The 71112-nt window shown below is 45.4% G+C and overlaps 3 protein-coding genes, 1 long non-coding RNA gene and 3 pseudogenes across 7 annotated transcripts; 2 read left to right on the top strand and 5 right to left on the bottom strand.

The window, feature by feature from the left end:
* Positions 1-8475: 8475 nt before the first annotated feature.
* Positions 8476-9998, bottom strand: LOC125549058 (CBL-interacting protein kinase 4 pseudogene; annotated as a pseudogene).
* Positions 9999-19026: 9028 nt separating this feature from the next.
* Positions 19027-28034, bottom strand: LOC125549057 (potassium transporter 5-like). Of its 3 annotated transcripts, none has more exons than XM_087517061.1 (9): positions 27802-28034; positions 23556-23781; positions 22919-23167; positions 21802-21852; positions 21436-21696; positions 21251-21303; positions 20931-21045; positions 20586-20840; positions 19027-20006 (listed from the first exon to the last, which is right to left on the bottom strand). In XM_087517061.1, the coding sequence occupies exons 1-9, from the start codon at positions 27976-27978 to the stop codon at positions 19027-19029; spliced, it is 2367 nt and encodes a 788-aa protein (XP_087373187.1). In that variant the 5' UTR covers positions 27979-28034. The 3 variants fall into 3 exon arrangements, with proteins under 3 accessions (XP_087373187.1, XP_087373188.1, XP_087373186.1); XM_087517062.1 differs by having other exon boundaries at positions 23556-23778; XM_087517060.1 differs by having other exon boundaries at positions 20586-21045; positions 23556-23778.
* A 5638-nt stretch (positions 28035-33672) lies between these two features.
* LOC125545851 (uncharacterized) lies at positions 33673-36351 on the top strand. Its single transcript, XR_007300309.2, has 3 exons — positions 33673-33798; positions 33901-33974; positions 36082-36351. It is a non-coding gene; the product is annotated as an uncharacterized LOC125545851 (long non-coding RNA).
* On the bottom strand, positions 34431-39481 carry LOC125545850 (potassium transporter 5). Of its 2 annotated transcripts, XM_048709894.2 has the most exons (9): positions 39225-39469; positions 38543-38765; positions 38069-38317; positions 37654-37704; positions 37288-37548; positions 37069-37121; positions 36703-36817; positions 36358-36612; positions 34431-35787 (listed from the first exon to the last, which is right to left on the bottom strand). In XM_048709894.2, the coding sequence occupies exons 1-9, from the start codon at positions 39396-39398 to the stop codon at positions 34808-34810; spliced, it is 2361 nt and encodes a 786-aa protein (XP_048565851.2). In that variant the 5' UTR covers positions 39399-39469; the 3' UTR covers positions 34431-34807. The 2 variants fall into 2 exon arrangements, with proteins under 2 accessions (XP_048565851.2, XP_048565850.2); XM_048709893.2 differs by having other exon boundaries at positions 36358-36817; positions 39225-39481.
* A 1465-nt stretch (positions 39482-40946) lies between these two features.
* On the top strand, positions 40947-45342 carry LOC147981230 (uncharacterized; annotated as a pseudogene).
* Positions 45343-59230: 13888 nt separating this feature from the next.
* Positions 59231-60279, bottom strand: LOC147981229 (uncharacterized; annotated as a pseudogene).
* Positions 60280-64708: 4429 nt separating this feature from the next.
* LOC125545848 (uncharacterized) lies at positions 64709-66334 on the bottom strand. The gene is made up of 2 exons (XM_048709892.2): positions 65870-66334; positions 64709-65741 (listed from the first exon to the last, which is right to left on the bottom strand). The coding sequence occupies exons 1-2, from the start codon at positions 66071-66073 to the stop codon at positions 65358-65360; spliced, it is 588 nt and encodes a 195-aa protein (XP_048565849.1). The 5' UTR covers positions 66074-66334; the 3' UTR covers positions 64709-65357.
* Positions 66335-71112: the final 4778 nt, after the last annotated feature.

The raw sequence follows: 71112 nt of genomic DNA, 5'->3' as shown, positions 1-71112 counted from the left end.
GGTGGCACTACCATTCGTCGAGGGGGGGAACACCCCGGAGACCCAAGACGGGTGGCTACGCATGTAACATCACTTTCGCACACGCATCAAGACCCGGTACGGTGTTTCGGTCGCACTGCTACACCCAAAAGGCCACCACAGAGCCCTGTTGACCAGGAGATCTAGCCCTTTGACTTTCCCCGAACGGGCTTTGACCAGTGGACTCTTCCAGGTGGTTGCGATATGTCAGCCCATAGGAACAACCCCGAACATGGTTTGGACCCAACCAACCACCAGATTCCCTCCGGTTCTACCCGACGCGCACGATTCCCCTCTTCAAGTGACGGTGGCACTGCCATCCGTGGAGGGGGCAACACCTTGGAGCCCAAGGCGGGCGTCTACACATGCAACATCACTTTCACACACGCATCAGGACTCAGTACGGTGTTTCGGTGGCATTGCTACACCCAGAAGGCCACCACGAAGCCTAGTTGACCCGATGATCTAGCCCTTTGACTTTCCCCGGACGTGCTTTGACCAGTGTAATCTTCCACTTGGTTGCGATTGGTCAGCCCATAGGAACAACCCCGAACACGGTCTGGACCCAACCCACCAATAGATACCCTCCGGTTCTACCCGGCGCGCACGATTCCCCTCTCCAAGTGACGGCGGCACTGCCGTCCGTGGAGGGGGCAACACCCCGGAGACCCAAGACGGGCGTCTACGCATGCAACATCACTTTCACACACGCATCAGAACCCGGTACGGTGTTTTGGTGGCATTGCTACACCCGAAAGGCCACCACGAAGCCCTGTTGACCCGATGATCTAGCCCTTTGACTTTCCCCGGACGGGCTTTGACCAGTGGACTCTTCCACCTGGTTGCGATTGGTCAGCCCATAGGAACATCCCCAAATAGGGCTGGACCGAACCCACCAATAGATTCCCTTTGGTTCTACCCATCGCGCACGATTCCCCTCTCCAAGTGACGGTGGCATTGCTACAAGGCGGTGCGAGATTATGATAAAAAAAAGTCATTTAAAAGTTGTCCAAATCTATGGAAGTGTCAATTATTTGTGATTTTTACTAATTATAAGGACCTGTATGCAAAACTACATGAGGTTACATTTTAACATACTCAAAAGTAAAAACAAACCGGATATTCATAATCTAGGGAAAATTCTGCCCGAAATTCATATATAATTTGTGTATGTTTAAGTCTATATAAACTAAATTTAAATTAATCAAATCTAATTTTTTTAAAATATAAAATGAGAAATAAAAAAACATATAACATATATATGCAGACGGCTTGGCCGTCGGCATATATAGCCCGCAGGTATGCCAACGGTCAGGCCGTCGGCATAGAGAGCGCACGTGTTTTCTTACAACTAAAAAAAAGTGTACTAACTATGCCGACGGCCTCCGTCAGGGCGTCGGCATAGTGGTGACGGCGTCAACTCTCCATCCGGTCCTGGGTCGGCGGGCCCACACGTGTGCCGACGGCGTCTATATGCCGACGGTCCCCGTCGGTATAGTGGGAGAGATGCCGATGGCTGAACTACGTCGGCGGCCCCGGTCGGCATAGACGAAGATTTGCCGACGGCTTCTGTACGCCTACGGTGTTTTCCAGACCGTTGGCGTATCTCCATCTATGTCGACGGGGGCCGCCGGCATAGATAACACCGTCGGCAGCGTCATTTATTCTGGTAGTGGCACGCCCTACGTCTATGAGCACATTCGAGATACTCAACCGTCAAAGTCATCATATGTGTATTGTAGTCGACAAATGTGAGCATCTATGTCAAATCTGGAATTTGAACCCTGGTGAGGCTGGTTTCTCCACCTAACCATCTGAGCTACAGTTCACAATGGTATAGTTAATTAGCCGGTTTTGTAAATGGATCGACACCACGATTAAGTTGGTGATTTCTGATATGGATGTACTTTTATAGCTATCAACATGTTCCCGCACAAAATTAATTGCTTTGTACTTCCTCTGTTTCTAAATAGAAGACTTTTTAGAGATTTCAATACGAACTACATACAAATGTATATATACATTTTTAAAGTGTAGATTCACTTATTTTTCCCCATATATAGTCCGCACTGAATCTCTATTAAAAAACGGAGGGAGTAGATATTTACTCTCTCTCTCTCTCTTCAATGAAAGAGAGGCCTCACCCTCCAGTTTCTATTAAAGAAACCAAGTGGTTCAAAACATTACTCCTGAGACCTACCAGAAGGAAACTTGTAGATATTTACTGCTTATATATGTAAGTGATAAATGTGCTCATTTTAGGATCTACCAGCAACAACACGTATGGTACAAGTGACCACTTCTCAGTGTCGCTGAGTTGTATGCCGTTCACTGATATTTAGTCTATGTCTCCATCCAAAAAACAATTTATTTCTCCCTAGACCACAAGCTTGATATTTTTGCTCTTTGTAGCTCGGTTTCTGAGATGAATCTCGGTGCCTTTGCACTTTTGACAAGTCGCCTTTGCACTTTTTTGGAGCATATGGATGGAGGAAAAGTTGCTCTTCTCTACTTCCAATGGAACGTTTTTTTGACACGTACAGATACATACGCAGATGCATTTACTTTTATAAACAAATGCACGCACATTCTATATATCCTTATAAACGTCTTCGAAAAACTGAGCCGGCATATCATTTTGAGATTGATGAAAGCACCACCAACGCAAAGTCAATTAGGAGGGTTCAATGACCAAGTACATAGACTAGTTAACTGAAGAGACGATGATACCAAAGCACTTTAATTTATCAGTTTTTGTACTACTAACATACTCATACAAAAACGACTGGTCGGAAGGGTTGATGGTGGGTGGGCACGCCGAGATGATATTAACAGCCAAAAAGTTCAGAACCATCTCGAAAGCTTTGGTTAATATTGTATCTATCTATCTATCTCACGATTGCTTGCGTACGTGATTCCAGCGTGCCCCAAGAAAAGAAATGGCATCGATCCAAATCAGGACCCCCTCTATTCCGAGCTACCTCCATACCCCGTTTGTCAATACTCTTTGTTTTCTTCCCCTGGAGCCTGCTTGTTTTCTTCCCCTGGAGCAGTATAGTTTTGAGCAAAGATCTGGCAGATCTGCATCTCCTCGCAGCGACAGCTTTGGCGATCTGCATGATGCGGAGATTTCAGTGGGTGCAACTTTGTTCGGGGCAGTGGTCAATTATCAATCGTACGACCTCGACCTGCTCTGGCATAGTCACAACCACGGACTCGCAGGGTTCACTTTCCGATGTCGGCACTTGGTTTCTAGCTACCTTTAATTTCCTGCTTACACTGCTGGCAAACACCTCTCACCATGCTCAGAATAGCATATCCTTCGGGGAAGTTGTGCACTAGAAATGAAGCTCTCCCAGTCCCAGCCATGGCCCATGGGTAGGGACACTCTAGCTACTTTCTCAGCTTTTGTTTCTTCTCCACCCACTTAACTCATTCAACAACTTTTTTCCATGAAACTAGTAGGATGGAGGTGGAGATCTTGGGCTAAAAAGTGGCACGTAATTTGCTCTCCTGATGCAACAGTATTACAGAGCAGACAAGTGCCATGATTACAGAACAGTATTACAGAACACATGAACAGCCATTTCCGTGCCAAACATGTGACGACTGTCGGTCACTACAGGTTTTGTTTGTCAAACAAAAAAAATGCGGGGAGGGTTTTGTCATTTGGTAAATTGGTAGCACTAATTATGGGGTTGCAGCATGATTGGTAACACTGTCCATTCACTCATTTGTCCATACTCAACAACAACTCAGATACCATAAATAGGTGTGAATGTGTTTTCAAAAGCGGCTAAACCGCCCGCGAGAGTGTTGTCAACAGTGTCAAGAGACTAATCGGCTGTATAATCAGAGTAATTAGAAAAACTGGAGTGCATTTTGCATTTTCAGTGCTCTATAAAAGCACATAATTAGGGGCCAATTAATGATTTTGCATTTTCAGTGCTCTATAAAAGCACATAATTAGGGGCCAATTAATGATTTTGCATTTTCAAGTGGGTCTTATAATCTTCTACATGGATTTATGAGGGAAAGGAGCATGTTGCATTTTCAGTGCTCTATAAATAGGTTTAACTGAAAAGAGTCCATCATCAGCTTCCATATAAGTTTATCTTTTCTGTTTCTTTCGAAGACACAACATTACACATTTCTTTCATCATGTCCCATTGTTATTTTTTGGCGAGGATCATGTCCCATTGTATCCACTAAGACTATGAAATCTCAAGAAACTCCAACCTTACCTTAGAGCACACACGCAACAGTGATGTTCTCATTGAAAGTTAAGGCATAAAGTCTTGAAAACTCTGTCGGCAGAAGATCTTTTACCAATCCAATCATCTTCTCCAAAACCTATAGTACATCTACCATTAACCTAGAGCACACATGGCCAAGCCAAATGCCCCACTGGTTACCTTAAGAAAAAAATTCCCGTTGGCGTCATTTTTGCGCAAGCTTGTCCCCAATGTTATTGAACCGACATATTATTCAGAAATTTTTCAGAGTTATTGATCTTTGGATAGTTGAGAGACGGTAACAGTAGATAGATTACAGCTTCCAGAGAAGGCTCTCCCGAAAGTTAGATCCAAACTCAGAGGAGGCTCCCTTCTCCGAGCCACCAAGCCATGAAAACCAGAGGGGAAACATATCTCGCAACCAATGCAAAGGGCCAAGGAAGAATAAGACAAAGAATAAGAAGGAGGAGCTCCCCCCCCCCCTCTCTAGAGGCATCGGAAGTCCATTGTCACATCCTGGTGTAATAACAAATGATAGAATACTCATGTCAACAAGGTGCACCTCCTTTCTGGAAGCTCATCTCAAAATAACCTTCATGTTAAATGTCTTGGCCTAGGGTAATTTGAGGATGGGTGACCAACCAAACATTTTGCTCCGGTGTGCACATGAGTGAGGACAAAGAGCGTAGGAAAGACTAGTGTTCGTCTGTGGGGCCAGCCTAGATCTCATGTGGCAGCCAAACATAACGACCGGGAACCGATGGTTGTGAACGGGTTGTTACAATCGTCTCCATCAACTTCACTGTCATCTTCCTCCTTGGAACATAGGCTTCCCACCCATAAAACCTTAGTAATCCATTGACAAACTCGATGCCATGTGTTATAAATTATTTCTCTATGATTTATTGCATGACTATGTCAAAGTTTGAGTAGTAACTTGTTCTATGGCATTAGTGATCTAGTAAGAAGTTCGGTTGCACATTATAAATGTTAAGTTCTATGCAAGCTTGTGTGGCTTTTGTATGAGTCCACTCGTACATTAGGGGAACACATAAGGTTAACCAATGTGTTATGATGAACATACGATTGGAAGCTGGAGTGACAGAATGGCAAACCCGTATAGGAGGCATAGCATATGGAAGTTAAGGGATCCTAGATCTTAAATCTATGGTCGGGTTTACCTTAATAAGTATTAGTACTTGTGAATTCTTGCTAAGGATTCAATCATAAGTGAATGCTAAGGAATTGCAACATGTAAGCTTAGGCTCCACCCTACAAATAAACACGAGTTTCACTTATGTAGGAAAAGATATGCAAAGTCACCAAATGCCTTGTCTGTCCATGTTGTGAGAAGTCTCTTGAGATGGCGTTGGAGAAAAAAATAACATAGGTAGACATTGAGATGCATTTTGTGGCCTTTAGACTTGTTACCTCTATAGACAGTCGTGTGATCACAAAATTACCAATTGCCTAGCACACTTGCTCCCAATAGAGACCACACACTTTCTTCAAAACCGCCACAAAAAACACAAGCGATGTCTTTTACTTTTTGCAAACTAATTAACAATAACACCTAACTTTTGTTAACTTGCTTTTACAATACAAAAAACTCCTTTCAACCTGATTTTACTAAAGTAGACATTAAAATACATAGATAGTTGTGTAAGTGCCATATATAACTTAAGAGAATAGGAAGTAGGATGTCTACCTTTAGCTCCAACAGGGATCGACACTAAACGACACTAAATACTTTCACATCCTTAATTGTAAAGTGCTAGAATAAGTCCATGCACTTGGGAGTTATCAATGACTCCCGGTCCAATTTCCCACATAATGAAAATCTCCAAAACACTTGTACATGCTCTTTCATTTTCATTTATTAATTAACCCAAAAAATGCCAAAAAATGTATTACATGTTATTTATTAATAACGTGTTTCACCTATCAAAGATAGTGAGATTAACAACCTCACAAAAATTGTTGGGGCACAAGTGGGTTCCTATTTGTATTATAATGTTGATTGATAGAGGCTAGGGGGTGTTATATATATGGATTGATACTTTGGTTCTCCACCAAGGGAAAGCTATCGCTTGCTACAAACTCTTACTCTCGGGGCCCAACAACTGGCTACCAATTGAGCTTTGGAGTTGGCATGCAAGCACCACTCAATCTTATCATAGGTCTTCTCAAAATCAACCTAAAAATAATACAACCTTAGTAAGCATTAAAATTGACATTAAGTAGACAAGTAGGTCTAACTTATGGATCACATCATCTTCTGGTGTGTTGGCACTTTCGTGGGTATCCCATAGTTTTGCCTAGAGGAGTTTAAACAACCATTATAGAAATCATCAGATAATCTCTTCAAAGAGAGCATAACACAACACCACGTATTGGTTGCAACAAGGGCCTAGCTGCATTTTAGATCTTGTAATGGCTGGTTGTAACTCTATTAACCTGGAATAAAACTGCATATTCACCCACAAAAAAAACAAGAGTGCATAACTACATGACAAAGCCTATGATAGAATTCCACAAGGAATAGATAAGGGCCAGGTGCCTTATTATGCTCAACAGATAAAACTACTTCCTTAATCACCTCCATGGAAAAGGGGCTAATTAAGAAATAGTTTTCCTCGTTAATTATCTTCCTCTCGAAATGAAGACATCCATTAATATTAACCCTCTCAATACTACTAAATGGAGTTTTATATATTTCTGTAACATGAGACTTGAGTTCTTTTTCACTAGAAATGGCCTCATCGCCATGATTTAAACTATAAACCTATATACTTTGCCTTCTTCTTCCACTAGCTTTGGCCACAAAACACTTGGTATTATTATCTCCCTGCAACATATCTCTCTGCCTAGATCTTTGTCACCACTTAATCTCATCTTCTTTCCTAATTTGAGAAAGCCTAAACTTTAGTCATTTCTTAGGACCCCTATCTTGTTCATATAAGCCAAAAATCTCATTGTATTTATCAATATGCTCGGTCTGTTTAGCCAGCCCATCTATCTCAACTATATATCTAGTCTCTATGTTCTTGTTCGAAACTCTAAGAGTTCTTCTAGTAGTTCCCAATCTAAACTTACATTCATCCAAATTGTCCATCTCACCTACATCCATACATATCACTTGCTCCCCTAATGATGTTCTTGTCTCTCACCAGCCAACAAAGCTCAAATTTAAAAGGTGGATTTGAGACTGGTAATTGGATTGAGTGCACCAACAAAGAAGTATGTAAGATAAATATCTCTTCAGAGTAGTGACTAAAGCATAAAGTAATCCTCAATCACTGCTCATAAGACATCTATCAAGCTTTTGAAAAAGGGTGTCCTCTTGATCATTTGAAAAGTGAACCTCATGTTTGACAGGTCAATCTTCTGCAACTCTAAATTTTCTATGATAGCACTAAAAAGATCAGACCGCGTACGGACACCTCATAGTGTGTTTCTCTCCTCATATTAAAATCACCACCGATTAAAGTTGGATAAACACAACCATTACACAGGGGTAGAGCTGGACATACATACTTGCTCCATTCCAAAATATTTGAAGTTCTAAGTTTATCCGGAAAATACATCCTACCACCTAGGGGTAGTTACCCCACATGTCTCATATACTACCATGTGGTACTATATATACTACTTATCATTTCGAATATGTTCATATACTATATATAAGATAATTCAAAGTGAGTTAAATGAAGAAATTACAAGTTGGCCAGTGATTTTTATTACATTTATGAAATACGTACATATGTGTACGTAAAAAGAAGCATACGAAAAATACGATACATACTACCTAAAGAGTGGTATATATAGTATCCAAACATTCTTATATACTATATACTACGCGTATATACTCTTTGATTTGATAGATACTACATACAACGTACAAAACTCAAGTGGTGGTAACTACCACCGGTGGTAGCAAAAAAATTGTCCAAAATATATGTTCTGATGAATCTAATGAGGGTAATTCAATGTTATTGATTTTGATATACTTTTCTACGAACTTGGTCAAACTTAAAGAAGTTAGACTTAGGACAAACCTTGAACTTTAAATATTTTGGAAGGGAGGGAGTAGAACTTCGTTTCAGTTTCTTAATTTCGTAGGTCCTACTATCTTTACTTAATGAATTCACATGGTTGCCCAAAAAGGTGTATATGTACGTTGTAATATCCAAAACAGAAATCAAGAAAATAAATAAACAAGCTAGATATTCACATATATATTTGATATACTAGAGTACTTTTTTATACGTCCGTTAACTAGTTAAGCTTTCAAATAACTTCTTCTAAATTAAACTAAACTTGTTGCAAATCCTCACTGCTATCCCAAGCCCTAACTACACCATCCCCTAGCTCTACCCTCAACTGATCCCAGCTAAACACTCGAACCTCTCCGTCGTCCATCTCCAGCCGCATCTCGACGAGCATCAGCGGCGGCTCCAGCTCCGAAATCTCCACCGATATCGTCAGCCCCCCTAGAGGACAGCGCTGGCACTCCCTTCCTTTCTTCCCCACCACGACCACGTACCCGAGCTTCCTGCCCGCCTGGCCGAGCTGCTCCAGCGTCTGCTCCGGCGACGCCGTCGTCACGAACCGCTTCTCCTTGCTCCTCCTGCTCTCGCCGAACATCCCGGACAGATCGAGCCACTGCGACGTGGATATGATGTCGAACGCGTTCACTGACGGCGCCCGGAACGCCAGCGCGCGCTCCGGCTGGCTGTCGAGGAGGCCGTCAAAGTGCGAGTCGAGGCTGAGGGAGCGCTTGACGAACCATGGGTGCGTCCCCGCTAGAGCCTCTACGGCGACGCGGGTTTCCGGGTTCGGGTCGAGCAGGCGGTGCAGCAGTCGGCTCGTTGGCGGGGACACCCACGGCGGGACCACGTATTGCCGGCGGCACGCCTTCCGGCACATATCGGGGATATTAGCGTCGTCGAAGGGCAGGCGGCCGGCGACGAGGACGAAGAGCGTGACTCCGCAGGACCACGCGTCGGCCTTGGCGCCGTCGTATGCCTTGTTGCGGAGCACCTCCGGCGCGGCGTAGGCCGCCGTGCCGCAGGCGGTGTGGAGGCGGCCGTCCTCCCGGAACGAGTCTGGGAGCGCCGAGAGGCCGAAGTCGGAGACCTTGAGGTTGCCGGCGCCGTCGAGGAGGAGGTTCTGCGGCTTGAGGTCGCGGTGCGTCACGCCGCGCGCGTGACAGTGGGCGAGCGCCACCGTGAGCTGCACGAACACGCGCCGCGCGGCCTTCTCCGAAAACCGGTGGCTTGGCAGAGCGGCGAGCCTGGACTGAAGGTCGCCGCGGGGGGCGAGCTCCATGACGAGGTAGATGCTGGCGCGAGTTGCGAGCACCTCGTGGAGGCGGAGCACTCCCGGGTGGCGAAGCCGGCGCATGGCCTCCACCTCCTGGAGCACGCGAGGCGCCATGCCCTCCGTGCCCATCACCTCCGCCTTGTTGATGACCTTCACCGCCACCGGCTCGCCGCCGGTCACCGTGTGCGCGAGGTAGACCTTGGCGAACGTGCCGCGGCCGAGCAGACGCCCGAGCTCGTACTTGCCGAGCAGCGGCGTGCCGCTGCTCTTCTTCCTCCTGCCGTTCATGGCGTACGCCCACACGCGTACGTGCAGCTTAGCTCGAAATTTAAGAACACCTCAAGGTTTGCTATGGAGTAACAAATGTATGTCTGTGGATGTAGTAGCATTAGGTGACGGTGTTGGGTTTTATATGGCTGAGTGAGTTGGCTGGATGTGTAGTTGTTTAGATAACTACTAGGGTTTATGGCTTTGTTATCCATGGTTAATTCTAGAGTAAAATACACCACAAGTCCCAAAACTATTTGAAGAGTGTCAAGTTAGTTCTAATACTATGAAAATGCATATTCGGGTCCTAAAAGTTTTATAGTGTGTCATCTCGTAGTCATATCCGTGTTGCATCAGCATTGACTGCACCGGCTTCTTTTTTGCACAATACCCCCCCTCCCCCCCCCCCACCCCCACACACACACACACACAAAAAGGTTATCTCTCTTTTCTTTTTCTTTTTAAGAATCAAAGGTTTTCTCTTCTAATTTTGTGGCCCTCCCCTTGCACACATCTTCTCGCTTGCCTTCCTCTCCACCTTTGACGGCCACTGTCCACCTCGGTGCCCAAGTGTTGTAACCATCCTGACGTCTACCGTCGCTGCCCAGGTAGGACCGTTTTGCTAGGGAGAAAGTGGGGTCCAAACTTTTGCGTCGAGGTGGAAGAAGGAGGAATGAGGATGGAGCATGTCTGCTGATTGTTGTCATCGCCGTCCTCCCGCGTACGTCGTCGTCGCCGCGGCTTTCGGGGAAGACAGTCGCCGCCGCGTGGGAAAGGGGTCTGGGGCCGTCATGTGGGAGAGCACAATCGGCTGCGATTGGATCATGCGAGATAATCAGGGGAATGCGATGGCTAGACGACATCCGGGTGGATTTTGAGCAAAAGTGGAGGGTTACAAAGTGAGATGAGAGGTCTTGTGAAAAAAAAAACTCGCCGCATGGCCGTGGTCAACCCGCACCCCATGCAAGTCAAAGCTGATGCAACACGGATAGAACTACGGGCGACACAATTAGCAAACATTTAAGACTCATACATGCATTTTGTTGTATTAGGACTCACTTGCCGCCCCTAAAATAGTTTTAGGATTTTTGTTGTATTTTACTCTTAATTCTACATGTGTTGATACATTGTCCCTCCTTCCATGAGAGTCTTTTTGAAAAAAAAACGGAGATAAAAATTGTTGATAATTACGAAGTCGAAACCAAACCTTTTTCAATATTCTGCGTATTATATAAAAATGAGTCTTTTATCAAATTCAATGCTGCCAATTTTGTGCCTCATGACACTCATAATATTGTACTAATTTAAGACCAAAACTTAAACTTAGACAGGAAAATAGGCCTAATATTTATTTGTAAAATGAGTTTTATATTAATAAAAGAAAGCCTCCTCGTTCATTTCCACTAAAGAAATTGTCAACGGTATGGAATTCCCTTTCAGTTATAGTTTCCTTTTGTTCCCCTCGCAAGAATGACTAGGGCAAACACTTCCCCACCTGGCTCCATCGACTAGCTAGTGGATTCGCCTCACATCTACCTATTGCTCTGGCGGCCAGTGGCAGGGAGGGGAACACCAATGCCTCTACTACGGCTAGTAGTTTATGTTAGGGTTTCTTACTCCTCATAGGAGCGGTGCTGGGAGGGATGGTCGTGCTTCATCCTTGAGTTGATCTTCCAAGCTCTGATCCTCCACTAGTAGAAAAAGGGGCTTTTGTCCCGGTTGGTAAGGCCCCTTTAGTCCCGGTTTTCGAACCGGGACTAAAGGGTCGGTACTAATGCCTCTCCCCTTTAGTCCCGGTTCTTACACGAACCGGGACTAAAGGGCGCGGCCACGTGGAGCTCCACCTTTAGTCCCGGTTGGTAACACCAACCGGGACTAAAGGAAATTTTATAATTTTTTTTGAAATTTTTTTTTAAAAAAATTGTGCCTCATGACACTCATAATATTGTACTAATTTAAGACCAAAACTTAAACTTAGACAGGAAAATAGGGCAAACACTTCCCCACCTGGCTCCATCGACTAGCTAGTGGATTCGCCTCACATCTACCTATTGCTCTGGCGGCCAGTGGCAGGGAGGGGAACACCAATGCCTCTGCTATGGCTAGTAGTTTATGTTAGGGTTTCTTACTCCTCATAGGAGCGGTGCTGGGAGGGATGGTCGTGCTTCATCCTTGAGTTGATCTTCCAGGCTCTGATCCTCCACTAGTAGAAAAAGGGGCTTTTGTCCCGGTTGGTAAGGCCCCTTTAGTCCCGGTTTTCGAACCGGGACTAAAGGGTCGGTACTAATGCCTCTCCCCTTTAGTCCCGGTTCTTACACGAACCGGGACTAAAGGGCGCGGCCACGTGGAGCTCCACTTTTAGTCCCGGTTGGTAACACCAACCGGGACTAAAGGAAATTTTATGATTTTTTTTGAAATTTTTTTTAAAAAAAATTGTGCCTCATGACACTCATAATATTGTACTAATTTAAGACCAAAACTTAAACTTAGACAGGAAAATAGGGCAAACACTTCCCCACCTGGCTCCATCGACTAGCTAGTGGATTCGCCTCACATCTACCTATTGCTCTGGCGGCCAGTGGCAGGGAGGGGAACACCAATGCCTCTACTATGGCTAGTAGTTTATGTTAGGGTTTCTTACTCCTCATAGGAGCGGTGCTGGGAGGGATGGTCGTGCTTCATCCTTGAGTTGATCTTCCAGGCTCTGATCCTCCACTAGTAGAAAAAGGGGCTTTTGTCCCGGTTGGTAAGGCCCCTTTAGTCCCGGTTTTCGAACCGGGACTAAAGGGTCGGTACTAATGCCTCTCCCCTTTAGTCCCGGTTCTTACACGAGCCGGGACTAAAGGGCGCGGCCACGTGGAGCTCCACTTTTAGTCCCGGTTGGTAACACCAACCGGGACTAAAGGAAATTTTATGATTTTTTTTTGAAATTTTTTTTAAAAAAATGATTTTCAAATTTTTGAATTATTTTAACCTCTAGTGTGTAATCACCACCCCTCATCACTGCTCAATTTATCCTCTAATCACCCCTCATCATTCCAAATCATCTAACTTCCCGAACGGTCACCCATCTTCCCACTCCCCCAGCCTGAGCACGCTTAACTTCCGGGTCTATTCTCTCTCGTTTCCAAGTCTGCACTTGTTGTTTTCCTGACAATAGTAAAATGTCAATCCTATTAACCTTCATGAATTTTGCTTGAGCATGAAGTGATACATTTCACTGTTTGAGTTTGAAACTATTGTTTTAAAAAACAATAATTATTTAGTAACACTAATATTTCTTGAATAATTAGTTTGACCATTGTTTGACCACAGTTTGACCAGATTTGACCAAAATTCAAAATAACTAAAATAATTATTTAGTAACACTAATATTCTAGAATAATTAGTTTGACCATTGTTTGATGACAGTTTGACCACTGTTTGACCAGATTTGACTAGTAATTTTTTCGATTTTTTCCACTCTAGATCTTAAAAGCCCCATAACTTTTTTTCTGTTAGGTTTTTGAGGATTTTGAAAATGTTTAACGGGGTTCCCCGTGTTAAATTCGGATGTAACTTTTCGATTAGATGATTTTTCATATAAAAAACTTTTTAATCCGAGTTCGTATGCAAAAGTTATGCCCATTTTACAAATTCCAGAGAGATTTTGCAAATAAAGTCGAAATTCATATTTGTAAATTTTTCCAACAAGTAGACCACATATCACATGGGAAACTTATTTATTTTTTTATTTTTTTGACATTTCCATCATTTTCTTTTGTTTTTTCTAAAACTGAAAAGGCGGTCCACGGGGGGGGGGAGAGTTTGGAAATGGGACCTTTAGTACTGGTTCGTGCCATGAACCGGTACTAATGCCTCAAAACCCATTAGTACCGGTTGGTGGCACCAACCGGTACTAAAGGTCACCAACCGTACTAAAGGTCTAACCTTTAGTCCCGGTTGGTGCCACCAACCGGGACTAATGGGCATCGCACCCTTTAGTCCTGGTTCGTGGCACGAACCGGGACTAAAGGGCCCAGGTGAATCGGGACTAATGCCTTAGCCGCACGAACCAGGATAAATGCTCACGTTAGTCCCGGTTCTTGACTGAACCGAGACTAATGTGAAAACTGCCCCGTGACCAAAGCCCTGTTTTCTACTAGTGCTCCTCGAGTTAATCCTCCGGGCTCCAATCCTCGTTGAGTTCATCCCTCGGGGCGGAGTCGACGGAGACTTCACATAGATTCATGTTGTCTCCTTGGGGCGGCGAGGTTAGGGATTCTCACCACGTGTGTGCTATGGCGAGATCTACTGTCAAACTCATCAAATCAATTCAAGGGTTGAATTATGACGTTTGCAGCTCCAGGGAACTGGCACTTTGGGGTACATGCACGAAGGCTCCCCGTTGTCATCAACAAGGTCAGGCCAGCTCCGGTAAGGGAGTGGCAACAACAGCATGTCGGTGACTTGTTCTAGCGAAGGTAGTAATCGTTCAATGGTCCAGAGACCTTGATGATTTTTTTATTATGTTTTGATTGTTTTGTACATCTGATGAACTTTTATAATTGACGTGGATCATTTTCACCAATAAATCGTCAACAATGTACAAAGTTCAAACAACTTACACAAAATCAAACCATAGAAAAAGGGCTACAACTACCCTCTTAACTAGAGTACCAATGTCACACCGGAACAAAATCTATTATCACTACTAGTTATACGCACTGAGCAAGCAAGATCATCAAGACATAAATAGCCCAGTGGTCCTTCGCCCAAGATCCAGAGACCCCAATCTAGGCAGTGAGGTTATAGAATAAGTTATAGATTACAAAAGCTTCCCAAAATGGTCACGGCAAAAAATCCCTAGCCGCCCTTCCTAGTCGACAAGACAGCCTGGACCGCCGGATCGACCCATCTAGCTTAATCATAGTGGTTCGCATGGCAAGGCACGGGCGAAGCGGTACATGCCAAGTTTTGGCACATACGTCATTTCATTAGGCTAAATATGACATATACATTCTTCTTATATTATTTTTTAGGTGATGACGTTGCTAAAAGGCGCCTGAGGTTCGGTCGATTCCCAGGCAGGTACCTAGCAGACCAATATTTTCGTGAGGAAGCTCTCGAGGTCGGAGAATCTTGCGGGAAAGCCCCCGCACATCCGGAGAATAATTAAGGAACCTTGGGCGCACATGCTTTTTTGTAGAAAAAACCCTGAAGATCACCTATGTAGAAGAAAAAGTCCTTGGGAGCCCTAAAATCTTATTAGCACTCCAAAATTCTGATAATTGAAGAAAGGCCAATATATTCTTTAAAAATCCCTACAAAATGGTGGAATTTTTCTTAAAATTCAAGGAAGCTCCACAAAAACTTCGTGTTAAAAATACATCCTACCACCCGGGGGTAGTTACACTCATGTCTCATATACTATCATGTGGTAGTATATATACTACTTTTTCAGTTTAAGTATGTTTATATACTATATTTAAGATATTTTAAAGTAAGCTATACAAAAAAATTGCATGTGAGTCCATAATTTTTTGTATATTTTGAAAACACCTTCATATTTGTACGTATAAAATAATATACTGAAAAATAGTACATACTACCCAAAAGATAGGATATATATACTACTCAAATATTCTTATATGCTACATACTACATGTACATACTACATACTCTCGGTTTTGACATATACTATATACAACATATAAAACTCACATTAGGGTAACTACCAAATGACCCAAAAATGAGAGAAAAATATCTACTACCTCATAAAAATGTGGGGACATCCCAAATCCCATTCAAATAAAAATCATGAAACCAAAAGAGACGACAAGTAAGAGTAGAACCTAACTGCGTTGGCCCATGATACCAAAGCATGTGCGCCATCCCGACAATCTTGGCTCTGCCAGGAGTGGGGACGCTATTAGAGATGAGATCCCCAATTCGACGCAGAGAGCATCAAATAGCGGGTTTGATGCACATAAGTGTTTGGGCGAGCTGGCCCACTACACGTTGATAAGATCTCTAGTGATTTTCTTTCGCTTCAGTTTCCTCTTTGGTTTTTCTAGATCGTTTTCTTACCAAACAATCTTCTTGATCTGTTCCACGGATTAAATTTTCATTATTTCCAAGATAAAACTGTGCGTGATTTTTTCTAAAATATTAGTGCATTTTTAAAAAGTTCAGACAATATAAAAATGCATTTTCATAAGAAAAAAACAAGAATTTTAAAAATCATGTTTTAAATGTGTTCATCTATTCCAATAAAAAATCATGAAATTAGAAGTATTCACAAATTGTGAAATAACAATAGGAAATGCTCTCGAGCTTTAAAAATGTTCATCCATTCAAAAAATATTTTCATTAATTTAATATATGTTCTAAAAACTTAAAAAATCATGAACTAAAATTATTCATTCATTTAACAAAAATTTCTCAACATTTTAGAAATGTTCACATTACCCAAAAATGTTTATGTTTAAAAAAATCAAAGATCTGTTTCAAAAAGTTTTAACTGCTTAAAAAAATGCTCACAAATTTAAAAAAAGCAGATGAAAACTAAATATTTAGAAAATAAAAATAAATGGAAATCGAAGAAATAAAATAAACTGGTGAGAAAACCAATAAAAATCGATGAGCAGTAACGTTATCATATGATCTGGAAATTTTGCCCCTTGGTCGCTCTTACTGGGCCTGGGTCATGACGCAACGCTCTGTGCGTACCCTTTGATGCAGGGGTCAGGCTATACCTCGCGTGTAGCGAGGTGAACGTCGCGCTCGCTTATACACAGCTAAGTAGCTTATTGGCCGGGCCTATTCCAGCGACAGCAGCATCCCGTTTAGTTATTTTCGCAAAACAAATGACTTAAATTTTCAAAACCGTTCATCCCGTATTTAAAATATTCATTCAGTGTAAAAAAAGTTCATGCCACTTCTAAAAAATGTTACAACCATCCAAAAAAGTTTTGCATTTAAAAATGTTCATGCGTTTCAAAAAAATGATCATGCCATTTCTATAAAAATATTTATACAATGTAAATAAATTTTTTGTGTAATTTTAAAAAAATGTATCATTCAAACAAATGTCCTCTGTGTTTTTTAAAACATTTATTATGTTAATACAATGTAAAAAATCAAGTAATTTATAAAAATGTTTCATACCTTCAAGAAAGGTTCAACGTGCATTTGAAAAATGTTTCACATGTATTCAAAAAATGTTTAAAAACATGCATACAAAAAATTGCCATCGTAAATTTGAAAATAAGTACATGTATACAAAAATTGTACCACGTGTATTGAAAAAACAAAAGGCATGTATTAGAAAATAAAAATGAGAAGGAAAAATGCTTTTATTTGGCAAAAATGCGGGCTTTTTTGCGAGAAAACTTCCAATCTATTCATTAGCTCTTAAGGTAGTACAAAGAACACCAGAAGTAAAAAATTACATCCATGTCCGTAGACCACCTAGCGACGACTACAAACACTAGAGCGAATCAAAGGCGCATTGCCGTCATCCCTCCTTCTTCATCGGATCCGGGCAAACCTTATTGTAGTAGACAATAAGGAAGTCGTCGCACTAAGGCCACATAGGACCAGCGCACCAGAAGAACAACCATCGCCGATGTAGAGAAGCGTAGATCGAAAGGATCTAACCTGCAGACACACAGGCGTAGACGGTCAAAGACCGAATCCAAGCGGGTCCACTGGAAACAAATGCCGACCGAATCCCTAAGATCCGCCGGAGACACACCTCCACACACCCATTGACGATGCTAGAAGCGCCCCCAGGATGGGAGCTAGGCAGGGAGAACCTTATTCTAACTTCAGAAAGTTGTCGCAGCCTCGTCTTCATGAACATGGCACAAATCCTAACAAAATCGAGGAAAACACCTAAAAACGGAGCTATCCTACCGGAAGGGGCGGGATCCACCGCGCCTCCATGGTCCAGGACCATAGAAGATGAGGCGGACTCGGCAGCGACGCTAGTGAGTCGCACAAACGAAGGGTTACGCACGTCCTCATACCTCTGTGCTCTAGCTGACCAGCAAACATGCAAGCTTTATTATGTCGTCACAATATTTTCAGGGAAGAAGAGAAAATCATGAGGCTGCCCTAGCTAAACATGTCTTAGAGCCTAGTATAAGGTATCCATTTTTCTTGATCCGGAAGCGGCGTTAGCTGAAACTAAGACAAGTTCCAAATCAGTTTCTATGGTCCAAGTATGAATAAAATTACAGGTGTTTCTAAGAAAAAGCGCCACAGGATGCTCTGTACAAAAAAAACGCCACAGGAGCACCGAGGCGATCGGCTGTCGTCGATCTCATCCGTCGTCGTTGATTAGTTTCCCTGTTTTTTTTGTCTGTTCGAACTTCCAACAAAAAAAAAGCATCCTGGCAATTAATTGTCCAGTAGCAGGAACGGCGTAGCGGACTGGTGGCAAGTTGAAGCAACGATCGATCACCAGAGGCGTGTGGATTGGCCCAGGTGGAAGCAGAACGCACAGGTACGCATAAGATCTCGTGGTATGATGTGGATTCGCTTCTCGCGCGGATGCCTCTCAGCTGTTCGATGGAATGCCTCTGCTGCGACTTCTTCTCAACTTCGTGGGCTTCTCTAAGGTGAATCCCACACTTGGGCCCTTCCATTTCCTACAATAACACGGTTGGTAGGAGTCTGGTACAATATCTCAAAATGCAAATTACTTCTTCCCCTTTTTGTTATGTTTGACAAATCTTCGCCTTGCCTCAGAAATAGAAGCGTTTGAACTGCTAAGTTCTGGGCCACAAAAATTCCATAACATGTTGTATACACAATTTGAGATGAATGTGCAAATGTCATAATTTATTCTCTCTTTGCCTTTTTACCGGTAGGTTACAACCTTTGTATACAACTGCGCATACTAAGTTTTTGAGTTTTCCAGAATAAGGCAGAGAGTTGGCCAAACTAGGAGTTTGGCAGCAATTGCATACTTACTGCTAACAAACACTTACGCGGTATAATTTCCCTAAAAAAATATCCATCGCATGTACTGTTGTTTCACCACTTGTACGCGTAAAACTCTCCATCCTCTCCTGTTCAGTCAGGGAGGCTGTTTATGAGGTCACCACACCACCTTCCTCTGCATATCCTTTCTGCACTTGATACTGAGAAAACTGAAGCTATTTTCAGTTTGATGAATCCACTGAGCACCTCTCTAGATCTCATATGTCATTCCCACTCGTAGCAGTCTGTTATGAGGGACGCATGTGATCTTCTCTGGTTGCCTGAAGTTCTTCCTCATGAAATTGTAGGCGTAGTCAACTATTATTTTCTTCACTAATCCGGCATTTTGCTCTGCAACCACGTTAGTTTCTCCCAGCAGATGGACAACACCATCATCCATCCCTCTCTGAATAAACTCTGTCTCATCCATGCACACGTTTAGTGGACTAGCAATGATTCCATCTGAAAACCTTTTCGGTAACCTTGCATCTTGAACTTCAACATAAGGCTCCATTGCATCTCCTGATTCTTCGATTGCAGCATCTTCTCCTGCAAGGGAATGAGTGCTTTTGTTGTAGAAAGATTCTTGATGGATGAATTGCTTCAAGTGCCCAATGAGCAAGTTCTCAAACTCTCTTGGATCTTCTACTTTATCGTTGTAGCCATAGCGCACCACACATCGGAATACTCTGTATTCTCTTGGCTCCACATATCGGAAGAGGAACCGTTCGTGTGTCTCTATATTGCTGATTGGTAAGTACTTTATTGAGATGATCACAAGAACTGAATGGATGGACGGTACTTTTTCTACCAAATGAGGGAGTATGGGTGGGATTCCTTGGACAAGCTCTGAGTACAGAACGCCTATTCCTGGAAGCCTAGGAAGATTTCGCTTTGTTGCCAACTCTACCACGTAGTTGTTTGACACTTTGTTCTTGAGCTCATATTTGTACCGGTGAACATGAACATAATGCCATGTGCCCATTATAAGCATCAAAATTGCTGCGAAACCTAGTGGCAAGTAGCCACCTTCTTTAAATTTGTAGAACGCTGAGGATAAGTACATGAGCTCCGCACCACCAAATATTATCGGAAAGAGTGCAATCCATAGCAGACTTGTCTTCCATATCATGGCCATGACCAGTGTGACTAGAAGTGTTGTTATGAACATCACGAAGACGACAGCAATACCTGCATATATGATGAATATATGAATATCATACAACTGATACTTCATTACTGAAAATAACAAACTAAATTTTTTATTGTTGCTTCTTTGATTTTATAAGGATAAGTTAAAAGGTCACGATGCCATTGAAATTTAGAAGGACGGAGTAATCTGGTATATTTTTTTCAAACTGTTATGCTATGCAGACATTGTCATATCTTACCTAGAAACTAGATTGCTGCTGAATTCATAATGTCCATAAGATGATTTCACTCTTTCTGGTTTTGCAGCTTAAGAAGTAACACTAATAGCATATTAGTGAGTAACATACTGCTTGCAAAAATTTAGTCAGACAGTGAAGGGCAACCATCATGTTAAGAGCAACTTCAGTAAATCTGTGTTTTTTATTTGAAGTTGCGCAACATAGGACTACTTACAAAAATTGATAAATTAAGGGGTCGGGTAAAACCAAGAGAAATTTCATGAAGCACGTGCTTAAGGGAATAACAGAAGCATTATGTATCTCGATCATATAGCTGAAATGATCCTTAGGTAATGAATTATTTATTCCTTTCTTTGTATAGAGTCAAGGCATTCCTTACCATATGCATTGCCAATCTTGTCTGTAGTTTGGAAAATAGCTGTCACAGCTACACATAAGATCATTAATGCATAGTTGATCTCAGGGATGTAGACCTGCCCATGAAACTTATTTGAAGTGTGGGTGACACGAACGCGTGGAAAGCATCCAAGAATTTGGGACTGGGCAATGATTGCGAAGGCACCAGATATCATAGCTTGGCTTGCAATTATAGCAGCAGCCACGGCCACCACAAATGTTGGCCAATATAATGGTCCTGATAACAAAATTATGACTTCACTGTTAAATGCTAATCTTTCAGTGCCTAACTCGTGCCATTTCTTAGCTGGTCCTTTTATATACTCACCTGGGATCGATTTGTAGAATGTATCTGCAACGTGTTCAGGGTAGGTGCGAAGATACGCAGCTTGCCCCATGTAAGCCAGCAGCACTGATGGGAGTAGAACTACGGAGAAGCCAATCTGTAGTGTGATATCTTTTTATATTAAAAAGTGAGTAAATTGAGAAGCATGAAAAGGTGATAATAATTTTATTAATCAAGGAAAGTAGTTTTTCACAGTACTGTTTGATATAGCTCAAAAAAGATTTATTTTCCCTTCTCTATGTTCACGCATTCAAAATTAAAAATAATGAAAAAGTAAGTATGCCATTGAGTTGCCTGATTACCTGAATTGCTCTCACATTGAAGTGACCAAGATCAGCAAACATTGCTTCGGTTCCTACACAATATCCATTTCAAAACTACAGACAAGATCGGCAATAGACTTCTATTCTTGTTTTCATGATCAATATGTGGCTATATTCCCACGATATTGGGGTGCATTGCAAAGTTACTCATGGGATAAAAATACCTGTGATGCATAAAACAACACCTCCAAGTGAAATCCAGCCCTCCTTCCCGTTTCTTTGGAAATAGTCTATGATGTATTTTGGGTTGAATGCTTTTAGAATTCCAGTGTCATGTTTGATCACATTATAAATTCCAATACCAGCAATTAAGATGAACCATGTCAAGATTACTGGTCCAAATGTGTAACCAACTTTGTCTGTGCCTAACCGTTGAACAAGAAAGAGCGCAATCAGAGTGCCAATCGCAATGCCAGCAATCTGTCCTGTTGATGAGATCAAACGAGTCAAATAAAATGCCAACATAACATAGTGATATTGATGTGACTTTCTCTGCTAAACAGCGAGATGTGCCTTAATGGCTGGTATACCTTGAGTTAAGGAGTTTGCTGATTGCTTGATTCCACCGACTGCACTAAGCACTGCAACAAAGTAAAATACAAAAAAATAGCTAGGCAGAAAGCAATCATGCTTTTAAACATATTATAGTGCAAATGGGACATTTTTATTATTCAGTGGCACAATAAGATGCTTTCATGCTATATATTCTGAATAGTAAATTCTCTCTTTAACCAAATGATAATTATTTAGCATGCGCATAGTTCATAAAATAGTTGTGGATATTATTTCTTGAAAAGTCCATGATATGAGCCTCCACGGACATGATCATGCCTAACTCACCGCCAAGTTCTCAGAAGGACAAAGATGCTACAAATGGACCAATGACACGTGTGAAGGCTATCCAACACAAGGTGCTCCCTTTCCTTGATGAATGCACTCCTAGAGTTGATAATTGGTTACTGCATAATGTGTGTACTCTATGTGTGCCTAGGGCCGTTCGAATGACTTGGACTGTGAAGGCGTGGGTTCAAACAAGGAGCAAGGAGAAATAAGTTGGCCCAGAGAAACCAAACATTCCGGACCCCCAACCGAGCAGAGCCCCAAAGTCCGGATAGTTCGCATACCTAGATGTGACCCCAAAAACTGACTATCCAGTCATGCCTAGATGCACCAAAATGGGCTAAGGCCCATGTATACCGTTTTGACCCAAAACTAGTAGGTATGACCTAGTGGCTATAAATACCCCATTCCCCTCTCCATCTCGGACAAACAAATGTGATTAGACATTGGAGCCTTGTGCCTCTATTCCAAGATCTCCCCATGTGGAGATGATCAAGACAAGACCTCCCAGTGTAGAGATGAGATCCAACTTGCTAACCCCTTATCCTGGATTTGATTGGATTGATGGACTGGCCAAGTGGATTCGGTTCCAATTTATCAGTTTTTTGTTTGAGTTTTATTTCCCAAAGACTTTTACATTTGGTGGTTGTTGTCGGGTGGGTTTTCTTAAGTTTGTTTGGCTAGTTGCTCCCAATTCGTGAAGATCGAGAACCCTCTCATATCGGTTCATGTGTTAACTATCCTTCGCATGCATGTTATTTTATACGTACTCAAGCGAGATGACCTCGAGGGAGAAAGTAAGCTCACCTGAAATACATGGAGTTAGCACACCATCACCAATAACCATTGAAGTTGCTAGAATAGTCACTAGAAAAAGTATGATCTTCAGTTTTGGGCTGTTTTCCATCTTTTCCTTTATCCAATGAGCCCGCTTGACACTATTCAAAGGGGACTCTAACTTGTAGTGGGTGACCGTTGCATCTTCAACCTGTTGATTAGGTATCAAGCTAATCCTAGCATACCGAGATATCAAGGAATAAAGTGCAAATGTTCCACCTGCAAGGTTGTGAATTCATGAGACATGTTTTACTCTCACATGAAAAATATTTTGCGTGTATATAGTATCTAAGTACTTGTCACATATTTTGGATTTTCTTTCATGGAATTAAGTGCTTAACGCTCATGACCCTATCACTTTTAATGATTCTTAGGTACTCTGGAACATGTTGTCTAAAAACAATATGCAGTGGGATTGTGGGAATATTTATGTTTATTTTGATTATTTTATGTTTTCTCCTATGGTTCTTCATGGTAATTGACTTCTGAATATTCTTTTAATAGGAACATTTGTTATAACAAAGTCACAATCTTTCGTAGTTCTTAACAAAATTGTGTGTAATCATACAAGTTGTGTTGAGAAGATAAATGGGAGATATTTACTCACCATCACCATTGTCATTAGCTCTCAAGACAATGAAACAATATTTCATCAACGGAAGGAGAGCCAGAGTGTAAATAATCAGGGACGTGACACCAAGGAGGTCGTTTGTATCTTTGATCCCACCAGTAAAGGTGCTAGAAAACACATAGAGCGGTGAAGTTCCCATGTCCCCATAGACAACACCTAGGCTCTGGAAGGCCAAGTGCAGTGTCGTCGCCCAGCCAACCTGCTTTGCAATAAAAAAAGTTGAAGAAAATCAGAACTTGCAAAATATTAGACGCATTCATCTTAAGGAAAGCAACTATCATTGTCGAGGTGCTTTTGTTTTATCAGATCATCGCCATGGTGGTTGATTCACAGATAGTAGTTGCATTGCTATTGTCGTCGTGTTAAAAAAGTGTATGCATTTCAAAATAAGTTCATAGACTTGAAAAAACTTGTTAATGCACATATGGATATATATATATATATATACATATTTTCAAAAGGAAGTAGGCAAATAAAAACATAAAGAAAATAGTAAAACATAGAAATGGAAAAAAGAAAACATAAAAAGGCATGAGAAAGTGAAAAAGAAAAATAACAAGAAAACTAAAAAGACAAAAATGAACACATATAAGATATTCCCTCCACTCCATAATTCTTTTTTTAGACGACCCACTCCATAATTCTTGCCATGGTTAACGGATGGAATAGAAAAGAACAGAAAAATGTGTACATGGGCCAGCCCATCCCCACACACTTCAGCTAAATGACCGCTATTCTCGCTTGGGGAGTGATAAGTATCGGTTCTGGCATTCACGAATTTGAAAAGGACTATTCATGAATTTGAAAAAAGAAATCAAATTTGAATTTGTTCATACATAAAAAGTTTTTCATAAATTTGTAAAATGTTCATACAGTTTTAAAATAAAAAAAACTGGGAAAACCTCAGAACAAAACCGAGAAGCAAGTAGAAAATAGAGAAAATGAAAAAAAAACGATGAAACCTTCCTAGAAACTGCCAGAAAGGTTCCCAAAACTGACCCCCAACCCTCAATCGCTTTCGAAGAAGGTTTCGTAAAACCACTAATGGCCTGGCCCGCTATAAGCGAACCGTGGACGAGCGCTACGCTTAACGGTTGATATAAGACTAATATAGCATTGGCGATTCTCACTTAAGGTTGAGAATGGGATTTTCCCCTTCCAGCAGGTCGCAAGGAGCAGGAGAAGAAACGGAAAGAGCAGCCGAAGGAAACGGCGACACCAATCTACATATCGCCTCGTTTTTGTTGGGGGTTTTAGAGGAACCGGATGGAGCGGTGGGGCAAGGGGGGCTGGTATTTTTCCTTTTGGGAGATACCAAGTCCATGGGCTATGTGGTGTTGGATTTGCTGGGATCAAGGATGGGAGTACGACTCGGGAGTAGGCAAGCCGCGTCCAGCCCTCCCATGTCCCATCCCCTCGCTTGAGAAAAACTCCACCAAAACTCTCTGCAGGCGACAACTGGTGCACATATATTGCATCACTTGTCATCACCGAAGCAACTTGTGAGTAACTTTGCAAGAGGTGCCCCTTTACTAGTGATTTTGTTTTCTTTTTTCCATCGATTTAGTAGCCAAAGGGATTTCGGCTCATGTGGAAGCCCCTTCCAGCCCAATAAATTACGAAGAGGCATCGAAGGCGACTTGGGATTTTCCATAAGATACATTGGACTTTTTGAAAAAATCGAGAAGACCCAAGAGTTTTTGCAAATAATTGAGGTTCATGAATTGAGAAATGTTCATAAATTTTAAAAATATTCATGAAGCAAAAGAATGTCACAAAGTTTATTTGTAAAATGTTCATAGTATGTTCATGGATTTTTAAAATGCTTGCAATTTTTAGAAGTGTTCATAAGTGAAAAAAATATTTATATGTATTAAAAAGAGAAAATATCAAAAAAAATATAAAATGAAAGAACAAAATGGAAAAATATGTAAGGCGAACGGATAACCGAAAATGAAACAAAACATAATAGAGAAAAATCAATCAAATATCCGTCCAAAACTCCCCAAAAGAAAACCGATGCATGGGCCGGCCCATGTAGGGTTTGCCGTTGCGTGTTATAGTGTCTATTGTTTGTCGCGGGCAAAGGTATGATTTCCTCATGCATCAGTACCGATCACCAGGGAGATCAGAGGCATATGTTCAAAAAAAAAGGGAGATCAGAGGCATCGCCAGCGCCTGCTAGTATGGGGTCGCCAGGAAGTACGTGAAGAGAACAAGGCAACATGTCATTTGTATTCGAAATTGTATCAGGAAGAGACACTCCGGACGATAAACCTGATGAAGATGAAGCAAGGAAGACAATATGTTTGCTAAGAGCATCTCTAGCAGATCCCGTAAAAAGTTGCGACCCGTAAAATAACCGTTAAAATATGGGTCAGCACGGAAAATCCTGCCCGAATAGACACCGCAAACGCGTCGGACAAAGGTTTTTGCAGGGCGCCGGCATAATTCCCGTCCCAACGTACGAACCCCCCCCCCCCCCCCCCCCGCGCGGCCGTCAGCGGCCTGTATATAGCGGGAGCGGTTGGTGGGGAGGACATTTCAGCCCGCGCTTTTCTCCACCCACCACCGCCTCTCTCCCCCTCGCCGGGCCGCCGGCCACGATTCCGGTGAAAGTAGCCTGGGGGATCACGCCCGAGGTTACCCTCGACCACTCCCTCATGTGTCGGCGGGCAGGAAAGTTGCAGATCGGTGGTCGTTTGACGCGAGTGGCCGGATTTGGCTTTTCCGGCCACCGGTAGCTGCGCCAAACGATGGATTGGTTGGGGAGCACCCCACGCAGCCCCGGCAAAGCCCATCGCCGCATGCAGGTACGAGTTAGTCCTGTAGCTGCCGCAAACGGTTCACCGGCAGGGATTCGGCCGACCGTCCGCCGGGCTTGGCGCTCGCACAGCGGCTCTGCGGCTCGCTGATGCCACTCATATAGTGAGACGACTGCACGCGGATAGTGCTGCGGCTAACTTCAGGCACGTCGAAGCACCCCGGATGGGTGTTCTTCAAATGCGAAAACTACGGGGTATGTGTTGTTTTCATTCGGCTTTGTCACCGTATTCTTCGGTTCAATGCGATAGCTCATTTTGAACATCGTCATGTGTGTAGAAAGATGGATGCTCATTTTGGTTTTGGGAAGGAGAATACATTGATTTATTGATAGAAGGAACTTAATAGATGTCCGTGCACTCCTTAGTAGAATTGAAGCTGATGCGGCTGCATGTGCAATTAGAGAAGAAAGTAGAGGAGAAGCTACTTCTTTAGAACCAAAAAAGAAGAATGAAGAATGCAAAATCAAGGATCCGTAGATCAACGACAAATGCATGAAGAAGATATTGGTCTAACTAGTGAGAGCAGTTATGAAAGTTGGATATCTTCTAAAATGCATAATTGTGGTTCTTGTTTTCTTTGGTCTTACTATTCTAGCAAAGATTTGGTGAAGTATTATATATCCAATGCCATTGAAAAAGCAAAGAAATGTATTTTCTTGTGCGAAATTGAATTACAAATTTCGGATTTACGGGCCGGCGGGAGCGGCGCCCGAGCAGACCGCGCAAAGCCGACCGTAAAAGAGCATATTCCACGAATATCCTTTTTACATGTCCGTTTTGCGGGGTCTGACTCTACGACCACCCGCGTCGGCTCGCAAAGCCGTTTTTCCGTGAACTGCAAATGTGTTTTGCGGATCGGTCTTATACGGGGTCTGCTAGAGATGTTCTAAGCATCTAGGAACCAGAGAAACTGGAAAACACATATATGAAGGAACTGGCATAGTTGATCTGAAACAACCGTATGCGAAGCCTTTTGATGTGCCAAACAATTATAAAGCCAAAATGGGTGTACAAAATCAAGTAAGATGCCAAAGGACATTCGATGAAGCATATAGCATGACTAGTAGCTAAACGACATATGAAGTAAGAGAAATACTTTGTACAATGTAAGATGCTTAGGGAGATGTTTATAAAAATAGGTCGGTTTTTTCTACTTGTTTGTTTCTGCAATAGACACATTTAATTGTACAAGGCCTAATAAAGCACTTTTAGCGGTCTTCCTTGATAAACTTTGCTATAGTCCATACTGTTATCCCTGTGTGTGAGGAGTTCTTGGTTGCGGTTTATCGCGGAAAGAGACAGGATCTGCAAATACTGATGCCGTTCCCTAAGCTTGCTTGTCGGAAAGCGAAGGCTTGTTGCCGGCCCATTCAAAGAAGCGGGAGGGAAGAACAGACCTTGGCGGCGTGGCTTGGGCCACCGGGAATCCTTTCAGCCTCCATATGCAGGGAGTCGAATCCCTGTAGCCTCCCCGGCGACGGCGACGGTGACGGCGCCTTCGCCATCCCAGAGGCAGGGTTTTCAGCACCCCTTTCGGCAGCTCCATTGCTGCTCGTTTTCAGAGGCTCGGCCATCCTCGAGGCACGAATGGCGATCTCTTGCACACTGGCCGGCCTTTTGTGTTGCTTTAGCGACGATGATGAGTTGCTTTTAGAGGCACGCATGAGGAGAGTCCCAACGCAGCGCTGCAAGCAGCAGAGCCAGGTACACTCCAAAGCCACGGGAAGAAGAGGACAAGGTGGCATGCTGCTGCTACAAGGAGACTCACCTGTCAGAGCTAAGGTTTCTAGGAACATTCGCGGCCGTCCCTACCTCGGATCACCCAAGAAATCGTGGCGAATGTGCGAGCGCGATGCGGTTCTACGGCGACGGCGACGGCGACGGCGACGGCGACGGGGACCGGTCGTATGCGCGCACGTAGCAGCCGTGCGCGTGTGCTTTGCAACCGTGGTCGCGTATATCGATAATAGTAGCCGGTGGGCAATGATGCGCGTGTGCTTCGTCGTGCGCGTGGTGTGCGTGTGCTTCGTCCGTATACGTGTGCTTGTGCCTTGCAAGCGCGCACGGCGCACCACGCGCACGCCCACCGGTCAATGACCATATCTTTACGCCTACACGTGTGGGCATTTGCATCTCGCTCACACGCGTGGATCCGCGTCCGTTTATAGGTGCACGAATCTTGACATATTTGTGGTGCCACGTAGGACTGGACTGGTGTGTGGGCATTCACCCGTTTGCCCACACGTTTGTTTCACCATACGGAGGGACTGGTGTGTGTGCGTTTAGCAGTTCGCCCACACACCAGTTTTCACTCAAGCACAAGGGCTGGTGTGCGGGCATTTGCCATCTCGCCCACACGCCCGTCTTCTCTCCCACACCCAAGCTGCCAGTTGCCATGCGTTTTGCAGTGTACATGACAACTGCCCTAGTGTGCTTGTAAGCAGATGGCAACTCTCTTTTTTTTTTACCCGAACATGTCAGTTGCCACGTGTTTTGCAGGGTACACGGCAACTGCCCCAGTGTGCTTGTAAGCAGATGGCAACTCTCTCTTTTACCCGAACATGTTGTTTTGTCATGTCTCTTTGTACCGCTACACGGCAACTGCCTAGTGTTAGTAGGTGGCAACTCCTAAGGTTTTTAAATCATGGCAACTGTAGTAAACCAGATCATACATGGCAACTGCTTAGTGTTAGTAGGTGATAACCTCTAAAGTTTTCAAATCATGGCCACTATAGTAAACCAGACCATACATGGCAACAGCTGCAGTTGTCCAAAATGGCATTTGTCACTTGACCTGAGATGGCAACTGCAGTTAAGCAACCATGGCAACTGTAGTTGTCCGACATGGCAACTATAGTTCAGCGACATGGCAACTGCAGTTAAACGGACATTGAAGAGGGTCCAGACCATGGCAACTGCGGGGATGCGTGGTGACTGTCACGCGGGGCGTGCGGGACCTTGACGTAGGTGGCTGAGAGAGGTCGTGTGGGTGTTATGCATTTTGCCCACACGTAGGCATGTGAGAGGGACCGCAAAAAAAACGAGGCATGTGGGCGCTAGTTGTTTTGCCCACACGTAGGTGTGTGGGCTGGTCCTCTTAGACACCACACAAAATATGTGGGCAGACCCCTTAATGCCCATACGTGTGGCAGTTATCGTCGTCCTATCTTTATCTTTAGCTACTAATAAAGCGGCAGAGTGGTTGGCTGATCGCTCCTGTAGCGCCGAGATCAGGGTTCGAATCCCAGCTTTCACAATATTTATCTTTCCTTTCTCACGCATGTCCCTATCCATGTATGCGTTCATGGGCCGGCCCATGTGCAGGGCTTTACTCCCCTGTTTTTTTTGTTTTTTATTTTTATCTTTTCTTTTCTCATTTTGTTTTTTTTCTTATTTGTTATTTAAATTATTTCGGGATTTTAATAATCTAAAAGTTGCAAGTTTTAAAAAAATGTTTGAGAAATCATAAAAATATATGTGAATTCAAAACAAAATTTTGCAGATTCAAATGTTTAGAAAACCATAAAAAATTTGCAGATTCAAAAAAATGATGGTGTTTTTGCAAAACTGTTCACAAAATTATAAAAAATCATGATTTTTTGAAAAAATGGTCGGGAAATAAAATCATGTTCATGATTTTGAAAAAATGATCATGTATCCAAAACATATTCGGGAATCTGAAAAAAATGTCCATTCACAAAAATAAAAATAAAAATTTGTTCCCCAATTTTTTTTAAAAAGTTCGTCGATTGAACAAATGTTTGTTGAGTCAAAAAATGTTAATGAATTCGAAACTGGTTCATACATTTAAAAAAAATGTAAACAAAACTAATGTTCATGATTTCTTATTTCTTATTTAAATTAATTCGTGATTTTAATATTCTAAAAGTTGCAACTTTTTAAAAAAATGTTTGAGAAATCATAAAAATATATGTGAATTCAAAAATGTTAGGAAATCATAAAGTTTTGCAGATTCAAAAAATGTTGGTGTTTTTGCAAAACTGTTCATAAAATTATAAAAAATAACAATTTTTGGAAAAAAAATGGTCGGGAAATAAAATCATGTTCATGATTTTGAAAAAAATGATCGTGTAATCAAAACATATTCGGGAATCTGAAAGAAATATCCATTCACAAAAATAAAAATAAAAATTTGTTCCCCAATTTTTTTTAAAAAGTTCGTCGATTGAACAAATGTTTGTTGAGTCAAAAAATGTTAATGAATTCGAAACTGGTTCATACATTTAAAAAAAATGTAAACAAAACTAATGTTCATGATTTCTTATTTCTTATTTAAATTAATTCGTGATTTTAATATTCTAAAAGTTGCAACTTTTTAAAAAAATGTTTGAGAAATCATAAAAATATATGTGAATTCAAAAATGTTAGAAAATCATAAAGTTTTGCAGATTCAAAAAATGTTGGTGTTTTTGCAAAACTGTTCATAAAATTATAAAAAATCACAATTTTTGGAAAAAAAATGGTCGGGAAATAAAATCATGTTCATGATTTTGAAAAAAATGATCGTGTAATCAAAACATATTCGGGAATCTGAAAAAAAATATCCATTCACAAAAATAAAAATAAAAATGTGTTCCCCAATTTTTTTTAAAAAGTTCGTCGATTGGAAAAATGTTTGTTGAGTCAAAAAATGTTAATGAATTCGAAACCGGTTCATAAATTTAAAAAATTGTAAACAAAACTAATGTTCATGATATTTTTTGAGAAAAACAAAAATTTCAAAACAAAATTGTTGATTCGAAAAGTGTTCACTGATTTAAAAGTATTTTATGTCTAGGATTTGATTAGTTTTTCGAAAGTCTTTATATATCTTGGCGTTGGGAGTAGTTCGTGGTCAATGAGATTTTTTTTAAAGTTTTAGACGTTCCCTTGCGCAACATAATGATAAGTGTGGCATGCACTGGAAATTTCATAGCCTTGTGATTTACCGCAGAATGCATTGTGATCACGTGGACATCGCGACCATCATCGGCTACGATGAGAAAAATAAAATAAATGGCAACATGGTGAGCCACTATGTTAAAATAGAGTATGCTCATACATCAGAATATTGAGTCATGTTTATTTGGTGAGCCATAATTTTTTGTCTCCCGTTGCAACACACGGGCATATTTGCTAGTATCGATAATAGTAGCAAAATATCATTGTCACAATATCTCTAACAATTAAGAAAAATTACAAATAGCAAAGGAAATTACAATATAACTTTACGATCCCCTTTCTGAAAGAGATTGATGACATCCTCATCTTTTACTTGCCTGAAGAATTATCTCTCAACGAATGTAACCAAGCAATTGTTCAAATATTCATCACCCATTTTGTTTCTTAGTGAATTCTTCACGTATTTCATCAAGGAAAATACCCTCTCAACACTAGCAGTGGCAACCGGAAGAATGAGAACCAACTTAAGAAGTTTGTAAACAATATAATATTGTTCATTCTTTCTTGTCTCAACCATCAAAACTGAAAGGTCACATAGATTCTTCAACTTGCTAAACCTTTTATCCTTACGCACATGAGAAATGAACATGCTTAATTGCCATGGAAATCTTGACAATATGCAGCAAATGAATCAAGTAGCAATCATGTATGATCATATGCAGCAAATGGATTAGAATTCAATTTAAATTTACAAGCACTCACTGAACTATCTACAGATTTGTTAGAAACAGAGGGAAAGAAACAGAGGAACTGAGGAACCGAGGCTGGACCTGCTGCCTGCTGCTGCTGGACGGCGTTGAACTGAGCACCGAGGCTGGTAGCCGCCGCGCTGGGGAACAGGGGAAGCCGGAGGCGGACTGGCGGCCTGGCGCCTGACGGAGCCGCAGAGGAGAGGACCGGACGGAGGGAAGGGGAGCTGGGGAGGGAGATGGCCGGAGTGGAGGGGAGGAACTGAGGGAGAGGCGAGAGGAGAAGGCCGGCCGCTGGACCAGAATCGCTCGCCGCCGCCGCCGGAGCCTCAGCTAGCGCTAGGTTAGGGAAAGGGGATTCGAGAAAGAACGTGCTCGCTGCTCGATCGGTCTGCTACTCGCGCGCGAGACCATACGTCCGTTCGCTCCTGTCTGGCGCCCCGCGTCGCTGGCTCGCTGCGTCGTTGTGTTTGGGCTGGGCCAAGTAAGTCTACGTATATTAATATATGTAGAAATTTTTTTTGCACAAAATTCTTTGGTATTCCAGGGAATACCCAGGAATACCTCCAGCTCCGCCATTGACTCTAAGCGGAGCTCGTCTGGCTCCGCCGCGGCCAGGTCCAGCGACCGGCTGCGTCCCTTCAAGTGTTGCTCCGGTCACCGGCGAGGTAGAGTAGGACATGGGACACACACCGGCTCACGGGACTCAAGGCGCCGCCGTCTCCCATGCCCTACTCTTCCTCGTTGGAGTCTGAAGCCTTGATGGTGCCGGTCGATGATGGATCCGTCGTGGGAGGAGCCGCCGACGTCCACCAATTTGTTTCTTTCACGGTTACCATTCTTTTGCATTGGTTTCTTTGGTTTTCTATTTTCTTTATTTTCATTTCTTGCTTTTATTGGGTTGCTTTGTTTTTTCCATTTTCAGTGGTTTCTTTTCTTGCTCAACACATGTAAGCTTTTCTCAATACACATTCAAGATTTTTCGAGTACATCAGAAATAAATTTTATATACATGTTTAGCATTTTGAAATACATGATTAATATTTTTCTAAAAACTTGTATTTTTTATGTTTATTTTTTCTATACACATTGTACATTTTTAATACACATTTAATATATTTTAAATACAACATTAACATTTTTAATACATGATCAACATTTTTTTCTATACACATTTAGCATTTGCAAATGCTTGATTAACATTTTTCAAATATAAAATTAACTTTTTTAATATATCATTAATATTTTTTCTATACAAATTTTATATTGTTCAAATGCTTTATTAACATTTTTGAAATATTAAAAATTTTAAATACATGATCATCTTTGTTCACACGTATTTTATATTTTTCGTATACATGAGAAACACTTTCTATATGCACATTTAACATTCTCAAATGCTTGGTTAACATTCTTTAAAATATTGTATGTACAGTAATTTTTGTAATAGATTTATTTAGAATATTTGGAAGTATAGTCAAAAGTAGAAGAAACGAGAAGGAAACAACAAAATGATGAGGCTGTGGCCTCTCGCGTCTTAGGCTGGCTCATCTCGCGAGGCTTCCCTACGTCTCGCTATAAGCGAGATATAGGATGGCGCACAGGATGGAGCAGCCTCAAAAAATTAAAGGCGCCACAGGAGCACCGAGGCGATCGGCTGGTGGCTCGTCGCCGCCGTCTCTCTCTCGGTGGCCGGATCCTCCCTCGCGGCGGCGCTGGCGCGTGCTTGGCTCCTGACCAGCGGTCTCTTCTCCTCACCCGCCATCCTCGACTCGTTTCCATTTTTCTTCTGTTCCAACTTCCAACGCTGACCCAAGCATCCTTTCCTTGCGAATTATCGCACAGTACTGGTGGCAAAGGGAGGCAGCGATCGGTCTCTATATGCGTGTGGATTCGCCCGGGTGGAATGGAGTGCATAGGTAAGGATACGATACGACCTCGCAGTATTTGCTTCTCGTGACAAATGCCTGTGACATGTTTGATGGAATGCCTGCCGGGACCTCTTATTCTCAACTTCGTGGGCTGTTTGGGATCGACTCATGTCGAACTAGTTCTGTGAACAAATCCGATGCTTTCTTGTACTCGTATCTCACGGTTTCCCCTGCTGATTTCGGACCTCAAATCGAGCAGGGCGATAAATTTTTGATTTGTTTGCTGAGAACACAATGTCTGAAGATAACTGATGCACATTTGTTTAATCCGCACTTTGGGCCTTCCATTTCTTACAGTCACACGGTTGGTGGCACAATTAGTTCTTCCTCTTTTTGTCATGTTTGGCAAATCTTTTGACTTGCCTCGGAAACAAAAACGTCTGAAGTGCAAGTGCTGGCCGCATACAATCCGTAACATGCTGTATACACAATTTGAGATGAATGTACAAAAGCAATACTTTATTCTTCGTTTAACTTTTGCCGGTAGGTTACAATCTTTGTGTACAACTGCACATACTAAGATTTTGAGTTTTCCAAAAAGAAGGCAAAGAGTTGGCCAAACTAGGGGTTTGACAGCTATGCATACTTACTGCTAACAAACACTTATACAGTATAATTTCCCTAACAAAAATATTATATGGTAAATACATATTGCATGTACTGTAGTTTCACCACTTGTACGCGGAAACTCTGTCCATCCTCTGCTGTTCTGTCAGGGAGACTGTTTACGCGGTCACCATCTTCCTCTGCATATCCTTTCTGCACTCGGTACTAAGAAAACTGAAGCTATTGTCAATTTGATCAATCCACTGAGCATCTCTCTAGATCTCATATGTCATTCCCACCCGCAGCAGCCTGTTATGTGGAACACATGTGATCTTCTCTGGTTGCCTGAAGTTCTTCCTCATGAAATTGTAGGCGTAGTCAACTATTATTTTCTTCACCAAACCGGCATCTTGCTCTGCCACCACGTTAGTTTCTCCCAGCAGATGGACAACACCATCATCCATCCCTCTCTGAATAAACTCTATCTCATCCATTAACCCGTTCACTGGGCTAGCAGTGATTCCATCTAAAAACCTTTTCGGCAACCTTGCGTCTTGAACTTCAACAGAAGGCTCCATTGCATCTCCTGATTCTTCGAATGCATTATCTTCTCCTTCAAGGGAATGACTACTTTCGCTGTAGAGTGATTCTTGATGGATGAATTGCTTCAAGTTCCCAATAAGCAAGTTCTCGAACTCTCTTGGATCTTCTACTTTATTGTTGTAACCATAGCGCACCACACATCGGAATACCCTGTATTCTCTTGGCTCCACGTATCGGAAGAGGAACCTCTCATTTGTTTCTATATTGCTGATTGGTAAGAACTTTATTGAGATAATCACAAGAACTGAATGGATGGAAGGTACTTTTTCTACCAAATGGGGCAGTATGGGTGGGATTCCTTGCACAAGCTCAGAGTACAGAACGCCTATTCCTGGCAGCCTAGCAAGATTTCGCCTTGTTGCCAACTCGGCCACATAGTTGTTTGACACTTTGTTCTTGAGCTCGTATTTGTACCGATGAACATGAACATAGTGCCATGTGCCCATTATAAGCATCAAAATTGCTGCAAAACCTAGTGGCAAGTAGCCACCTTCTACAAATTTGTAGAATGCTGAGGATAAGTACAGGAGCTCTGCGCTGCCAAATATTATTGGAAAGAGTGCAATCCACAGCAGACTTGTCTTCCATATCATGGCCATTACCAGTGTGACTAGAAGTGTTGTTATGAACATCACAAAGACGACAGCAATACCTGCACATATGATGATTATATTATTATCATAAAACTGATACTCCATTATTACTGAAAGTAACAAAGTGAATTTCGAATGTGGATAATACTTGTTAGTTGTTACTTCTTTGATTTTATAAGAATAAGTTGATGGGTCATGATGCCATTGGAATTTGGAAGAATGGACCAATCTGGTATATTTTCATCAATTGATCAGGCTATGCAGACATTATCACATCTTACATACAAACTTTTATATTCTTGCTAAATTCCACAATTAGCATATGATGATTTCACTCTTTCTGGATTTGGCAGGTTAAGCAGCAATGGCAATATAGCATATTTGCGAGTAACGTACTACTTGCCGACAATCTGGGCAAATAGACGAGCGAAAACATCATGTTATGAGCAACTTCGGTGCATCTATGTTTATATTGAAATTTCAGGTGAAGACTACTTAAGAGAAATAACATGCAACAGTTGTGTAAGGGAATAATAGAAGCATGAGATGTCTCAATCTTATAGCAGAAATGATCTTCAGGTAATGAATTATTTACTCCTTTCTTTATATAGAGTTGAAGATTTTCTTACCATATGCATTGCCGATCTTGTCTGTAGTTTGGAAAATAGCTGTCACAGCTACACATAAGATCATTAATGCATAGTTGATCTCAGGGATGTAGACCTGCCCATGATACTTTTTTGAGGTGTGAGTGACACGAACCCGTGGAAAGCAACCAAGAACTTGGGACTGAGCAATGATTGCAAAGGCACCAGAAATCATAGCTTGGCTTGCAATTATAGCAGCAGCCACGGCCACCACAAATGTTGGCCAATATAATGGACCTGTGACAAAATAAATGAGTTTGTTGTTAAATATTAATCTTTCAGTGCCTAACTCATTCCATTTCTTAGCTGATCCTCTTATGATCTCACCTGGGATTGATTTGTAGAATGTATCTGCAACATCTTCAGGGTGGATGCGAAGATATGCAGCCTGACCCATGTAAGCAAGCAATACTGATGGGAGCAGAACTGCAGAAAAGCCAATCTGCAGTGCAATAAAAATTTATATTAATTGTATAAGTGGAATAAATGGAAAATCATGAATAAGATTAATTGCAAATTTATTGATCGTGGAAAGTAATTTTTTTCATAATACAGTTCTATATAACTCGAAAGGATTTATTTTCCATAAGCATGACTGCACAGAGTTTATTCCCTCTCCAACCACCCTTTCTGTGCACGCACTCAAATCAAAATAATGAAAAGGCTAATTATTCAGATGAGTTGCTTGATTACCTGAACTGCTCTCACATTGAAGTGACCAAGGTCAGCAAACATTGCTTCGGTTCCTATTTCACAAAAGACACAATATCCATTTTCAGGACTTCTGAATAAACAAGGAGCATTTATTCCTTTTTCAAGATCAATGCAGCACCTTGTGGGCCTATTCTATTAGTTCACATCTTAGGGTGAACAATTGCAGAGTTCTGTATTGAACTCATGACATGAAAATACCTGTAATGCATAAGATAACACCTCCAAGCGAAATCCAGCCGTCCTTCCCATTTCTTTGGAAATATTCCACTATGTATTGTGGGTTGAATGCTTTCAGAATTCCAGTATCATGTTTGATCAAATTATAAATCCCAATGCCGGCAATTAAGATGAACCATATAAAGATTACTGGGCCAAATGTGTAACCAACTTTGTCTGTGCCAAAGCGCTGGACAAGAAAGAGGACGATCAGAATGCCGATTGCGATGCCAGCAATTTGTCCTGTTGATGAGATCAAAAGAATCAAATAAAACTGGCAACCTAAGATAGTGACATGGATGTAACTTTCACTGCTAAACAGGGAGATGCATCCTATGATGGGTATACCTTGAGTTAACGACTTTGCTGATTGCTTGATTCCGGTAACTGCACTAAGCACTGCAACATAGTAAAATACCAAAAACTTTGTTAGCTAAGCTGAAAGCAATCATGCTTATGAATATATTACACTGCAAATTGGGTGTTTTATCATCTAGCAGAACAATAAGCTGCTTCAATACTATAATCTGGATGGTAATTTCTCTGTTTCATATTTTATCTGAATAATAATTATTTAGCATGGGCATGTATTTAATTAGTTCATAAAGTAGATATGGCACATTATTTGTTCAAGTGTCCACATGTTTTAACTATCCGTTGCATTGCGGGTTATTTTATACTGACCCCCTTTTCCTCCCTCATGAAATCCTAATTTCCCGCAATGAAATTCGGGAGATGAGCTTAAGAAAGAAAGGATGCTCACCTGAAATACATGGAGTGAGCACACCGTCACCAATAACCATTGATGTTGCTAGAATTGTCACTAGGAAAAGTATGACCTTAAATTTCGGGCTGTTTTCCATCTTTTCCTTAATCCAATGAGCCCGCTTGACACGATTTGTGGGGGACTCTAACTTGTAGTGAGAGACTGTTGCATCTTCAGCCTGCTGGTTTGGTATCAAGCTAATCCTAGCATACCGAGATATCAAGGAATAAAGTGCAAATGTTCCACCTGCAAAGGTTGTGAATTCATAAGATATGACAAACTCTCACTTGATCAAAATATTGTTTGCATTTACATGGTCTCACATATTTTGGATTTTCTTTTTTATGGAACTAAGTGCTTAATGCTCAGACCCTAGTACTTCTAATGGTTGTCAGTACTCTGTAAACATACAAGTCTTCTCTATAAACATACAAGTTTTGTCCAGAAGATAAGTGGAGGGTATTTACTTACCATCGCCGTTGTCATTAGCTCTCAAGACAATGAAGCAGTATTTCATCAATGGAAGGAGAAGCACAGTATAGATAATCAGGGACATGACACCAAGGAGGTCATCTGTGTCCTTGATCCCACCAGTAAAGGTGCTGGAGAACACATAGAGGGGTGAAGTTCCCATGTCCCCATAAACCACACCTAGGCTCTGGAAGGCCAAGTGCAGTGTCGTCGCCCAGCCAACCTGCTTTGCGGTAAGAAAGAGAGCAAAATCACAGTCAGATTGCAAATATTACATTCACCTCAAGGAAAGCAGCTAATTAATATGCTTAGTTGTTTGATTATGCAAGCTTATAAGATGCTAAAGCAGCTAATTAATATGTTGGATTGTTTGGTTATGCAAGCTCATGATGCTGAAGCAGCTGGTATGTTTAGTTACTTCACATAAGTGACAAGTCTACCATGATGGATTGACATCATAATGCACTAGTTACTTGTAGCAGCCGTCCTTGACAAAACTATGCTGTCTGTAATGTTACAAGTGCAGACTGTTATCTTTCTTTGAAAATTCCTGGTTTTGCAGTCATGAGAAAGTACCCCATCATAACAGGAATCGGAAATTTTTGATGCAGTTCCCTTGCTTGTATTGTAAAAAAATGAAGATTTCTGTCGAACCGAGGAAGAGAGCAAGGGAAGAACAGACCTTGGCCGCATAGCTGTGGCCGCCAGGAATCTTCCCGGCCTCCATATGCAGGGAGTCGAACCTCTGCAGCCTCCTCGGCGGCGACGGTGGCGGCACCTTCACCGACGCAAACGCAGAGCCCGCAGCACCCCCTTCAGCAGCTCCATTGCCGTTGGTTATCAGAGGCTCGGCCATCCTGGAGGTACGATGATGATCTCTCACTCTTGCCGGCCTTCTGCGTTGGTCTTATTTAACAATGACTTGCTTTTATAGGCACGCACTGGGTAGGCCCAGGATGACAAGAGGTTCGTTACTTTTCTCTGTAAACCGCGTGTGATCTGAACCTGTGGTGATGGGGTATGTATGAATGTGGTATCCTCGTGCAACCAACAGGCTTCTCACTGAATGCTGGTGAAGTCAAATATTGTTATCGTTCGCTTTAGTCAGTCTCACCGGAGCCGTCTTTCTACGCCGCAGCTGGGAATCTTGTGATCTTGAACGGCTAAGCTAACCAGGGAAGGTGGCTACGGGGGATGGCACGGTGACTTTTCTGCACGAGCAGCTCTTGTCACCTGGGACTTGTGAGCGTAAGTGCCAACTTGTGTTTCAGTTCCAGTTTATCTCTGCTTGCTTCTTGACAACTGAAAGAAGATCGTTTTCTAGCATCATCTCAATGTTGAATATGGTTAGAAAGTTAGAATACGGGCACTGTTGAATATGCACATCATGAAGTAATCACCATGTCTCAGATGAAAATAAAACGGTATAAACACAGATTTAAGTATTTAACTGTTCATTGAACTCTGTACTGAATTATCTGCTGTAACCTTTTTTATTTTCAGCAACAAAAAAAGAAAGAAGCATCTGTTCCAACAACATGCTTGCACTGCATTAGCAAATGTTTACTCTTCTTCTAAGCCTCATTTGGCGACCCATTTAGGAGAGAGGGGCTGCGACGTCTCAGCAGAAGCCAGCCACGCCTGCAAGTCGTCTCGCCATCGGACCCGTCAAGGGTTTTGAACAGTGTGTAACAGACGGCCCAAATCGGCAGCCAAAAGGATTGACCCGCGGTGCCGTGCGCCCGACTCGAGCAGCCATTCTAGGCGAGCGGAAGATGACAGCAGGCCCGGTAGTTTCAACTCCCTTTCGCGCGATGCGGATGCGATCCTCCATGGCGGAAGGCGGGCTTGACCGGACACACTGACTGACCATGTATGCACGCATGCTTTCTCGCGCACGCAGGATCTTCCCGGAGAACGGTCGTCCTGATGGTGGCATCCCAAGCGATAGGCACTTGCCTCGCCAAAGCGGCCTTGCTCTTTTGACCGCTTGCACATGCACATGCGCGTCATCTCATCACATCACAAAGGTACGATGTCTTGGACTCTCTTTGCAATTGCACGTCCATTGTTGCTTGGCTTTGGCTGCTTCTTCTCCTGCCAAAACTTTCCAGGCTTAGTCAATCAGTCTCCGGTGCGTGTGGCATGGGCAGTGGATTTAGGAGCGAGCAAGTAAACGCCGCAACATCGCTGCTGTGCTGCTAGTGTTCCGCTGCCAGCGTAGCTTATGGTGGTTCTACTAGTAAGAGCGTCTCCAGCCGCATCCTCAACCAGACCCCCTCAGGTGATATTTCGGCCGTCGGCGCCGAAAAATCGGCCCAGTCACGTCTCCAAAGACCCTTTTTTCACCGGCTCGGGCCGAAATTGGCGCCGACGGATCCAGACCGAACCCGACGCGCTAGGGGCGCTTGGGGCACCGACCGAATCGTTTTTGGCGCGAAAGTCTGCGGGCCCTCCTTGGCAGAGACTCGGCTCTTCTCGACGCTTCGTCGTCCTCATCGCCTCGGTTCCCATGGCGAATCAATGCCAAAGCTGTCGCACGCTGCCGCGCCGGTCAGCCTCCTCCATTGATGCCTCACGGGCGGCGCAGTGAAGACCGGATGACGCGCGTCCCTCGCCCGCCACGCGTAACACGGCGGCCAGCGTACGCGCGGCGCCTCCGCCTATATAAGCCGCCCCCCAGCGCGCCGGTGACGCACAGACTCTCCACCGTCGACGCCCCGTTCCTCCCCGTCCCTCCCTTTTCTCTCACCGTTCCAGTTCAATCATGGCCGAGCGCTTCCCAGGCGACGGCGCGGCAGCGAACGGCTTCGGCAGCCGCCACCTCCACGAGGACGAAGCTCGGCTCCTCTATGAAGCCGAGTACCCGGTCCCGCCGGACATGCGGGTGCCCGGGGCGTGGAGGATCAGCGTCGGCGGGGTCCCGGTGCCACCACCGCCCACCGGAGCGGCGCGGCGTGCGGAGATCGTGCGTATCCGCGCCTCTCTGCCGCAGGCGGCGAGGGAAAGCGCACGGTACATCCCCGACAGCCCACTGTGGGAGCCCTACTTCCGCCGCCGCCACGCCAAGCAGCTCGAGGCCACCAATGGCGTCGTGCCCTTCGGGAGGCTCAACTTCGAAGGTCGTCGCCTATGGTGGGGCGTGCCCGGCCGCACGCTGGAGGCCGTCCTCGAGTACATCGAGGGTCGCAACACGCCCAGGCTGGAGTACCCCCCCTCCCCCGCCCTTCTCCCGCCGGCGTGAGAGCTCATGGACGCCGAGGCGCATGGACCCGGGGGCGTCCTCCTCCTCGTCCGACCGCTCGACCGGCTCTCCCAGCCTCCGCCCCGTCCAGCCGGAGCCCCAGGGCACGCCGGTCAGCCACCGCACCCGCAGCTCCGGCGTCCGCATCGCCGACTCCTCCCGCACCTCTGGCCGCCTCGTCCTCGTCAGGCCAAAGGCGGAGCCCGGCCTCCCCGCAGAGTTCGAGGCCATTGTTCGGCGCGGCTTCTCTGACGAGGAGGCCCTAAAATGGGCGCGGGACGACTACCTCCGCGACGAGATGGTCCGGCAGCGCCGAGCCCTGGAGGAGATAGCCGCCCGCAAGCGTGGGCGTGAGGACGAGCACGGCGTGGTGATCCTCGACAGCAACGAGGACGAGGACGCCCCCGGACCGTCCAACCCGCCGCGCCAACCTGGGGAGGGGTGTAGCAGGGACGGCGGCTGCGGAGGAGGCGACGACGACGATGACGGCGGCGACTACAGGAAGTTCTACAGGCTCCTCCGCATGTAGAGCTTCAAGGGCAAGGAGCGGCGAGGGCGACGGCGGGCCGCGGCGAGTAGCGTTTTTTTTGTAATTTTTTTTAAATATGTATGAACTCGCCAAAGTTTGGATGAATTTGCGCCTAGTTTGTGGTTTTCAAATAAATCATGGGCGTCGCGACTGGGGACATCACGCCCCCAGCACGCGTTTTCGCCGGTGCGCCCCCAGGGGGCGATTTTTAGCGCCTCCTGAGGGGCCAACGGCTGAAGATGCTCTAAGTATAGCTCATTTTGGGATGCTGATTAATCAAGTGCGTGCGGGAATCTTTCGCCTCGGTATTTCGAACTGGCAAAAATCTCCATTTTTGAATTTTGCTTTTGTAAGAAATAATTTTGGGGTTTCTTGAATGGAAATTGAGGAGGAGGCCTGCTTTTTTTTTAGAAAAAGAATCACTTGCTCCTTTAAAACAAAATCAATAAATATCACAAGAGGGGAAACAGTAGGCCTGTTGACTTCACTTGCTGCTGGTAAAGAAAAACAATTTTGCTTGAAAAATCATGGGCATCTAATTTTGCTTGAAAAACATGACGTGATGGTCCATGAATGAATGCTCGCTTGCTTTGCTTGACGGTTGTCCTTGCTGGTGTTTTGTCATCTATGTATTGAATGATGCTCGTGCGTATGAATTGCGATCGTCCTATATAGCTTCAGCCATCTTCCTTGAATCTTGACCCATCGCCCAAACCCTACTTGCCACTCCCATGGTTTTCGTATATATAGGAAAATTGGGCTACTTTTCTGATGACGTCACTTTTAAGCCCATACGGTCACATTTTTTTAGAATTCTCGTCCAACTTTATTAATGCATAATGTTCATAGGTACAAGGGTATCATCATGCGGATTACCCAACCAAACATGGCATCCTATGTTTAGATTACATGCAAACTTGGCGAGATTGTGTGCTTCAAAATTAAAATTCCTATGCTCGGCAATAAATTTACAAGATTGAAACCTAGCCTTGCGCTCCAATATTTCATGTAGAATTGCACCGTGACTTCCTTTGGAACGTTGCTCAATGTTCTTCACCACTACCTGACAATCTGAGGCAACACAAAGCTTCTCCGCTCCTAGATCCTCCGCAAGTGAGACATAGCCTCTTGACAGCCCAAAGCTTTTGTGCTCCTCTTTCGATGGACACATTAAGGCAACACTTTCCGTAGATTTAACTACAGTAAGAGACCTCCTCTACAGAGTGAGCCACCATGGACCAGAATAATAAGGACGCAACGGTTTTCCTGGTTTACGGGTCATGGTTGACCGGTCCATAGTTGACCGGATGACCATTGACTTTTCAAGAAACATCATTTTTTAAAATTAGGAAATTAAGGAAAGTTCCCAAAAATTCAAAAAAAATCACTGAATTCGAAAAAAGTGCGTTTTTGTAAATTAAATCACGAATGTAAAAACTTTTGTGGCTTTTGAAAAAATGTCATTGATTTGGAAAAATATCCTTACTTTTAAAAAATCATTTAAATTAAAAAAAACTGATTTCGAAAAAGTTCACCAATTTTGAAAAAATGGAAAATTTGTAAAAGTTGGTAAAAATAGGAAAAACTTCGTGGATTTGACAAAAAATGTGGATTAAAAATTCATCAAATTTTAAAAAAAAACACGAATTTGAAAAAGTTCACAGATTTTCAATAAAAAAATCTTGGATGTGATAAACTTCGCAGATTTTGATAAAAGAAAGTTCAGAAATTTGGATAAAGTTCATGGATCCAATAAAATTTCATCAATTAAAAGAAAAATTCACATGTTTTGAGAAAGGGCACAAATTTGAAAAAAAAATGAATTCAGGAAAAGTTTGTACATTTTATCACATCACAGAGGCCTGATGGTGGCGTCCCAAGGGATCGGACACTTGCCTGACCAAAGTGGCCTAGCTCTTTTGTCCACATGCACATGCGCGTGATCTCATCACATCACAGAGGTACGATGTCTTGGACTCTCTTTGCAATGCACGTCGACTTGTCACTCGGCTTTGGCTGCTTCTCCTCCTGCCAAAACTTTCCAGGCTTAGTCTCTAGTGCGTGTCACACGGGCGGTAGATTAGGGGGAGCAAGTAAACGCCGCAACATCGCTGCTGCTGCTATGTTCCACTGCCGCTCTGCCAGCGTAGCTATGAAGGCTTTAGTGGTTCATTGGGATGGTAATTAAGTGTACGCATGAATCTTTCGCCTCGATATTTCAGTGACAAATTTATCTATTTTCAATTTGCTTTTGTAAGGATTGTTTGGCGGTTTCTTGAATGGAAATCGACGAGGGGGGCGCTGGCTGTTTCGATACAAAATTCAACAAGAAGTACAAAAATCTTTCTCTTGTTGAATTTTACTTGCCGATGGGCATTTATTTTGCTGGAAAAAAAATCTCAATGACGCGACGATCAATGAATGAATGCTCAAAATGCTTTGCTTCACGGGTTCTTCTTCTTGGTGTTTCGTCACGTATGCATTCAATGACGGCGTGTGTATGGTGCCATAGCGGCTATACAGGTTGCGATCATCCTATCCCGCTACAGCCATCTTCCTTGAATCTTGACCCATCGCCCCACCCCCACTTGCCACTCCCTTGTGAATTGCGATCAATAAAGGGATTTTTATTTTCTAGGATTAATCAAGGAAAGGCTGAAATCACTACTTATGACTTGGGAGTACCCCTTGCAAACATCATTCCCATCTTCGCTAGTGGTGACAAGTGGCGTATTGTATGTCGTTTTACCCTTTTTCATATATTTGGTTTTTCAAAAATGTTTTATCTCTTGAACCATGTGTCCAAATCACAAACTGTTTACATCATTGGATTTCTGGGTGGAATTGCTTGGATCTATTCGCCGTTCGTCTTTTTCGTGCGTCTTCAGGTTGGATCCTTCTTATATACATTCTTCATCGGCGGCGGTTGCTGATTAGTGCATTGAGTCTATGGAGACTTAGCACAACGAGTTCCCGACTGTCTACTACAACAAGGTTTGTCCGGCTGCGGCGAGGGAGGGGCGATGACAGCGACGCGCCTTCGGCTCGCTTCAGTGCTTCTAGTCGTCATTAGGTGGTCTACGGATCTGAATGTAATTTTTATTATTTTTAGTGTTCGTTGTACTACCACGATTGAAAATAAATAGATCGAAAGTTTACAAAAAAAGATCTCATGTTAATAGATTTCTATGAACTTTTTTCACAAATAAAGAAAAGGAACCGAAGGCATAGTTGTGCTTTTTCAGTTTGTTTTGGAAAGCACAACAAGCATAAGCTCCAATTTCCCATTGTCAAGAAGCGTTCAGCGGGAGCACAGCTTGTGCTTCTCACTTTTCAAAAAGCACAACTGTGTTTTACATTAGTTTCAGGGAGCACAATTGTGGTTCTCGCGGGAGCACAGCATCTGCTATTCTCTTTTCCAAAATCATAGTTGTGTTTTTCGTCAAAATTGTACGGAAAAGTACGGTTGTACTTCTTATGAGAGCACATGCTGTAATTTTCACGAAAGCACAACTATATTTTTCCCTTTCGAAAAGTATAATTGTGCTCCTTGCAGAAGCACATGCTATGCTTCTCACGGAGATACACTTCTTCTCAAAAAAAATGCCACCTAGAAAAAATCTAGCCAAAGCCTGAAAAAAAATCCCAAAATGCATGCATGAAAAATACATAATCCCAAGGTTGCGTTCAGAGCGCAACATGCGGCGACGACTGAGCACACCACTTTACACGCTCTCCCAAGAAAGGAATTTTCATTTGAACAATGCTATGCACACGACACTATACACACGATTTTTGCAGGACATTCAAATCAGGTCGTCCATGCATGGTAACATGGTAACAGACGGCAGTACACAGCTAGATGTGCCTTCCTGCACAAGTCGTACACAGCTTTTTTTTTTTGAGGTGTAGTCGTACACAGCTATTCGTCATGCTGCAACTGGGGTCCTCTTAAACGACGCTTCAGGCGCCCTTTCGTGGAAGTGGCGCTCCCGCAGGCCGGCCCAACGCCCTCGGTCACTCGACTTGTCACTTAGCTGGCCACTTCCTTTGCTCGTTCGGTTTGCTGTTGACCGTCAGTCTTTGACTTTTGGAAAAGCAAAAAAAATCATGAATTCAAAAAATTTAATGGTTTTGACAAAATGTTCATCAATTCAGAAAAAGTTTCCGAATTTCAGAAAAAGATTCAAAAATTCAAAAAAGTTCACAGGTTTAAAAACAGTTCACTAATTCAAAACAACTTCATGGCGGTTTTGAAAGAAAAAACGTTCACAGATTTGAAATGATTACATCAATTTTGCAAAAAAGAAAAGTCATGAATTTGAAAAATGTTCATCGATTTTGAAAAAAATACAAATTTGGAAAAAGTTAATTGATTTTGAAAAACAAATCACTGAATTCAAAAAATATAACAAGAAAATGTTCAAGGATCCGAAATAACTTCATCGATTTTGGAATAAAATAGGAATTTGGAAAAAATCATTTACTTTGAGAAATAAGTTCACAAATTTGAAAAAAAAATGGCCAATGTTCAAAAATTAACTATATTTTTGCAAAAAGAAAAAGAAAAAGTACAGGGATGTGAAAAAAAATAGTTCACAAACTTACAAAATATTCACAATTTCTTAAAAAATCAAATTTTAAAAAGCTCATGCATTTGATAAAATCGGAGAAAAATAAAAAAATGAAAATAAGAGAGAAGAAAACCAAAATAAAAATAGAACAAACACTTGTTCAAGAAAAACCAGAAACAAAAAAATGGAAGCTTCCCAAAACCCGACTATGCGTTTCTGGAAGCTTCTGAAAACTGAGAGGAATCTTCTTCTCATGTAAGTGAACGCTCGATGGGTCGTATCAATTATTCTTGAAGGAATGGAGTGGGGGGGATGCTATATAGGATTGCCTGTAAACGACGGTTAAGGCGCCAAATAGGCGACAACAGAAAAATGAGCTTCCTTTATGATCAAGTAAGCCCAAATAGGCATATTAGGCAATGCTTTCGGTGAACAGCAAGTCTAAAAAAACTTTTGGTGAAAAGCATGTAGCACACTGCCAAGCCTAGTGAATGAGTACTGATGTGGGCCACTATCTTTGGCAAATCCTAATTGGCGCGTATGGAGCGCTACCGCTAATTTTCGTAGCTGGGTCGGCCATCTAAGTGTTTTACATTCCTGTGTTGGGAAGCTTCCACAAGCTCCTGGCCTGGTTTTGGAAATCTGCAGTTCTACCTTTTCTTCTTTTTTTGTCTATTTTTCACTATATTTTATTTGTTTTCCTTCTGGGTTGCCCATTCCTTGTTTTAGTTTTCATGAATGGTTTTCCAAATCAGTGAACTTTTAAAAATATCATGACTTTTGTTAGATCCATTAAATCTTTCAAATCTAGGAACATTTTTTCAAATTTGCAAACTTTTTTCAAATCCATGATATTTCTTTTCAAAATCTATGAACTGTTTTAGAATCTGTGATTTTTTCAAATCCGCTATTTGTATACAAATTGTTTAAAATATGTTCAAATCTATGATTTTTTAAATCCACAAACTTTCCTGCATCAGTGAAATGTTTTAATGTAAATGATTGTTTTCAAATTTGTGAACTTTTTCCAAATACATGAACATGTTTTCAAATACATGGAATTTTTTTAATCCGTAAAAGTGGTTCAAATCCATCATTGTTTTTTCAAATCTATGAACTTATCTAGAAATTGTCAATTTTTGTTCGTGAATTTTCTATTTTTTTAGTGGATGAATTTGTTATAACTATATAAACACCTGTGGAAATACCGAACGAAAGAAAAAAATAACGAACCTCCTTTTTTGGGGGCAAAAATAGCGAAACTCGTGAGGAGACCGAGCAGGCACAAGAGAGGGAAAGGTGGTACTATTGGGCTGCGGCCTGCGAGTGAATCTAGCGGGTGATCCTCACTCGCTAAATTCATTCGGCCCATTGAGACAGATGGGCCATTAAGACAGCAAGGGTTTTAATAGCCCTCAATACCCTTATGCTGCTGATAGGCCTACTGGGCCAGAACGTTCTTGCAGCAGATAATCTTTAACGAACTTCATCTTTTCTTAATCTCCATCTAGCTTTCTAAAAAGAAGCTCATTCCATTGGCCCCATTAGTGTTTTCTTTGGATGATCACATTCTGTTCTTATTATTAGGACAATACGAGTGGTGTCTTTTCCCCATAATCTATTGGAGCACCGCTCAAGTGCTGCCAAGTTATGGTTATAACCTCCCATTCCCAGCTCTATCATTGCGTCCACTACCTCCTAATGAACCGAATTTTTCATGCTCCCAAAGAGGATTATCTCCATATTAGGTAAACCTATAGAAGACCATGCTTTTATTCTCATTCTTCACAAATAAAAATCTCGGCTTTCCCGAATTGACCGAACCCGGACGATCTGACCTTGTAATTAAATTACGGCCGGCCTCGCTCCACGAAACCATCTGAGGATATGCTCGTTGCTCATGGGTGTCCCTTTCGACCAGGATGTCACCACAAAAAAGGGAATTATATTTGTGTCCCCTGCTAGCAGTTAAATATACACGTCGCGGCCCCACGGAAATGAAAATATGCTGCAATTGGTGGTGGAATTCCGAAGGACAAATTGTTTGTGCCTTGTCTTTTACACAAGTGGACGGGCTCTGATTGTTCTTTCCCTCACGCCGAAGGCAACCAGCTCACTAATTCCATGCTCCCTTTCGGTACATTTTGTTCTTCGTTTTCGCGCACGTGGCGATTCCGAGGATGGTGCGTCTAGCTAGAGGTTAGAGGGGATAATCGCAAATTAATTAATTAAAAGTCGATGGGGAGTCGGCAACCAGAGCATCGTCGTCGTCTGAGCTGTGTTTGACTCCATTTGACTATACCTCTCTACATGTAGTTCATGAGATCCTCCATCTCATATACAGGCAGGCATACGCGTAGAGGACTTCGTAGCCATACGGAGATGTGTTCGACACTTTGACTATCTGTATACGTGCCCTCATGCCTCCTGCGCTCCTGTTGACAATTAAGCAGGCAGTGCGTGCGCGGCATGTAATTGTACCAAGTCAGCTTAATTACTAAATGTGTTATAAAATAAAAAAGGATAAATTAGCGAAGGCGGTCCATCACGCTCATCTTTATGTGCAAGCTTGTAGTAAAAGTCAAGACTTGAGCAACAAGGGTTATCCAATGGTCTAATTCTAAGTATCCCTGTTGTCCAACTGATTTCACATATGATATGGGCAGCAGTTCGGTGATTAGGCAACGATGAGGGGGACATAATACGGTCACGTGGATGCCAAGGGGGCACCAACCTGTCGAAGTCGAAACACGATAGGTGGGTACGTATTCCGTAAACAAATATAAGGCCAACTCCACCGCGTGACCTCATCTTGTCCGGCCCCGTCCATTTGGAGTAAAATGGACAAACGTTGCAGCTCAGCGCGCGATGGCCCGGACCCATCTGATCCGTTTTGTGTCCGGGCCGACCCATTTCGAGCGCAAATTTGCATCGGGTTTGGGTCGCGGCGGACAGCGGACGGGCGATTTGAATGTCCACGTCGGGGCCGCGTGACAGGCGACCACCTACCTCCCACCCGCCAACATAACTGCGCACGGGCGGGTGCACTACTAGGAAAAGGGCTAGTAATGGCGCACCAGTTTTGCCCACTAATGGCGCACTGCTGGTGCGCCATTAGTATCACGCCACTATTATTTCTTACTAATGGCGCACCCTAGTGTGATTATAACAGTGCGCCATTAGTGTGCCATTAGTGTTGGGTGATGCGTCATTAGTGTGATTATAACAGTGCGCCATTAGTGTCTTGTGTGGTGCGCCACTAGTATGAATATTAGGGATGTTTTTATTTCTGATATTTTCACAGGTTAAAAAATATTAGAGATAACATACAACACAGATCTGCTTAGCTTACATACAGGGGGCCATATGTAACGATGTTACCTGCGTCCACCAGATCATATCCAACACACAAGTTTCATCATATATACATACATAGCCAACACATAGTTCCATCGTTACATATTACAAAAGTTTCACAATGTTCATTCAACACCGTTATCCATCAATTCACAAAAGTTTCACATTGATGCAAAATAAAAACACAAATGGAAAAGAAGCACTCCATCCATGCAAGCTTCCGTGAATTAAATCAAATCTGCAAAATGATAAACAAGAAGTTAGAAGAAGAAGAATAAGAATAAGAAGAATAAGAAGAAGACTATAAGCTTATTATGTAAACTTGATCATTTTGTGCTAACATAAGTAATTTTGAAGCTAACCTATAGGAAACTAAGCATATAAGCTCTAAGTTAGCATATTAGAGCCAACTTAAGTAAAATGAAGCTAACCTATGTCATTTTGGATAAGAAGAAGACTATAAGTTTATTATATAAACTTGATCATTTTGTGCTAACATAAGTAATTTTGAAGCTAACCTATAGGAAACTAAGCATATAAGCTCTAAGTTAGCATATTAGAGCCAACTTAGGTAAAATGAAGCTAACCTATGTCATTTTGGGTAAGAAAAATAATAAGAAGAAGACTATAAGCTTATTATATAAACTTGATCATTTTGTGCTAATATAAGTAATTTTGGAGCTAACCTATAGGAAACTAAGCATATAAGCTCTAAGTTAGCATATTAGAGCCAACTTAGGTAAAATAAAGCTAACATATGTCATTTTGGATAAGAAGAAGAATAAGAAGAAGACTATAAGCTTATTATGTAAACTTGATCATTTTGTGCTAACATAAGTAATTTTGGAGCCCTCCTACTCCGCGGCTTCTGCAGCCTCTCTTTGCTGTATTGCCTGCTGTTTGCTCTTGTAAGCCACCATTGAGCTCGCATACTTCTCGACTAGATCCTGCCAGATCCAGAGGAAGCAACCCTGTGTTTGGAGTGGGATTATATGCCGTAATAGGTGGGAAAATTGGAGGGCTTTTTAGCGAGCAAGATAAATGCGCACCTGAACCCCCCTGTAGCATTGGCATCTGACCGTCTGCCTCGATGGGTTTCCGCATATGAGGAAGCGACGAGCACGGTTGTTCGGCGTGTTTGCGGTGAAGACAGTAGCCGACAGACTACACGCGCACAACAATGTGGATGGGGCTTCGCTCCACTGCTCCGGCGAGCTCTGTGTGGCGAATGATGCCGGGCTTGTCAAGGCGGTGGTGGAGCTGAAGCTTTGGTTGCTACTCTTCAGCTGGCTGTTTGTAGCCATTGTGTTCTTGGTGTGCTAGGTTTTTCCTTTCCTATTTTGAGGAATGGTGTGCTAGGTATGGCTTACGTCTTGGGGTCACATGCTTATTTATAGCATCAGCCTCTCAAATGTTGGGTGCTTGTTTGATTGATGGGCCTGGCCTATTAAGATGATGGGTTTGAGTATCATGGATGGGAGATGGTTTGGGCCTTGCGTCTAGCTGGGCTTGTGGGCTCAATTTGTTACTCCTGGTTCCTAGGCTGTACCCGTTCTGACATATCTATGACACACTATACTTTGTGTCAATAGCCACCAGGTAAGTGCATGTGTGTCAGGGCCATGTGTCGGCCGTTGCATGCATGCGTAGCTACCACCATGGGTACCAAATTATTTTCGAAATAGGTAACTAAGTATATATATATATATCATTTTGGAGATCTGACATACCTGACATAGTTCAGTTCTCATTGTTCTTCTCCTTCTCCTTCCTCAGCCTGATGCGCCAAGAGCAGCGAGGTGGTGGAGGCAGTGGAGGCAGCTGTGGGATGTAGTCTTCTACCACAATTGGCGTGGTCATGTCGCCCAGCTGTGAGATCGCCGGCGCCACCACCGGTGCGTGGTAATTGTCAAGCACCACTACCATCGCGAGGCCATCCTCAGCCACCACCATCTCTTGCCCATGGTCAGCCACCACCATCTCTTGCCCATGGTCAGCCACCACCATCTCTTGCCCTTGGTCAACCACCACCAGCGCTAGGTCATCCTCAGCCTGATGCCCATCGTCATCCTGCAGCTCCTCATCCCCACTCTGCTCCTCTTCTCCCCCACTCCAGTCCGGATCATCCTTCTTGTTGTCTTCGCTGCTGCCAGAATTGCTGCTGCTTCCGCTAAGGCCAGAATCGCTGTTGCTTTTGCTACAGCCATAATCGCTGCTGCTTTGGCTGTAGCCAGTGTCGCTGCTGCTGCTCCCATTGCCTGTCCAAATGCAACAATGACCGTTAACAATCGATGTGAGACAAAGCCAAATATGGAGGAATAAGAAGAGGCAGAACGCACTGGCATCTTCGTCTTCAGCGTAGCGCATGCGACACATAGTCTTGTTGAAAATCTTCACGATGAGCATTGTGGCGTCATCGTCGTGCCTCAAGAGAAGAAAGTACCCGGTCCGCAGGTCGTAGGCACTGTATAACTTCTCCCAGCCACGGCACAGGTACATGTGGCCCTCCTCGATCACCAACTCCACGTCCCACAGCCTGCGAACCCCGCTGCCGGCCTGTCGGAGCTTCACATTATCTGGCGGATCTTCACCCAGCATCTTCATAAAAGCGTCAGGCAGCCTCTGCAATTTGGGACAAGGAGTGATGTAGCAAACAACAGAGTTATCATAATGAGATGGGTGAAGGGGAGATATCTCGTTTTATATACCTGCCTCGTGGCTGATACTGAAGAAGAAAGTATGATAGTGAAGAACTCAAAAGCATCCAACTCGTACTCCGGTGAGGCAGAGCGGCGGTGACTGCTTCCCCTCATCTCTGATAAGCAGCAGAAGAGACCAATTAGTACCCTTACAACATTATAGCAGCATAAATTTTGAGCAGAAGATAATCAACATTAGTTGTAAGTACCCCATATGTCCTATTTTTAGCAAAGTCATGCTAAAATTCACGGAAAATTTCAGCATGACCTTTGCTGAAAATAGGACATATGGAGTACCCGAATTTGCCGGAACGGAAGTTAATCGACATTCCGGCAAACTCAAGGGCCTCTTGGGGTACCTGCAATATCATTATCCCCGCGTAATGAAGTCGCCAATGGGTCATTTCAGAAGATCACAAGTAGCATCATCACAAGTACAACATCATCTATAGCTTTATATTAACAAAGCATCAGCACATATACAAAAGACCACTTATGCCAACAGTATGGTTTATATCAGATTCGGAGTTAGAAACAGGAAAAACCGGTGCTTCAAAGCCTACTGGACATAATTTACATCTATCAGTACGGGATGTCCTGACTAATTTCAAGTGCTCACAGGTGAACTTGTACCATGGATGAGCCTAGTGCTTCATTAGTCAACTGAACAGAGATAACAGTGCATAACACCATACATAAAGTGATGAGCATACATACTACTGTCCAAGCAAATTAACTGAATAGTATTGTGTCAAGTTCAGTTTAAAAATTCAGTTACCGCTTGAGTGATTTGACACCAAAAATTACAATGACTGTATATATTCACTGTACAGGCTGTCAAGTTCTATTTCAGCTCAAGTTTCATTACAACACAAACATTGTAATTCATCTGCTCACGGAAAATTAATAATCAAAATCAAATTGCAATAGGGGTCCCAGGTTTGACCCCATGATACGTGCTATCCTCAGATTATTCCTCTTCTGAACAAACCATCATGCATCATTTTCTAACCAAGGCATAGCTCAGGAAAACCACTTGCTTTGACCAGAACTAGCTGATTACCCCAAATCTCATGGTAAAATTAGCAAGGCAAAGCATTTCTCTTACATGACCATAGTAAGAATGACACACTACATATAATCTGGTGAGATAGCAGCAGCAATCTCAAAAAAAGCAGAGACATCATACATACCACCAGAGCATCGCCCACAGACATCCAGGTACATAACCCACTATTATTGCCTGTAAAAAGGCCTAATATCCACTAGTATTGCCTATTGATCATATACTACCTACTCATATTTTATTCGGTCATTTTACCAGTTGTTTAACCACAGATTCGGGTCTATCTAGGAGGTTAGTCAATGTAAAAATTGAAAAGCTAGCTAGCAGTACAGTAAGCAGAAGCAGCTCAGGCAGGCGCAGGGGCACGCGCGGGACGGCAAGCAGGGCCGGCACGGCTAGGTGCGTGCGCGGGTGTGCAAGGCAGCGAGCGGCCGCCGGAGGCAGCAGCGGAATAGGGAATGGTGGAGACAGGGAGAAAGGAGGAAGGAGGAGAGGTACCTGGTCGCCGGAGGGGTCGGGGTCGGCGAAGGGGTCGGGGTCGGGGTCCGAGCTCGTCCGGGTCCTCGCTCGCCACGGTCGAAAGAGAGCAGGGGCCGGTGGCGGAGGACGGCAGGGGCAGGCGGGGTGGGTGCGTCGGGGCCGCGCTCGTCGGCTGCTGCAGGGGCCGGAGGAGGCCCTCGCTCGTCGGAGGGAGGAGGAGAGGAGAGGAGCGGGCGGCGCGCGCTCGGCCGATCCCGTTCGGGGGGCGCGGGGGCGGCGGGGGTGGAGTCCTGCGGGGGTCGGGGCGGCAGCGTCGGGGCAGCGCAAAACCACAGCGGCGGCGGCGGCGACGGCGTGCAGGCGCGGCGGACGGATGGGGCGGAGCAAGGGGGCGGCGGCGTACGTTTGGGGTCGAGTGGGGATCTGGCGAGGGAGGGAGGCCACATAGTGCGAGGGGAATAGGTGGAGTGGGGGAGGGTTTGCAATGGCACACCTCCCCCTAGTGCACCATAAGTACGACGATTCTAATGGCGCACCTCCCCCTGGTGCGCCATTAGAATTTTGTTTTAATTACTAGCCCGACTAGTCAGGTTATATTCCACCTAACCCTATCTTCATCAGAACACGCCCACTAGCCCGACTGGTCAGCACGCAGCACACACACTAGGAGGTCTTGGGTTTGATTCCCAGGCTCCCCAATTTTTGTTTTTATGCATTTAAAATGTTGTTTGATATTTATTTGTGTTTAAATATGTTCAAACTTGTTTAAATCATAACAGTAATATTTTTTATTAAAAAAGTAATATTTTTTAAAAAAATATCATCAAATTTGTTATTTGAAAATATTTATGAATATGAAAAAATATCATCAAATTTATTATTTTAAAATATCATCAAATTTGTTATTTGAAAATATAATCAAATTTGTTTTTTTTTTGCAATTTCACTTGCATTCATTTGTGACGGTGGAGCGGGCCGGGGAGGGTGCGGGGGAGAGGGTGCGGTGGGTCGTCGGCGACGGTGGAGTGGGGGGGGGGTGCGGGCCGGGGGTCGGCGGCGGCGACCGGTGGAGCGGGGGAGGGTGTGGTGGGTCGTCGGCGGCGGTGGAGTGGGGGAGGGTGCGGGGGGTCGGCGGCGGCGGCCGGTGGAGCGAGGGAGATGGTGCGGGGGGTGCTCGGCGGCGAGGGGGACCGGATCTGGCGAGGTGCGGGGGAGAGGGCGCGGGGGGTGCTCATCGGCGGCGGTGGAGTGGGGGAGGGTGCGGGCCGGGGGTCGGCGGCGGTGGCCGGTGGAGCGGGGGAGGGTGCGGTGGGTCGTCGGCGGCGGTGGAGTGGGGGAGGGTGCGGGGGGTCGTCGGCGGCGGCCGGTGGAGCGGGGGAGATGGTGCGGGGGGTGCTCGTCGGCGGCGGTGGAGCAGGGGCGGGTGCGGGGGGTGCTCGTCGGCGGTGGTGGAGCGGGGGCAGGTGCGGGGGGTGCTTGTCGGCGGCAGTGGAGCGGGGGAAGGTGCACCACACATACATGCGCCATTAGTAGTTTTGCAAAAAAGTATTAAAAATAATTTTTATACTAATGACGCACCGTGGCACAGTGCGCCATTACTAGTTTGAACTAGTAATGGCGCACTATGCGACGGTGCGGCATTAGTAATTTTGCAAAAAAGTAAAAAACAAAAAGAATACAGTAGTGGCGCACTCAACGGTTGGTGCGCCATTAGTAGTTCTAACTACTAATAGCGCACTTTGCCCGGATGCGCCATTAGTATGTTTGAAAAAATGAAAAAAAAACATTTTGTTATTAGTGGTGCACCTTGTGCCTGGTGCGCTATTAGTGTCTTACACACTAATGGCGTATCTTCACGTGGTGCGCCATTAGTAAATAGTAGTGGCGCACCACTTCTCTGGTGCGCCATTAATGTCAATTTCATCTTTAGCCCTTTTCCTAGTAGTGGTGGCCCCACCTGTCATCCGCACTGCGAAAGGTCGCCGTCCTTCTTAAATGGGAAGCCGTGGACCGGTCGTCGTCCACAGTTCCCACTCCAGCCCCTCTCTGCCCCCTTGAAACCCTACACCCTCGAAACCCTAGCCGCTCCCCATCGTCGACCTCACCGGCCGGCCGCAGCCATGGGCCTTTGGAAGCACGACCGCGAGGTCGGCTCCTCCTCGGGACGCCGCCGCGGCTCCGTCAAGAAGGAGGAGCCCGTGTCACCGCCGCGCTCCTCCATTCGAGCCCCCGCGCCTGCCCCTTCACTATCGCGCCTAGGGCCGCCGACGAGCGCGACCGGCGGTACCTGGCCGTCGATGTGTGCTGGCGGTACTGGAAGATGAGGACGCCGGTCCCGTGGAGCGAGTGCACCTCCCCAACAACTGGTACCTCTCCGCGGACCGGGTCCACATCCCGCCGGTGCCAGCGAGCGCCCGTGCCAGGCGGATGAGATCGAGCGGCGCCGTCGCCTCCTCCCCGACGACCTATTCCACGACGAGAGGTACGCCCCCGACTCCGTCCTATGGGGCACTTGGCTCCAGGACGAGCACGACGTGCGACGCGCATCGTACTTCGCCGGCACGGTGTCGGTGCCGCGGCGGCCACGTCAGGAGGTGCGCCGGCGTACGCGGGTGCGCGGCCTGACGCCCACGCCGTCGCCTTCCCCATCGCCACCTCCACCTCCTCGCATGACAGCGGAGGAGGAGGCCCGGATCATGGCGCGTGTCATGGACGACTCTATGTACATGCACGATGAGCGCCAATGGCCGGGCCTCGAGGAGATGATGGCCCTCTCTGCGGCCGGCGACGTCGCCATCCCCGAGCCGAAGGAGGAGGTGACGGAGGAGCCGCCGGTGGCTGCCTTCCACTCGGCCTGGTGGGCCAGGGGTGGACCTGGTCGTGCACGGCGGAGCAGATGGCGGCCGCCGCGGGGGGCAACTGGTGCCCCACGCTGCCGCGGTCACTGGAGCGCGACGCCTCGCCTTGGGAGGAGGTGGTGCAGGCACCGGCCACCTTCCAGCCCGCCGCCCCCGTGCATCGCGGACCGCCGGCCCATCTCTGGACGCCGCCGGACTACATCGACCTCTGCAGCGACGACGACGACATCGGTGACCATTGATGACGGTGACAGCGACGGCCAGGGCATGGACGGGCAGCGCGCGGGCGGCTTTTTTTTATTTTGTTTTCATTTTAATTATGCAACTGGGCCGTTTAAGTGCGGCGTGAAACTGGGTCGTTTTGTGGCCGTGACCTTTATATATATTAAGTTTTTTAAGTGCATTTATTTACTTTTTTAGGCATTTTATTTAAGTTTTTTGTTTTTTTAATCACGTCCATCCCGGACATGATTTGGGGTGCGGCCGCGCGCTGGGCGCACCCACGATCCAACGGACAAACGCGGACATGGACGACCGCATCGCCGCCCCAAAGGGACAAAATCCGGCCAAACCGGACGTCCATTTGGGGTTGCGTGGTGGAGTTGGTCTAAGAGCGTTTAGATCACTATTTTAGTGATCTAAATGTTTTTATATTTTTCAGAGGGAGTATAATCCTCCTTGTAGTTTGAACTTTCAGCAGCTTTGCCTTACTTATTCTACCGTTTCAAACTATGAGACCGATCGTGCAGCCTACTTATTGCAGATCAACGAGGAGGACGACGACTAGTCATCTCCCCCGGTGAGGTGCGGGAGTAGCTAGCGCACACCAGTTTAGTTGAGGAGCAACGTCAATGGATGGACCGGTCTCTCTCTCTCTCTCTCAATTAGCACCCGTCAATGCCAGGGCTTAACTGCGACGGGCGACCGAACCAAACCAGCCATCATCCGCCGTCCGCCATCCGCCAGGAAAAACCTGCATCGATCGTCCCCGGTCTAGCATAAAATAATGGAGAAAGCAGAAAGAATTTGAGTGAAAGAGAAAAAAGGTGAGGAAGGTAATGGCGACAGGAACCCGAGACTGGGGAATTAGGGGCTGCATCGACGGGGACAGATTGATTTCGTTGATTCTTGATTAGTGGTGGGGCAGCGCCAAACCATGGAGTGCACGCGAGCACAAGCTCGATTGGTTTTCAATCGACTGAAAAAACAATCGCCTTGGCCGGCCGGCCGCGACAAAAAGGCGGTCAGAGGCTAGTGGTTGCTCGGTCAAACCGCAAGGACGTGGTAGTATGATATTTTTTGTTAAGGGAAACACGGATGATATTTTTGTTAAGGGCTACACTGGATCAAGATTCCTTGAGAGAGAGAAGAAAAGCATGGTTTGTATAGTACTCTAGATACATAGTACGGACAGTCTGTTGTTGGCTGTGAACCATGGAGTTGAGTGGGAAGCACTGGTGCAGGTTTGGTGTACATGTCTCTTCATGTTGGCAAGTGCTACAGCTCCACTTCTGTAGTTAGTATATCCTGTAAACAAAAGAAAAGCATGGTTTTTAGTACTCTAGACTAGATGATCAGCGATCGTAAGAGCAACTCCAACAAGCCGATCCAAACGGAAGGCGCTTTTGTTCTTTTTTTATCTGTTTGGATCGGTCAGACGAACACAGATGTCTGCTTCCGCGTTTGGATCGGCGCATGCGCCCAACGCTGGCCCGATCCATTTTGACGGCGCTAGAAAAAAAAATAACGCATGTATATTAAAAAAGAAATACAACATTAATTAAACATAAAGCCGGCCACGAAGGCCGGCGAGAGTCCACGCGTCCACATTTGCATTTTAAAAATATAAAAACAACCTAAACTACGAGGCAGCGTGCTGCCTTAGGCGTCGTCGTCGTCGTACTCGAGGTCCGTGAGGTCGATGAGCGTCGGCGCCGGCCCGGCCCAGGAGAACGTTGTGTTCCAGAGCGCGGCCATGTCGGGCGCAGGCGGTGCCGGCGCGGGGGGTTGTGCGGCCGCTGTGCAGCCGCGGCCTGGCGCGCCTCCTCCTCGGCCTCGCGCTCCTCCTCCTCGAGGTCGCGCTCGAGCATCTCGAGGTACTCGCCGTCGCGGCGCTCCTCGGCCACCCGGATCTGGCGCCAGTGATCGAGGTACACCGCCTCCTGCGCCGGCGTCGCCCCCATCCAAACCGGCGGCGCGCGTACCTACTCGCGCACTACTCCCGTCCAGGAGTAGCGCTCGATGGGGGACGGCTCCGGCTCCGGCTTCGGCTGCTTCTCCGGCTTGACGAGGCATCGGGGAGGGGACGGCGGGGCCACCGGCGGCACCACGCAGTCGCCCGCCGCGGAGAGGGCAAGTGCCTGCGCCATCGCCGCCTCGTAGCGAGCCTCCTCTTCCTCCGCCGCCTCCGCCCTGCACCGCTCGTCCTCCTCGCTCTCCCGGTAGAAGGCCGCAAGGGCCGCCTGGTAGGTGTCCTCAGTCGCCTGGTCCTCCTCGCAGATGATGAGCGGTGGCGGCGGCTCGCTCCGGTTGACCTCGCGCACGCCCCATCGTCTCGCCTCCTCGTGCTAGAAGGCGAACCACCTCGCCCAGTTGGGCGAGTCGGATGCGTAGGCGGGCTCGCGGTGCCGCTCCGGTGTCAGCAGCGCCCGCCGATGCCGCACCTCCTCCGCGTGAGCCCTAGCCGTCCGCGACGCCGCCGACACTGGGATCCTATCTGGATCCAGATGCCAGTCATGCGGTAGGGTCACGTCGGGGTACGGCAGAGACTGGCGGTGCCGCCAGTGCCACTCTGCCTGGTGCACTGGCACGTTCACGCGCTGCCTCTGCCGGCGAGGCGCCGGCGGAGGCGGGAGGAACTCTGCGGGGAAAGGGGTGGCGGGGGCCTTGCCCTTGGCATTGTTGCTGCCGGCGCCGGAGAAGAGCCCCATCTCGCTGTGGTTCTGGTGGCTAGGGTTTGCCGGCGACGGGGGAGCAAAGCTTGCCAGATGTGGACGGCGATTTTGGACGAGGACAGCCCCGCCGCATGGTTGGCTTAAAAAAAGACGAGCGCCGTCGCTGACGCGCGGGCCCGTGATCATAAATTAAGCTGACCGGGTGGGCAGCGGTTAGTTGGACAGCCGTCAGGTGGGGACGCCGCGGACAGCGAGAAGGCGCCCGTGACGTCCGTTCGGCGTCCGCGCCGACGCATTTGAGCCGCAAATGCGTCAGCGCGGACGCGATGCGGACGTGATTTGGATTTGGGTCGGCGCGTTGGGCCGCCACTTTTGTCCGCGCCGATCCAAACACACGGCGACGAACGAAATGGGTCGGTCCTTTGAAGTTGCTCTAACAGTGCTGCTCCCCAGATTAAGGATGAACATGGTGTACGTTGTCCTATCTGTAAACGGGAAGCGGCCCCACCACGGTTAGTGGAGCTGACTTCTCTCAAGGAATCCTGATCCAGTGTTCCTAGCCAAATTTTCAGGTTCTTTTAGAGCATCTACAAATCGGACGGATCAAATCCGGCCCAAAATGTTTGCGGGCGCGTCAATGCTTGTCTGCCTTTAAATGTTCTAATCGTTATTTTTAAAACCTCAAATCAGTGCAAACACTGCACATCTATTATTTACACATAATAATTATCAACACCACACGCAAAAAACATATATTCATACATAAATATATGTTGTTCAATCATAAAACTTATTTGGAGTTCATCATTGAAACATAAAATTCATTCATATTTTAGCGTGGGCGGACCTATATTCCGGGTTTCTCAAAATCATGTGTGTGGGCTCAATTTCATCCTCCATAATTATGTTGTGTAAGATTACACAACATGTCATCAGCTCCTAAAGTGTCTTCGGTTTTGACATAACTGCAGCTCCACGAAAAATACCACAACGATGTTGGAGCACTCCGAATGCACTCTCGGCATTCTTTCTAGCACCTTCTTGCATATGCGCAAAGAGAGAATGTTTCCTACCTCAGGTTTCGGATATAGTCTTCACAAACGTCGTCTATTGAGGATGGATACCATCAGCAAGATAGTAACCAATTTTATAATTGCGTTGGCGGTGTAGTTGCACGTCGGACCATCCCAATCATAAAGACTCTTGAACAAAGGAGGTCGCTAGAGCACATTGATGTAATTATGAGAACCATGCGTGTTAAAAAAAGCATGACAAGTCTACAAGTCCTTTGATGTCACTGCTTCAATTATGATGGTGGTCTTTTTGGTGTTACTTTGGTAATGCCCACGCAAACCTTTCGGACCAGTTTTTCTATTGGCAATGTATGCAATCAACTGAGCTGAAGATACATGAGAAACCTGTTCATGCTTAAATTGCCAAAAAAATTGGTGTCCCCAAGAATTTGTTCTCTCGGCAACTCCGGTCCAAACACCTTCATCACGGTGCATGCAAATTTCACTGTACTTAAGGCATGTGATGTCTTCCATCCAGATTTCAACATCAATGGCATTTGCGGCTTTACGATAAGTAAGTATCCCGAAGCCATGCATTTCCCCAAAGGAGAGAAGGAAAGTTGTCTGCAACAATCCTTTCTCGACTTGAAGTAGTCATTAGTCTCCTCCAGGACATTCACTAAGCGCAAGAACAACTTTCTCCTCATGCGGTAGCAAAGTCAAAGAAAACATCATGGTATGTTATGTCCACTGTGAAGTAGTCCTTGTAGAGAAGCCGTGCGCCAGCGATCATATCCGGGGGGACAACTGTACCGTCGTTTATTGAACCCTTGAAGTTAGAACATGCTCCTCTTGCTTCTCCATTTCTTCTTGGATGCACATCGTCATCATTTTAGTATCTTCATCATTCAAATCCGACGAATCGACTAACTCTTTGTATATGAATTCTTCGAGATCCTTGTTCCCATAGTCATCATCCGATGAATTCATCATTTGCCTACCACCAAGCAAAAGAAGTAAAAATTGCTTAGACATTTCATAGAACATACAGAGGGCGAGGTGTATGTCCAGAAGAGTTGGACGTACAGGGCGGCGTTCGGTGGCGGCACAAACGACGGTGTCGTGGGTTGGGGCCTCTGATGGCAGCGCAATGGGTTGGGGACGGCAGCGGGGTTACAGTGGCGACGATGCGGACGAGACAGTTCATATGTAGGCTGGGAATTATAGGTGCTAGACAGTTTGAACGTTTGGGCTGGGTATAGGGTGTCCGGTTGTATGACAAGTTCATAACCCGGCTGCTTTAATGGGTTCGGTTGTAGATGCTCCTACCGAGCGCATCAATTTTATCTCCTTGCGACTCGTGAATAAAAAAAACCCTAAGATACCTTGTTGCCAAACTCACGCTTATAGGTAGATGAGTGTCCCGAGTGAGCGGAGATTGTGCAGGACCGACGAGAATTCTGTAGGCGCCACAAATGAACTCCATCTGTTAGCGAGTGTGCCTCTACTATAGTGGAAGCTGAAGGCGGCGGCCTCATCGGTCTCTATGGTGAGGCTTGGGGTAGTTTCTCGTTTCGATGATGGTTGTTGTTTGGTCATGTTCTGGGCGCAATATACATTGTCGTGAATGGCTCTTGGACGACATCTTGTTTGGATCTTGGTGGTTCATGCATGTTGTTCGCTCATTGATTCCTAGGCGCATAGTGGGAGTGGTGCGTTGATCCATTTGGGACTGAAGTTGTAGTCGTGCGACCTTGATTTTATGGTATTGAGAGTGACACCATCCTTGAGCTATATGCGCCCTTCCTATTCGTGGCTTCGGGGCGAACAAGGTAAGTTGTGTTGACGCTGCGATCTGAAAGGCGTTGTTTCAACCACCCGGGTCTTCTTGCGCGACGCCGATACACCTCTCCATGACGTGTCCTGGAAAGAAAAGAAAAAGCCGGCCACTGCTACCCAATGTTCTCCCCCGCCTCTGGCACCAACTCATCGAGGCGGAGGAGAACCAAATCCCACAAAGGTTCTCCCCCGCCTCTTGGCACCATATCACTGAGCACCGATCCCACAGACGAGTTGTCTTTCTCTGAAAAAGAACATTGGGATCCCTTTCATCCCGGGATCTACCGCTCCTTACCAAATTTCCCGGCATCCTTCACCGAACGCAGAAATCTTATCGGATTACTTCGTTATTTCCGGAAAAAAATTCTAAGATACCTTGCTGCCAAACACACGCTTACAGAGGCAAACGAGTGACCGGAGTGAGCTCCGGTTGTCGAAGACGGGCGGGAACCCAGCAGGCGCCACGAACGAGCTCCATCCGTCAGCGTCCCAGTGTGCTCCACCACTACTACCACAAACACGAAGCAGTGCGTGTTCACAAGGAACCAAACGGCCCCGGAAACAACAAAACCGACCCCAACGCTCCGTCCAAGCAGAGCGGAACAAAGGAGCAGGCGCCCCTTGACGGCACGCCAAAACCACCACCACCACCGCAAGTGACAGTACACAACAAGGCTTCCGTCTTCCCGTGGTGGTGTCCCGCTGCCACTACGAGACTACGAGACCCGGCTGTCAATCGCCCCTGTCTACTAAAGCGTCGACGTCGTCACCCCCTAGTTGTCTTTGCCTTTGCCTTTGCCTTTGCCGGCACGAGAGTCTGTTAAGTTTCTGGGAAACTTCGCGGCCGGCCGGCCCTCGGATCACCCGAGCAGTCGGTGAACGCGAGCGCGATACGGCGACAGCGACGGCGGCCCGGTCGTACGCGCGCACGTAGGCGGGCCCGATTTTTTGCAACGTGAGGGCGCGGGCCCGGTGATGGGTGAATTTGTTCGGGAGGGAGAAAAGGGGGCGGGTGCGGTGCGTGTGAGGGACGACGCGGACGGCAGAGGCCAGGGGGCGAAGGCGGCTACGTGGTTGCGTGCCCGTCGCTCGCACGCACGCACGCACGGGCCGGACGGGGTCGCGGTCCGCGCCCGTGGAACCAACGGATGGACGGTCGATGGTGGGAGTAGAACGAGGACGGATGGGAACGACGCGAGGAAAGAGGCCGCCACGCCACGATACCCCCACTCGAGAGGTGAGGTGAGGTCAATGACGCGGCCTGTCTACTTACCCGGCCTTTGCCGTCCGGGGAAGCAACGGGGCAGCGGCAGCTCGCGTCGAAAAGTCGCATCTCGCATGTGCATCTGCCTCTGCCCGGGGAAAATCTGGGGCGAACAGCTCACCCCGTCCACAACCGGGGGCCAGGACGGGATGGAATCCTGGGATTTGATCCGATCTCATCTCACTGTACTACACAACCACCGCCGGCAGGACCGCACCTGTTTGCTCGAACCCTTCGCCACAAACTTTGGCAACGGCAAAGAAAACAAAAGGCCTCTCTCTTGCATCCGAGGTTCCCAACACACACACACACACACACACCAAAGGCGACAGGAAGAAATATCTGAATATGAAACAAGGGGGCAAAACTCGGGAGAGGTTATTGAATCAACTTATGCAATTCGATTACATGGTGCAGCTGCATAACCAACAAGTTTATGTATGTACACACTTTCTTCATCCTTCCTTCCATCCTCTTTTTTACAAGTACAACCATGGTTACATGGCGGTGGTGAGATGAACACGACGATGGCCCGGCACAACTGCAAGGGCCATCTTCATCTTCATCCGGGAAGACCCTTCTTAGAACAAGATTAACACTCATGATATCTACACAACACCTCCTGACAAAACTAACTCAAAAAAAAGGTACAAATAGAAATCATCTCTTTGATAAGATCGATCCTCTTTGTGTATGCTGCTGCTGATGATCATTCTTCTTCTACTACTCTTAATTAACCTTACTTAGTCTTCAGACGACCCTGGCTACCCATCTCATGTTAATTCATCACGTAAACCCGTATGTATGTACGTATGTATGTATATACCACAAGGAACACACGTAGCATATGGTGATACTGCTAGTAGTACGCTAGACGTAGGTACGTACGTACATACGCGGCGGCCGGCGGAAAACTGTACAAGGTCGGTGAGGACGACGGCGGTGGGTGGCTTCCCCCTTGCGGGTCGGCTCTGCTCGGCTCGGGCTGGGGCTGGGGCTCAGGCGCGGGCGGAGAGCACGCGGCCTCCGCCGTTGCTGCCGTGGGAGCCCCGGCAGGCGGCGACGTCGAACCCCTGGATCCTCACCGCCGGCGCGGCGTGCGTGTACGACGGGGCAAAACTGTGGTTACTACTGCTATTGCTATACGTTGGGACGTGGTGGTGGTGGGTGCGGCTGTGGTGGTGGAGGTGGTGGTCAAAAACCGCCGCGAGGTTGAAGTCGGCGGCGGCGTGGTGGCGCTGGTTGAGCAGGAAGTGGGGGTCGTGGACGAGCGGGTTGTCCGCGCGCGCCGGCGGCGAGCCGCCGAACAGCGCCCAGCCCCCCTCCTCCTCCTCCTCCGACTCGTCGTCGACCTCCCGCGTTTTGCTCTTCCCTTCTCTCTGCTGCAATAACAAAGAACAGGTTCTTGTAAGACAAATATCCATACACCAAAAAAATCAAGGCCAAGAAACAAAAGAACATGGAAATTTTCTTGCAAGAACTGGTTGAGGATTGGGAGGACGGACGGTACCTTTCTGCTGTTGCTGCCGGAGGAGGCGTCGAGGAGGAAGGGTGGGGGGCCGAGGATGAGGTCGGCGCTGCATGGCTGGGCGTGCACCCTGCGCGGCCGGGGCGCGCACAGCACCACCGTCGCCTCCGCCTCCCTGCCGCTCCCGGAGGACGAGGACGAGGACGACGACTCGACGAACATCCTCCTCATGGTTCCCGTCGGCATGCTCTCTCTCTCCTCAAAGATCTGCTCCTCCTATCTTCTACGTAAATCAGACTCTCTTCAGCTATGGCTAAATATAGCCAGCGATGCGCCTGCGTGTGTTGGCGTCCACTGGGAATAGAAACGGGGTGGATGGAGCGGAGGAACTGAAGCAGCGGAGGGGGCGGTTGGGTCGCCTCTCTCGCTCTGCCTTCCGTGCGTGTGAAGCAGGAGGAGGAGGAGGAAGGAGGCAATGCGATGCGAGCGGTGCTGACCGCCTCGGCCACCACTCATAGATATACCAACCGCTCCTGAGTTGGCGCCCGGCTGGGCAGGTGGACCACGTCTCTCACCCCCATCGCATTATTTTTCTCTGCCTCCATTTTTATTTTTATTTTTTATTTTTCGAGGGGGCCCGTTCGTATAATAAATTTATTTATGGCGCACCGCCTTCCTGCTGGCTGCCCTAGGCGCGAGACGCTGGCGGTAGGCCAGTAGTGGTGGCGACGCTGGCGCGGTTGCTTCACGATCGGTGTCGAGCGGCAGTGGAGGTGGAAGCCGCGCGCACATGAGGTGCCTGGCCGATCACGTGCGCCGCGCCAACGCAACTTGTGCCGTGTCTCCAGATTGTTCCCCGCGGAACCCAACCCAGCCCAGCCCAGCCCGATTTTTTTTGCTTCGAACAAATGCCGGGGGCATCAAATCGTTATCACGGGCGTGCGACTTCTCCTGTTTGATTTGTGTGTGCGTGTGTGTTAACATCACGAAATATGTACGTGATGATATGATACCGGTGTTTTAGGGGATTGATGATATGATACCAGTTGACTCTGCGTGTTATTGTGTCTATAGGAGTAATAGATAAGTTTCATGGATTCTTTTTTAACAAAACTTTTCATGGATTTTCTTGCTGGATCGGTTTTTTTTTCACTTCACAACTGGAAAATTTAAGTGATCTAAAACGGTTTAGAGCATCTGCATCCATACTTGGCAAATCCGGTCCCTCAAACTCCGGAGACTGATCACACCTCTAATTTCTCTTCTCACGGCCGGACACTTAAATTAGCATACCTTAAATTCATAGTATAAAGCATGCAACTACGTAAACGACGCAATGCACACTGTTCGGCTACTGAATCAGGATATGCCATCAGCACGTGCAGCCGCGTCCATGTCGATCGGCAGCGAGACAGGCCTCAGCCACTCTCATCCTCTCCTTCCCACGGCAGGCACACCGGTCCCGGTAGCACTCATGCTCTAACGGACCGGTGATGGGGAAAGGAAGATTGGAAGGCTCCCGGGAGAACCGCAATGATCCAATGCAGGAGGATTCGAGCGTCCGATGCCCGACGCAATGGACTCATGCTGGACATGTTACGCCGTCGATCGGGCGCAGTCCTACCGGGACCGGTTGAGTGCAATGCGAACGGCCATTGCCTCCTCCAACCCGCACGGGATGACACCCCAGTCAACGAATTCGGGTTGGTCCGAATTAGATCCGCTGGTCGCAATGACGGGAAAAGCCGAAGATCGCCGAACGGGAGCTTAGGGGCTAAAGAGGAGTTGAGTGGTTAGGGTTTGGTCCGGGGAGCGGATGAGAACGAATATGTGTGGGATCGGGTGGGCAGGCATGGGTCGGGTTCGACGTGGTGGGCAGGCGTGGGGCGGTTCCGATGTGGCGAACGTGTTCGAGCTTCCCCATATCCATCTCATATTTTGGCTGTATATGAAAGGCGCCGATTAACTTGGACATTTGAGACCAGTTTGAGATATCTGTCTGAATCAAGGTTTTTTGACCGATCAATATCGGGTCGTCCGTCCGAACGTACGAGAAGGGTTTGAGGCGTCTCTTATATTTGTTTAACGAAGTACTACCTCCGGTACTATTTTCGGTTCTCAAGGTGCTAGCCACACGCGCCTGAAAATTCTAGATCTATTCTTCATTGTAATTGCAGTACAAAGAACACATAAATAATAAAAGATATTTTTATGTTTGTCAAGCATTGAAGCGAGTCAAAGTCCGTCCAAACTTTTTGTAGTAGATAGCCAAGAATTGTCCTACTAAGACTCCACGTGACAGGTGCACTAGAAAAATAACCGTCGCCGATGAAAAAAATATATATTAAAAAATCCAACCTATAAACGCACGAACGAAGACAAACAAATACCGTACCAAAGCAGATCCACTGAAAACTAGCATGGGCCGTATCTTATGAGATTCCTCCGAGACACACCTCCACGCGTCCTTAATAACGATAGATGCATCACCGGAAACAGGGACTAAATGAGAAGAAACTTATTTCATCCTTATAGAGTCGCCACCATCTCATCTTTCTCGGTGAGACATAAACCCTAAACAAACTCACAAAGACACCTAAAATGAAGAAAGATCCCTCCTACCAGCAAGGATCATGGTCCACCGCGCCTCCATAACCCTAGGATCACCGGAGTCGGTACGGACTAGCGGCGGCTCCGGCGAGAGGCAGAGAAATCCAAGTTTTTTCTTCTCCGTGAGGCAGCGGAGGCGTGGCTTCTCTATGTTACAAAATTGTTCCCCACAAGATGGCTATACGTGTGTGTATAAGTATTTGTAGAAAAGATGTTTCCGCAAAAATACTAGATAATATACTCTTGCGGTCCTGTACAAATACAAAATGGCAAAGAAGCAAACTCAGTTTAAACCCATGGAACGTCCGTTGGCTTGTTTTCTTTAGAAAGACTAGCATATATGCTCGTGCGTTGCAACGGAGAAAATTAATGTTTTGCACAAGCATAATGTCTCACAGCATCGGATTCATTATGAAGAACATGTTGCAACGCAGCATCGTCCTTCTACAAAATGAACATAAAAAATACGTTGCAATTTAGTCGTGTTCATATTTTCTTTGCGGAGCGTAATGTTCCACTGATTTCATTTAAATACAATCCTTTTTTAATGGCATTTAAATATGATCCTTTCATTAATTACCATGAAGTCCTCACCCGTTTTAACCGGGAAACAAATCTTTTCTTTTCTAATTTAGTAGCCCCAACACATTAAGGCCTATAGACTCTTTCTTTTAATTATCCTACTTTTTTACCTCAAACCCTTCATGTAGAATTTATTAAGACCACAATTTTTCTAATAGTTATTCCACCGATTTACCCATAATCCTTTATTTAATTAGCCGCATTCATTTAAATATTATATTTAAGCCCACAATCCTTCCTTTATTAGCTCATTTGCTTAATTATCTCTCCCTAAACGTGAGCCTTGGACCTCACCCTTTCCCATCTACAGGAACGAAGGGCGATTTGTGTGAACCCCGGGTTCTCCACCTCGCCGTTGCCGAATTGGCGGCTCCCTCGCCCTCCGTCCGGCGGCGGGAGGACGGGGAGGCCCGATTTGCAACGTGTACATAGTGTAGGCGTGCCTAGGGAGCCAGCCGGTGGCATCGTGGAGGCGGCGGCGCGACTGAATCGGCTTTTTGCAGGTGTTGGTCTCCCCTTCGACGACGAAGTTCCGGTGGAGCTCCGCGGTGGACCAGCTCCTTTCTTCGTGCTCGCTGCTCGGTGGAGAGGCCGTGCACGGTTCCCCCGTGCCGGAGATCGAGGGATGGCGATTCCGGCGGTTGAAGATCTGGAGAAGGAAGGCGATGTTGAGCGGTGCGACGATGACGACGGACATGGGTGTAGGTCCTCAGGGACCGTTGATTGGAGACTTCCCGTTTCACCCGGGGGCTGCTTCGATCCAAGGCGTCAGCGAGCAGCGGCGAACGGCGCGTCACCGGCTCGTCCACGGCACCGGCGTAGTCGGGTTGCAGAGGGGCTTGGTTGTAATTTCCTTTTCTGTGTGAACCTTTCAGTAATTTGGCCGTTTTAATATCAACTCCTTTTCTCGCAAAATAAATAAATAAACATGATGACTGCCACCCGTATATTTAGAGTGAGTTGGGATTAGTAAATACGAAAGGTGCATAAGTCTTTGGTTGTTACATCTAAGAGATAGACAGGAGGTCTTGTGTTCAATTCCCACAATGGTGATTTATTTTGACCTAATTATTTTTCACGGTCTCTTTATGAAAGCCCATAAAAGGCCCATCAACGTACAAGTAACTGGCCCAGATCGCTTAACGTGTGTAAACCAAACGTAAAGGACTAAACCAAACTAAGAATATCTATTCTCTTTAATAGTAGGTATAGATATAGACTCCCATCCCAAGCGTATAGGATTTCGTCGCCTCTTGTCGACACTCTCGCTGATCTGCCTCGTCTCATGTGCCTTAGGACCAGGACCATGGAGATGCGGCGGATCCCTGTCCTTGGCGGCGGAAGGGCTCATGCTTCATTTTAGGTGTTTTTAAGTCTTTTAGAGTTTATGTCCTATTCAGAAAGATGATGCGGCGACGACTTTTGAAGATGGAATAAGGTTCTTCCTGTCTAGACCCCGTCCCAGCAGTGCTTTTCATGTTGTCGGAGGGCGTGTGGAGACGTGTCTTCAACAGATCTCGCGGGACTCGATCGGTGTCCATCTCTGGTGGATCTGCGTGAATGCGATCTTCATTCGTCTGCGTTCATGTGTGCACATGTTGTATCATTTCTATCTACGCTTCTCTTTTATCGGCGACGGTTGCGGCTCTAGCACGCAAGTCCTTTGGGGACTTGACACGACGACTTCCCGACTGTCAACCACACCAAGGTTTGACCGATTTCGATGAGGGAGGGAGATGACGAGGGCGCCCCTTTGGCTCGCTCCGGTGGTTGTAATCGTCGGTAGATGATGTAGTACGTGGTGCGGATGTAGGAGTTTGTGCCTTACTTTGGGCAATTTGGAATTGCTGGAATGACTGTGTTTCTAACATGTCTCGCTCTATTAACTTTTTGCATGTTATGTTCAGAGCCACCGCATCGATCTGTATGTGGTCATTACTTCAGTGTGGGGACGCTGGGGCTCATGGCCTTTGGGTGCAACCGTCTGGAAATGGTTTCACATGCGTTATTCAATCGGTTTGGCTGGCATGTCACTAATAGATTATGTGGTTAAGTCATGTAATATTTCGTTTGTACCCACTATTTGTGCTGTT

This window comes from Triticum urartu, chromosome 3A (genome assembly GCF_056163025.1).
Source record: "Triticum urartu cultivar PI428250 chromosome 3A, HENAU_Tu73, whole genome shotgun sequence".
In the NCBI taxonomy this organism is placed as follows: domain Eukaryota; kingdom Viridiplantae; phylum Streptophyta; class Magnoliopsida; order Poales; family Poaceae; genus Triticum; species Triticum urartu.
The sequence above is the reverse complement of the archived record's forward strand: the minus strand, read 5'-3'. Positions and strand labels throughout refer to the sequence as shown.

Excerpts from the sequence above, each read along its gene's own strand:
- LOC125549057 (XM_087517060.1), bottom strand. The coding sequence starts at position 27,978 with ATGGCCGAGCCTCTGAAAACGAGCAGCAATGGAGCTGCCGAAAGGGGT. Across the intron at positions 21,697-21,801 it reads AGCAAACTCCTTAACTCAAG|GACAGATTGCTGGCATTGCG; the intron begins GTATACCAGCCA and ends TCTCATCAACAG. Across the intron at positions 20,007-20,585 it reads CAAGATTGGCAATGCATATG|GTATTGCTGTCGTCTTCGTG; the intron begins GTAAGGAATGCC and ends TCATATATGCAG.
- LOC125545850 (XM_048709893.2), bottom strand. The coding sequence starts at position 39,398 with ATGGCCGAGCCTCTGATAACCAACGGCAATGGAGCTGCTGAAGGGGGT. Across the intron at positions 37,705-38,068 it reads GCTCACTCCATGTATTTCAG|TGCTTAGTGCAGTTACCGGA; the intron begins GTGAGCATCCTT and ends ACTATGTTGCAG. Across the intron at positions 37,122-37,287 it reads TGTTATCTTATGCATTACAG|GAACCGAAGCAATGTTTGCT; the intron begins GTATTTTCATGT and ends TTTGTGAAATAG.
- LOC125545848 (XM_048709892.2), bottom strand. The coding sequence starts at position 66,073 with ATGCCGACGGGAACCATGAGGAGGATGTTCGTCGAGTCGTCGTCCTCG. Across the intron at positions 65,742-65,869 it reads CCGGCAGCAACAGCAGAAAG|CAGAGAGAAGGGAAGAGCAA; the intron begins GTACCGTCCGTC and ends TTGTTATTGCAG.